We start from the raw sequence: 72,089 nt of genomic DNA, 5'->3' as shown, positions 1-72,089 counted from the left end.
TTCTGATGGGGGTTTTTTTGTCTTCAATTTGATTGCTAATTTATTGCGCACAGAGCCAATTCTTGTGTGGTCAAACTACACAATTTAGTCGGGATGATCATTTCTCTAAAAAGTATAATTTATATCTGCACATGAAATGCTCCATCATGCACTTAAAAAAGAGATGCACATATATTTCCATGACCTTTCAATCCAAATAGCCAAAAAGTTTGTGGAAGTGGCACTCCATCATATATTTTCGGGAAACATAAACAGAATTGCTATAACATTTAAAACTTTTTTCTTCTGGTGTCTCAAAAAAACTGGAAAATGGAAGCATAAATGGATCTGACCAGCTGTAGAGGAGAGCAACAGAAAAATGTACGTAACAGGTAATTAGATGAGTCTTTCTGCGAGCATGCGTAACTTTCCAAACATAACTCTGTTTATAACATGTTGCACTCTCTTTCACACCGTGTGGAGTTGATTAACTTGTCTTTACTATCAACATGCTAAATGGTATGTCCACTCCTTTGTCAGGTTACTGCATTGCATCTCTGTTTGGTTTGATTACAATCAGCGCAGGAATGCCTCATCTTGATTTTAGTTTGATTTACTGTTGACAGCTGAGCTTGACAGGGCTGATACAATGTTTAACTCACATGAGCCTCCATGTGACATAGCCGCAACTTAAATATTTTGTGGGGTGTGTATCTTCAGGTGAAACATTGGCATCACATTTTATCTTAGTGACTATATCATGAGTTTCAATCTCTGAAAAGCTCAGATTCAGCAGGAAGTCAGCAGAGTGAATAATTTCTAGCCTGTTCCCCTGGGTTCCTATCTTTACTCAAGTCCTTTTGTGTCAATGAGTATTTATCACACAGTCTGCTGTCAGGGAGCAATGATTTGACCTCTTCACCTTTCTGAATACTTAGTGTGTTTATGTTGATGGTGAACTAGGAGCTCAGTTATTTTCTATTTTCTAGATAAATCTATAAAACTGAATGCTTACTGGATATTGTAAATGAATTAACTTTAGTTGAAAGTTTTTCGCTCTGATAGTTTTGCAGATAGTTTAGTTTAGTACACATTTTGACTTAATCACATTCTTAAAGTTAGAGATTTAATTCTTGATTTGATTTTGAAAAGTGCAATTTAACTCAGCAATGATTATCCAAAATGACTCTGCGTCCTCACCATATCCAGTTTGCCGTCATGGGCTGTGAGCGCAGACATGCCGTAGGTGGCCAGAGTACAAGCTGCCAGGGAGTAGTAGGTGTTCATGGCGGTGCGGTGCTGGTCGTCTCCGTGAGCCGTGATGGCAGAGTTGAAACTGGGCCAGAACATCCACAGGTAGATGGTACCTAAGTAGAGACACAACAGTTTAATACTACAATTGTGATTCAAGCTGCATTGGGAAATTCCACATATATAAGGCCCAAACAGCAGTGAGGTGCAACTGTAAACTGCATCATTTTTACCAACCAGTGTGTGAGGTTTAATACCAGGAAGAAAACCAAAGAAGTGAAAAAAGACCAAGACCAAAATTTTATCCTCTCTTTAAAGTCACAGCCATGACCAGCACTAATTTTTTTAATGTGCATTCACCAGGCAGCTCATGTCAACAGAGAATGTAGCAATCACTAGATGTCAATGCAAGTAAGAATTTTTAGCCTGGGTGTAGTTACTCTTTGAAAAAATAATGTACTCTAGACAGTAAAAGGTCTTTTGTTTGACAGGAAAAACTCCTGCATTGGGAGATGTTTACCGATCATGGCGAACAGGTCAGAGTGGTAGACTGAGCAGTTCCTGTGTTTGCTCTTGTCCAGGTTAGGCCGGTACAGGACCCGGGTCACCATCAGGCCGAAGTAGGCTCCAAATGTGTGGATGGTCATGGAGCCACCAGCATCCTTAGCCTAAAACAGGTAGTTCACAACGTGTTTTAAGACTTTATGTCTAGTAGTAAAGTTGATGAATACAGATGTAAGTAAATATACGGAGCATGAAGAATTTTAGACCACAATCAGATGCAGACATTTGATGAAGTGCTTATCAACTTTGGCACTGAATGGTCTTTGCTTTGCTGTTTTGCACTGCATGTGTTGCTGCTGTTTTCAAAATCGATACATCAAATCTTCTTACAGTCAGTAACTCACCCCCAGAGCAGACAGCAGAATGAACTCATTAACAGCAAACAGTGTGACCTCGAATATCGCCATGACCAGCAGCTGGACTGGGCTGGTTTTACCCAAAACAGCTCCGAATGAGATCAGTACAGAACCGGTGCAGAAATCAGCGTTGATCATACTGAAGCAGACAGAGTTTGAGAAGAGACGTTATTGCATTTACTTGTGAAGGGCATGGGCAAAATAACAAAAACACTTTATGATACAATGCAGAGTCGATAAAGATGTTCTGTCAGAGGTGCTGCTTCGACTTGATGGTTAGTTTTGAAGTTGTACTTTGTACTTCAGTGTCTTGGTATCTTGTTTTTAGTGTATATCATTTTTGTGACATTTCATCTTGCCACACAACTTCGTTTTGGTTTTGGGACTTATTCAGCAGCTATTCAGGCAGCAAATACTGTGAATCACAATGACACCAACACAGGTGAAAATATAAATATATATAAATAAATACAGTTTATTATCTAATGGCAGTTCGTGCAAGATTGAGTTGATCTGAAAATTTAAAGGTAAGGTAAACAACTTAAAGGCAATCAAAGATGCCACATTTTCATTGGTTGAATTGTGGATACATAAGCCATAATCACGGCAAAATTACATTTAGGTAATCACAAAACTCAAAAATTGATCACCAAATTGAGTATACACCTCTGATTGTCTCTCAAACTTGCTGTATACTGTAAGTCAACTGTTTCTACATTTACTTCAACCTTTTTTAAATTTCTGTTTTCAAAGTGTAAGCACGTTGACCTGCATTTCTTGTAAGAAAACACTTTAAGTACAAGCATGGTTGACTGATTGATGTAGTAACACTCTGGACTTCACCTAATTACCATTCGGTTTGTGTTCTTAAGGCGTATGATAACAGTCAAATTGTCATGTATGTTGACTTTCCAACACACTTCAGGATGTGTGCAGGCATGATTTGAAGTGTAACAAAAAGAACTGATGGATAGGAACATGTAGGAGTGGTTTAAGTATTTTGCATATTCACTATATTTTTTATGTGTGTGTCTGTATGTGTGGCAATTCATACACGCATGTTTAGCACATACCTTTCCACCCCAATGTGGATCTTGCCTCCATGCATGCCGTGGAAGAAGCCCTGCATGAGTGTGGCCCACTGCAGGGCAAAGGCAGCAATCAGGAAGTTGAAGCCCACACTGCTGAAGCCATAACGCTGCAGGAAGGTCATAAGGAAGCCGAAACCAATGAAGATCATCACATGCACATCCTGGAAACCTGCACGAGGTAGAAAACACCGGATAAGATTATGGGGATCGTAAACCTGGAGGGCCAGTGTTTAGTGTTAATTGTGGCCTTCTTTTAATGTTGTGGAGAGCCTATATCGACACAGATTGCTGGGGGGGTTCAAAGGACATTGACAAAAACATAAAAGATTAACTAGACTGACATACTAATGACACAAAAACAGTATATTTAAGAAGTTTCTGGGCAAGGTATAATACTGAAACCACACTGGATAAATTGTAAAGTTTTTAGACTTTTGTTCAAATCAAAATCACACAGTGAACATACAGTGTGGAGTTCCACAAGGTTCAATTCTGGGTCCACTACCTTAAATTTATACTTTTACCACAGCTTTATTGTGTTGCCATTAGGGAACATCTGTAAGCACAGTAATAATTTTCACTTCTATGCAGATGACACTCAACTCTCTATAAATGTTGCATTTTATAATCTATGAGCCCCATTTACTGCCCTGAAAACGGTATCTCTAACATCAATCTGTGGGTGACCCACAATTAAAAATGTAGACTATCTCAGTTTGTTACACCTCAAGTCATTGACTCTGAGGCTATAACTATTGTAATTATCAATTAATCTGTAGATAATCGATAATCAACTTTTTGATTAATTTAAAAATTGTTTATTCTATGACATTGCAGAGCCCATAGTGACATCTTCAGATTGCTAATTTTGGTCCAAAACTCAGAGATATTTAATGTACAATGATATAAAACAGATAAAAGCAGTAAAAAGCAATACATCCTCAAATTTCAGAAGATTTTTGTGTGTAACTTTGTATTCTGTGTCCTGTTTGTTTAGTGCTGTTCGCTCAGTGTGCATATGTTTTAATTCTGCCAGGGGACTGCAGATGAAAATTTGCTTTAAGGTAACTGGTACAATTTATCAAACGGTAAGATTTATGTTAATTATAGTACATGATTCCCTTACAAATAAAATAAATAATGAAAATGATGATTAATCAATTATGAAAATTGTTGGCAATTCATTTTTTGGCAGTCAGTGAATCAATTAACTGACTAATCATTTCAGCTGTAATTGACTTTGATGTAATGTTCCAGTTCATTATAAGAATTGTATTGTAAAATTCTATCAAAGCATATTTATAATTGTAAACTGTTATTATTAAAAGTACTAGTACTCCTACTTTTTGAATGTCCTTCTCCCTCTGTTTTGATTTTAAACTTACACTTTTAATATCTTTGTATATTTATTATATAAGAGTGATCATACGTGAAAAGCAATGCTCCCCAACATGGTCATTGCACTTTGTCAGTAAAAATCCTAGTAGAAGGTGCCAACAGCACTTCATTGAGGATTCCAGTCATTTAGATCAATCTCATATCTGCTCTTCAAAAGCCTCTATCAACAAAAACACCCAGTCACTGCAGATAACTGTGTCACTTGAGGGCTTTGTCATTGAAAACAGGCATTCTCTGTGAATGAGCACAGTTACATAAGCTTTGGTTAATGGGGACTTCAGGTTCAGTTGTTACTCAGGCCTCTATAGTATGACTGTGAAACTTTAAAGTTATCACACAACTCTATATTTCATATTTATAGAGTATATAATTATGCAAAATGGTTACCAATTCTTTTAGATTTGAACTCTCTCAACTTGCACCCTGTTTCCTCCCACCCTTATTGACTTGCTTCACACAGTTAGTGAGCACTGCTTTCTAACTCTCCCTATTTTTCCCAAAGCGCCACACACAATATTGCACTGTGCCGTGGCTGCTGTCGCCATGGTGACTGTTAATTGGCATGGCCATACGGAGGTGTTGCCAGTGTCCCCGTTAGCCTTTTGGCCCAGATACACACAGTGACATCCAGGAGGACACAATACAAATCAAAGTAATGAAAGGCTCTGCTGGGAAGTAATAGTGTCTTACTGTCATCGGATTTCTGTTGAAGCTATAATAACATTTTTGTCTTTCGTTTTCTTCAAATGTAACCATTTTAAGGCCCGGAAATTCCACAAAAAGTGTCTTAGCCTTTTCTCTTTAAAGAGTTAGTTCACCTAAATCAAAAAAACAGAGGTGAAGACTTTAAAACGTTAGAAAACGTGAAAATATATAGCTGGATAACACTCGGAGTAAGCAGTAATTTTTTTTATGATTTGGGGTAAACACCATTTAGGATTTGAAACTGCACCTGAAATTAACTTGGTTGACCAATATATTTATTGTATTTTATACAGTATTCAGTAATTAATCATTAAAATTATGAAATATATATCTTGCTAATTTAAGATATGACATAAAATAAAATAATTATCTCTAAAATGTCCATTTCACCCCATATGCTGTTCCACTCACCTGATTTGCCACTTAGTGAGTCATACAGAAAATTGACAATAATCTATATACAAATAGTCACAGTGTCTACTACAATACACTGCAAGACCAGTCTTTACTGAATTGTAAGCCGCTGTTTCTTCCTTTTTAAAGCCATTTTTAACATCTCTAAAACTAAGAAATCCAAGAGTCATATTTTGAAATTTAAGACACTTCAACAGGAAAGTTTTTCTGCTGTAAGGATCAAACCTCTGACCTCTCAGACAACCACAGCCTGCTTTGTTCACCTTCAGGTGATCTGTTGCACAAGAAGGAGATCTGTAGGTATATTTTCAGACATACCATTCTTATCTCACAGGAACGTATACAACAGACAATACATTGCCCTATAAGACCACCAACACACGATGGATTTACAAGCTGCACATGATCCTGCGTTAGACAAAAAGAAGAAAAAAAGTCAGGTGTATGCATGCCCTGTGGAGTGTGAATGTATCTGTTTATTGTAGTTTTTTTCAGGTGTGCAATAAGGACGTTGGAGGTGGGTTGTGTCGGCACACACAGCACTGAAGGTGATCTTCTGTTTCAGCTCCTGTGACAGTGAAGGTGTCAAGTTAAAGATTATCTGAAACCATTAAATCAAATGGACCTTTACTCTCTGCTCTTATTTTGCTAACCTTAGACAGTCACCTTCTGTGGTTTGTAATACAGCAGTGCTGCACAGACAGCTGGGTGTTTGTTCAAACACTGAAAACACCCTACAGTATGATTTTCATCTTGTGGCTGGGCAATTAATGCAACCCAGTATCACAGCAGTTTGTGAAATAGTCACGAAATTTAAACTATTGATTTGTGTACATGCATTTGCATGCAGGGCTTCCTCCAAGCCTGTAGTAACGCCCTAGATTGTCAGCAGTACTGCATATCTAAAGGTGACTCATTTTGGTCACTATTTTCACTAAAAAAGAAAAAAAAACAAAAAAACAAAAAGCTTCATTTTATATATTGGGCCTTCAAAGTGCTCTCTGAAACTAAGCCTGGGATGGCTTGTGTCCATGAAATGAGAAAATTAAAAATTTGTCGTAGAGCTAAACCAAATACAATGTTGGAAAAGTCTCGGCATGGAGAGTAACATATGTCAGTATAAAATACTACCTGGCTCCTGCTTTGAAATACTGACCTTTGAACCTTAACATCAGTCCATGTGTGAAGGCTTATAATTCAGCAACAAAAGGGGCTACAGACATGGGACCAACTGTTCTCTGAGCTGTTAAACTATAATGTGAGTATAGTCAACAACTGGGGGTTGCATTTTCACCGTCGCCATCTTGGATTTTTGGAGCCAGAAGTGACCATATTTGGATGAGGGGGTGGACCTGACGCTAACACTAGCAGCTAGCTTGGTTAGCATGATGCATTTACAGTCTATAGTTAATTGTGATAATGCTAATGCTATTTTTTGCTAGCAAAAAAGTTTTCAAACCATTAAAACAAAATGTACTTACCAGAAAAAAAACTGAACTTCCTACACCTTAGAGGGTCTTTTAGTACAACCAAACGCTGAACAAGACTTTTTTAGGTGACCAAAATGTTACAATTAACTTTCATGAACTGAGAACATGCTGAAATAGCGATGGCTACCGCTATGCCTACACTCTGTGAATCTGAGGTTATGCCATGGTTACGTTACCTAACCAATGTTGTTGCCGTGGTAGCACCTGTCACTCAAAGCAGCCACACCCTTTATTTTGTATAACTTTAAGCCTTAATAAATGTCATGAATGGGGAAGTTAGCTATAGGGATCAAAACCATTTTTTGTCTTGGGCTGTAATCATGGTTGTTTCTGCTGTAGAGTTGGACATTTTAACATGGGGGTCTATGGGGATTGACCTGCTTTTGGAGCCAGCCTCAAGTGGCCACCTGCAGTTTTTGGCACCTCCACGTTCAATACATCTCAGGGAAAGGGCTGGGGAGAAAACTGTTAGACACCAGTGGCTGCAAGTAACATCCTGTCTCCCACCAACCGTCAACATTGGTTTTTATTAACCATGACACTCTTTGTCTGACCTTGACAAAGTTGCCTTAGCTGCCTAAGCAAACCAAACACAGTCATTTGTAATGGTTTTGTGGAGCACTGACAAACCATAAAGTCATTTTGGGAAGGCAAAAGACTTTGTCATTTAGACTGGATGATGTGTTGGTTAAATGTAATGAATGAACTCCTCACATCTACAGTAAATGATTAAATATGACTTCCAAAAAGAACTCATGAGCCTTTTCTGATCTGCCACCTATAGTATAGGTAAAATAAAAAATTATAATATTTCCTGTGTCCCTGTGTTAATCGTGCTGTTACCTTTTGATACAGTTTATTCCAAATATGTCAAATTCTAATGACCCATCCTGTAATACCCGTTTACAAAACTTACTCCAGTCAAAAGTTGAGTTGGAGCCATCAGCTAACCTCGCTCATTATATAAAACTGCAGCTGTTAGTTTGTGATTTGTAGTAGATAGCAGAACAATATCATCATCAGGAGGTGTGTGTTCACTGGTTTGCTGGTCCCTCACTTTTAAAAAAGCCAATCGAATCAGATCAGATTTGAACAACTCCCTCTCGTAACTGTAGCTACTTCGCCCAAATACTCTGTTTCATTCGGAAATATGTCACATTAACAAAGTTACACTTTAAACTGTTGGATTTAATGATCAAAAGGAGAAAAAAATGATAAGTTTGATAATCCAAAGACGGTGTGAAAAGTAAAACCTGTGCTAAAATACTGAAAAATATTAACTGACAAAAGCCATCACATTTCAGGTAACCAACAGGTATGTGACAAATCAGGTCATGTTTGAGGCTTTGATGGGAACCTGAATTTCATGTTTCAGGGCTCCTCCTACCTTCTAAATCATTTATAGCTATCATATCAAAAGCTGAATGCACAACACCAGCTCCTGTCATGAAACCTTGTGGGTCAATATGTCTCTCTGGTGTCAGGAATTGGACTGTCTTTTTTGGCTTTTATTAAAATAGTTATACACATAAATCATTGCTAGTTACAAAAACAGCAAACATGTAGGCACCTTTTATTTATTCACTTGTTTTTCAGGTATTTATTTCTAAATGTAATGCATTTAATAAGTTCCTTAGTCTGAGTTTGGATGCTGTTTTAGAGGCTTTTTCAACCTGAGTAGAGAATGTATGAGTGAAATAATGAATACTGAAAATGGTCAAATTCAAACAAAAGTTGGCACAAAATATTTGCTATTAGCAGCTTCAGTCTAACAGTGCTGGTATGTGTGTTTGTCTGCAAAGCCCAGCAGGTTAGTTCAGTGTCAGTGTCAAGGTAAAGAGTTCAGTGACTGATAGGAAGATGGTTGGGATAACAGCGTGGTTAGCTGCCTGCAGGAGGACAGTTGGAGATCTAAAATGGTGTAAAGTAAGATGAGAGCATTTATCTCTTTACATTCCCATCATTCTTTGCTTTGCCTCAGGACACCACATCATACACCTGAGAGACCGAGCGAGAGACATAACGAGAGTGAGACAGACACCCAGGTAGCCTCTGACAGTGTCAGACTTGTTAAGACACGCCCACCAGCCGTCTGTCACGTTAATGAAGGTGCATTTGTTAAGGTGGAACTGTGAGGAAATGAGTGGCTCAATAAATAAACAAAATAGTGAATAAAGAAATTGCAAAGTTTAAAAAAGACAAGGAAATATAAGAGTACAGTAGTTCCAACTGTCATATTCACTGTAAATATATACACAGTGTTATAGAAATTACATTTGATTAAGTACTAAATGGTTTTGGCAAATACGTTTTCTGGAGTCAGTGAAAATGTTCCAGTCTAGAAAGTGTTACATTCTTGTATCGCACAGAAGTCGCATAGATGTTATCAGGGTGGATAGTGGGTATATAAGGCATAGGACTTTGTATAAGTTTGCTTTGTGCATTGTTGCCATTAAGTTTAGGCTACAATAACACGTCACTTATGGTTCAGAAAAGATCTCTGTTTTGGTTAAATATTGAAAAAGTAAACACACCCTGTCTCATGTCAAATTTCTGAGTAATTAACCAAGTGTTCTTTCTCTTGCCTCAACCAAGTACCACAAGTTGCCTAAACAAAACCATTAAAAATGTTATTCATGCAAGCAAATATGGTCTGAAAAGAAATTTAAGACATTGTGAGTGAACATATCATTCAATACATGTGTACTACAATGTTGTAGTTCGGAGGCAGTGTGCAGGCGTCACTCTTACTTTCATTGATGATGATTTCCAATATCCTTGTACTTACAGTACCTGTGATGTGCTTTTTCTAATAATAAAAATGAAATCCCAGATGCATCCTGTTTCTCTCCAAACATATTTGCTGCAAATTATAAGATTATAAACATATATTTTTATATGAGACTGCCTTTTTAAGTAATAATATATTACCCTAAACATTTTTTAACAGGTAGCGTGTTAAATTGATGCATGAATTTGAAAAACCAGCATATTTACACTGCATTTTGGATGGAACATGTAACCTTATACTGAGAGGCTCAAAAACAACTCAGAGTTTTGTGTGTAGTAAGTGTCAATGGATAGAAAATTAGTTTTATGAAACCAGTAATGAGCATCTCACAAACTATAAACAGTGGCCTGTATTTCCCCTCTGGCCTGTGAAGGAAAAAAGGCTTTTTTGTCTACACCATCAATCCATCTAAATCAGGGAATTAACGATCTGTCTCTATGGGACAGCAGCGGACTGGAAGACATCTCTGTGAAATGTTCACTCAGAGAGAACAGGACTTGTCCAATTAGGGAAACCAGAGTGGTGCTCATCCTTTTACACACAAAACAACATTTTACCAACTAGCCTACAGTGTGACCAGTTTGACGAAAACCTAAATGTTTTTAATATGTTAATATGTCGGATTAGCATGCAATGGAGGCATACTTACAGGTCTGTAAAAATCCCCGGGGGGAGCATGTAAAATAGGGTAACATTTCAGTGTTAGTGAGTTATGTTAAGCATCATTAGACAGAAAGATTTCTGAAATTATGGTCATATTTTTATTCACTGATTTCTTCAGTGCTAAAAAGGGTCCACGCCCCAAAAACAAACATCAAAAATGACAAAATTACTCCAATATTTCTGTTAATCTTCAGGTGACCAACTCCCTCCTTTTAATGTACCTCATAAACTACAGTCGAAATTTCTTCAGGTTTGCTCATAACTTACTCCCACATGAGATTTTCAACATTATCTTCTCAATCTTGGGCTAATACTTGATAAGTAGCGTCTTTATGGCTGTTTATGAGGCACTACAAACACAGCGGACAACGGCTCAAACAAAGCATGTTGTTGACTTAAGAGTGTTCAAACAAATAATAAATCATCGTCGGTGCACTGTGACTGTGTGTAAAAAATGGGGTTCAAAGTTCAGCTGTTCATTTTTACTTTGGAAGTCACTTGAGAAATCTGACAGGAGAGAGATGTCTCATTATTTTTTGCACTTCAGAATGAAAGCATTTTAACTCAGGGAAATTCTGACTTTTCAAGTTGTATATATATATTTATTGGCGTGATTATGTTCTGATATTCCCTGCATGTCCTGAAGAGGAAGGTAGAGTTGCATCAAGGGGATTGTAGTTCACATCTTTTATCCAATAAAAATGAAATTGATCTTCGTATAGTGACAAAATGTAAGATCTGTAGTCATGTGATCAATGAAATACCTCAATTACGTCTGTTACTAGATGATGCAATGTGATCAAAACATCACATATTCAGCAACACATGTTTGTACAATGTTAATATACAAAATCTGCAGCTGTTATTACTTATTACACCCATTCCCATCATGTTGCATTTAATACAAACTGTTACCACTGGTTCTTGAGAAACCTTGTTAAATGCATTCATCTAAAGGCAAAGATTACTGTTTGGGGTCAAAGAATAACAGCATCTTGACCCCTGACCCTCACTGTAACCTCTGACCCTCCCTGAATTTCCAGACACCCACAGGACACTCACTTGGGTAGCGGTAGTAGAAGTCGTTGTCATACTCAGAGTGGGTATGGTTATGCCACTCCCTCGCATCCGTCTCATGGTCGTACTGCACCAGCACACCGAAGAGGATGATGAGGATGATCTGCAGGATGAAGCAGATGATTGGTAGCTTCAGCCGCATGTTGGTAGCTGCGTCTGTCATGTTTTCTTCCCGGTGAGACGAGGAGAAGTGTAATGAGGCCTTTTCTTGGAGTTAGGGATGAAAAAGATTAAAGATCCAGCACCAGAAAGTTAGAGTCAGTCTGTCTCTCTCACACACACACAGGGGTGTCCTCAGTGCAGAGACGGGAGGCTGGTGTGTGTGTGTGTGTGTGTGTGTGAGGCTGAGAAGGAGAAGCTCGCAGAGAGACACATGAGCTGGTCTTACATGTGTGTTTTTGCTCTGCTGGGTCACACCTACCAGACCTGCCCCCTGCATGAATAAGGCAGGGTCACTTTTAGCCCCGCCCACCTGCAACTGTACTTTTTAAGGTGGTCTGAAGTTCTTGTTCTCACCTTATGCACCTTATTCGCAGCCCCATGATACCATGTGTGAGTTATGGGTATGACTTCCAGTTATTCCTTAATTAACTTGTATCTACCCTTTCCTTAGAGATTGTTGGGAAATAAATGACGTGGGAACACAGCCTGTCACACGAGGAAAAGTTTGATATTTTTGGAAAATACGTTTATTCACTTTCTTACCAAGAGTTACATGGGAAGATACCTCTCTCATGTTTGTCCACTAAGTAGAATAATATTAAGGTCCATATATATGAGGTGCTGTTACAGTAGTTACCATAGACAGATTCGTATTTAGCGTACAGACATGAGAGTGGTATAAAGTGAATGAGCGTATTCCCTCCCTAAATAGTGGAAGGCAGAGGTATGATCACATTAAAGGGGACATATTATACTTTTTTGTGATTTTCTGTTATTATGTAAGGTTATGATGTTGGATGCTAAACATGGTCAAAGTTCCAAAGCTTGAGTTTAACATATGTAGAAATGCGCCCTGCAAGTTAAAGACCAGGGTTTCAATCTGCTCTCAAATGTGGAAGTAAAATTCTCTCACAAAAACAACTCCAGAGGTCACTGTAGTATATATATATATATGCGTATTTCAATGAAAATTCAGTTCCTACATCATTTTCCCACACATTGATTCACTGGGGTCTCCAACCTGCAATCTGCTCTTTAACGCTTTGTTTGCAACTTTTTTTCTACCTTCAGCTTGTTGCACATGCCCATAAACTGCCGTCTGTTCTGTAGCCTTTGTTGCTAAGGTTGTTGCTAAGGTTTTTCCTTGCGTTGTCCACTCACATACATGTGGTTGGCTCGAGCATGTGCAGATGTACTTGAGAAGTTGACATTGCGGGTAAAGAATGAGAAAAAGAAGTGAAATCCTACTACTATAGTTTGTTGACGTAGCATCCCGAGATCCCAGAGGTTGGCTGAGACGCAGCTTCCGGAAGCTAACCAATCAGAACAGAGTGGGTTCATCAGAAGGCGGGCCTTAAAGAGACAGGAGCTAAAACGGCCTGTTTCAGACAGAGGCTGAACTGAGGGGCTGTATAAAGGGTCAGTATGAGTTAAATAAGGAGTTTTTTGTACTGTAAATCATGCAAAGTATTCCAGTAGAGCCCCAGAATAAAGATATAGACCAGGAAATGCGCAGAATATGTCCCTTTTAAGGATCATCTTGTTTAAGGTGTGACAGGCTGTGGTCCCCAAAAAGAAAAAAAGACACCTATAGCATATCGCTATAATTCATGCAAGGTATTATGGGTCTATATCAGGGTATATCAGTTATGATTAATAATCTATTACGTTTTGATAGAAACAAATGTGTCTTTTGCTCATTTCTGTTATGGATATCACCAACTATCGACCATTTCAGCTACTCGACAACTAACACTACACGACTAGTGTTGGACAATATGATTTTAGCTAGCAATGTCAAATTCATGCCAAGAAGATTGCCAAGGAAATTTCTTGTGTGTAAATGCCTGATTAATCACTATTTGGCTGCAGTCAGTGTGTCACAAGTCCACAAATTAAACGACTAAACTTGTCGTTTGATGTTCACCCCAGAAGTGTTTTCTAATCTGGCGCCCCTATCAGCAGTAATCGGCAGAACATCATTTGTCTGTGCTTTTTTGTGATGTAATAACACTGTGGTTAAGGTCTCGTTAGGTTTAGGCAGTTTGTTAAGGTTAGAGAAATATGTGGTGTGGGTTTAAGTTAATATTTCCTTTAAATTAGACAACAATAATATCCATGGGATTAAGGTTAGGTACATCCACTGTTGGGTTAATGCCTCCATCCACACCTCCTCCTCTGAATGAGGAAGTTTGTCAACTTATCTATATGTCATCTGAACTGCAGCACTACTCAGGGTCAGAGTTACTACCGCTGCTAGATGGCATCTGTCACTCAAACGTAAATATATGTCGTTTTTGGCCGACTGACGTTATAACCTATTGTCTTGTTTTTCTTGGGAGGACAGTCTCCTTGGGAACTATCATGTGATGCACAAGAAGTCATTTTATATTTCTAATAGCAACAACTGCAGCTTGTTTTGTAGTTTTCACGGCAAAACAGACAAGAACAGGGTGCCTGCAACTAAAACTCAAATGTCATCATCAAGAAATATGACACCCAATACAGTAATATGGCTCTTTTGTGTTTTTAAGGTTTAGTAGAAGACAATTGAGTTTTATGGCACATAAGCCTTCACAGGCAATGCTTGTTACTAGCAGTCATTAGTAGGATCAGTTCACTGTTCGTTTAGATCTTTTCAGAGGTTTTGCTAATAATGAAAAGATGATGAAAAGCGGTATCCTTTACATATTATTTGCTGGCAACAGTGAACTATTTACTCAACTTGCTGTGGAAACCACAACAGCATAAACCATTTACTGTCATTCACAGTGACAGTAGAGCAAGGCTGCAGACATAGAGGTGCCTTTAAGGAGAGAACCAGGCTGATTAGGAGTAGACAGTCCGTACAGGCTGTGGGTGGAGTTATAGGCTGAGGGATACAGTGCGTATTGTTTGCCTCCTCCTCTTCCTCTGACTGTAAAGTTGATAAGAGATGTCACTCACACCTCTATCAGCGGCCTCCATCACCGGAGACTGCCTTTTCTTCAGAAAGGTGAAGGAACTTACAGGAATGTTGTTGTGATTCTGGGGAATTTAAACTATTACCACTAGAGACCACAGGCGACGAAAGAGAAGCCACGAACTCTGCAGCGACAGAAAATGCCACTGTGTCTGCTCAGCATCCTGTCAGCCCGGCTCCCTGACAGACAAACTCTGAGCCTATACTTTATTTTTTAAACAAAGGATGAAGTAACATATGTATTCTACATTTTTCTTGTTGTCAAGAAATCCCATGAAAAGACCAAAACCAGTAATGGAAACATACACGCACACCATCCTGCTGTCAGAAATACTCACAAGAGCCACAAATGTGGATTCATCCACCACTGAAAATAGTCCCCAACAAATGCACTATTTCCTCCTGTTTGAGAACTGTTTGCTGAAAACTACATAACTCAGCTGTTTTAGGAAATTACTGAGCCTTTTTTAGAGATGAAACTGTATATTGGTGAGCCATTTTTAATGATTAACAGCTTCAGTAGGAACCAACGGTTGGGGCTGAGAGCCACAGACAGAATAGGTAGAATAAGTATTGAGAAATGGAGGTCTTTGTGCCTAAACCTAACCAGACCTTAACCACAGCGTTGTCACACCATTGTAGGAGAATAAAAGCCAGGTCACTGTGACCTGGAATGAGAGCCAGGTCACTATATACTATATGCTACGTTTGTGGAAATGTTGACATGATATGTATTACATGTGTTGAAACGTTTCTGTGGTTTGCAGAAACGTTCAATGCCAACGTTTTGTTCTGGTGATTGGGTTGCTATATTGATTAATCGACTCTCAAGAGAAGCTCATATTCACTTCATCATTATGGCGGCTGGGTTCTCGGCCATCGAAAGGCATTATTCTTTTGTTTGTTTGTTTGATAGGGTTTTTTGTCTACTTTTTTAGGAATTGTATTAGCACTGTGTGCTTTAATCAGTCCCCTAAGGATTGAGGATATCACAGTGTCTCTGTGTACATGATTTTTTAACTTGTTTTTCTACCAAAATGTAATAAAATTTTGGTCACACAATTGGAACCATTAAGGGCTGTGTAGGATAAAATCTAACTGGAAAGAGATCAAGACGATATTTGTACCCAGTGTGTCACAGTCCACAAGTTTTCAGAATGTAATAAAATCTATCAATGCAAGAAAAAATACTAAAATGGAAATGTGGTATTATTCATTAATTTTGTTTCATGTTTATTATTTTTATTATGTTTTTCTTGTTTAAGTGAAATGATGAATTTATCAGATTAATTGACTGTGCACTTAGCAAGGACCAGAAGCTACGAGAAGTCATACTGTCAGTTGGTTTTTAAAAAATTCAATACATTTTTCTGCATAAATGTCAGCACTGTAGCATGTTTTAAATAAAGGATTTCCATAAAGTTTAAATCCAGAGATTGAAATTTAGTATCAGCGTGTTGCCACTTATGAAAAAGAGTCTGTCAGTGAGGAATAGTGATCTGTTCCAATCATAGTAGGAACTGAAGAATTTAATTCATTTATTTTTCTCTTAAGGACAAGGGTCGAATCATGCAAGAGTAGTCTTGTTTTCAGAAGAAATTCATTATCGTTTGTCACTTTTTTTGGATTGATAACTGTAGAGGAACTTTAAACCTCAACTTCAAGCTATAAGGACCAACATACAGACAAGTCCCATCTTGTCTTTTCTCCCGAAACACTCTTGTTCCTCATCACTTCATCTCAGCAGTTAGAGTTACAGGTTTCACATAAATCAACAAGCCTTTGAGCCAAACTCAAGTTCACACAATGAGTCACTTGAAACTGGTCACGTAAAAGTCTGCAGGTGTAGTTTCAAACAACCATTGCTGCTCAGTGTGACACAGGAAATGTACCTGTGCAGTCTTGCAGGAGAGGCTGATGGACAACAGTATAAGACCGTGACACCTGACCTTTTAGTTAATTGTGTATCAGTGCGTTGATTGATTGAAGTCTCGTTAGAAAACACAGTAGAGGCTTAAACGACGATGGCACCATCATGGAGCTGAAATGGGAAACTGGCAGTAGTGTCAACAAATGAAATCTGAAGCAAACATTTAAATAAAAATAATTAAAACAGAAATGAACAATTGGATAAAGTTTGTCTCCACATTAAGGCTGCTGTGACCTTGAAAACAGTTCATTTATTTATATTTTAAGATATATAAATTTAAATTTATTAAAAACAACTTTGCAAATGAATTAATTAATCCAATATTAAATAGATGCCATTATTAAAACTGACTATAAAAAGAGATAATAAATAAGAATGTATGTATACATTCAATAAAGCCATCAATAAATAAATTGGAATTTTAAAATAATGATATAAAATGATCAACAAATACTGTAGGTAGAGTAAAAGTAAACTCAACTCTCCTCACCTCCCTTTGCTTAGTTTTTACTCCTCTGATTTGCAGGCTTTTCCATACATGTCTTAGTCAGACATGCCACATACTGTCATTTTCCAAATACGTTTGGTTGCTCAGAAAGGCTGTGCTTTCTCTACGAAAAAGTCCAAAAATGATTTATTTGGATTTTTTTGCTTGTATGTCTACAATATATATCAACATATACCATAAATATCTGTTTCTGAATGAACACAGGAGAGTGTTCGTGTTCTGGAGATATAAGAACCATGTTGAGACAATCTGAGCCTTAGTTGGGTCAGAAATGTGCATTGAGATTGTAAAACTAAAAGGAATTAATGGTCTCTTCTATCTCTTATTTCAATATGGGATGAATATGGTTTGTGGTTTGGGGGATGTAAAGGTTAAATATAATGTTGTCATTGCAAATACTTTTTCTTTAGCCTATATATAGCCATTTTTTTAAGCAAATTGTGACTTGAGCAAGTTCTGTCGAAAATTACACAAAGTTTGTGTCAAAAAAAGGGCTAAATGTGCCTAAATAATGGAATCTGCAAATTAGTTTGACATTAAATTTTCCAAAAAATTAAAATATTTTGCATCTTGATCAATTGGTTGTTTCCCATTTTCATTTTCCTTCTGCTAAAACTCTTATTTACTTAAAAATTATTAATCTACCATGATATGTAATAAGAGCTTGCATTTTCTAACCCTTGGACTTTCTAATGGTGCACACCCATGTTCACACACCACTGAAATTTTCAACTTTCATGTCTTCCATTGAAAATGTTTTTTCAGTGACCTTTATGAATCCCTCTTTTTTCAGGGAGCAGCAGTTACTATAACTGATAGAAATGAAGGAAACTAAAAAAATAAGGCCCAAGTTCCACCCAACCATTTTCTTTACTGCTTATCCTCTAGAGGGTCGTGGGGGAGCTGGAGTCAATCTCAGCTGACACTGGGCGAGAGGCAGGATACTGGTCGCCAGTCAATCACAGGGCTAACCTATAGTATAGAGACAGACAACCATTCACACTCACATTCATACCTGCAGGCAATTTAGATCACTGTATCACTGTGCTGCCCAGAGACCCAGCTTTTAAATATCAGATGTTTATTTGCTTTATAACAATTAGGCTCCATAGTTCATCCATACATATTCCTCTATACAGTCCTGAAAGTTTATTTAGTATATTTCCTAATCCCATGACTAGAATGTGTGATGGACTAGTCTGATTACAGGGATTATAGTTTTTTTTTGTTGAATGCCAGAGAGATGCCAAGAGTCGATGTCATTCCAGAACTCAGCTGAATAAACTCGTGGCAGACATTTGAAGTCTTGTGTGAGTCTCGTGCTGGTAAAAAAAAACAAAGCGCCCCTGTCATTGACATTCATGTCAGATTGCAGATAATGATTAACTGTTCGTTCCCCAAATACTTTCAATTCCACCGTATATGTTGCAATACTTTTGTCTCTGTACCACGTGTAATTGTTTAGTATCAGTGACACCGAGCTACAAGTTTGCAGATTGACGTATGTAAAAATATGTGATAATTTATCTGATTTAATAGCAAAATAATTGTTATTACAAGTTCAAATTTCCAATAAATCTTCCAGGAATATTTTTCAATAACCCTGCAGTTTTTATTTTGAGAAGACTTGGAACTTATTGTGCACTAATTAGGAATTCCAGCCCATAATTTGTGCACAAAAATTAACAGAACACCTTAAAGAGCAAATTGCAGGTTGGCGACGCTAGTGAATTAATATCGGGAAATGATTTTCAAAAAAATCTAACTATATACACTGCAGTGACTTCTGGATTCATTTTTAAGGCTATTTTCATATAATGCTCAAGAAGAGATATCGAACGTGACGTCACAAAAGGAAGAGCTAGGTCAAGGTTAACAATAAGAAATATGGACCGCAATAATAGTTTTAACATTGATGAAGCTGAAATATATAGGAATCATTGGAAAACAGTGAAAAGGGCTTCCCAAAAAGGTTTCCTTTTTTCTGAGTTGAAAATATACATTTATATCAATATGATGGTCCATCCATCCAGCTCCAGCTCCTCCTCAGGGATCCCAAGGTGTTCCCAGGCCAGAAGAGATATGTAGTCCCTCCAAAATCAAAACAAAACTGCATAAAATTTAAGCGGTTTATTTAGATTAGATTGTCCATGGTCTAACAACTTTCATTGTTTATGTTACATTGGATTAAGCCACACAGCTAACTGAGAGCAGCCAAAGCTTGCCAATACTACTGACACAACATCCATTGTCACAGTTGTATAAAAAGCATGTTGGGGGGACATGGAGAAATGTAATGATTGTGATAATCCAATGTATTTATTGGCGTCACAGGACCAAAACACCTGCCGCTAACACAACAGGTGTTCCTCAGAGTGACAACAACAACCTGTAACAGTTCTTATTCAACACTAATTAAAGAGCGTGAATGACTGCATTGTGCAAGATGTGTGGTTTTATTTTTAAAGACATGCACTCTTCACCCCGCCTAGCCATGAAAGACATCTTTTCCAGCTCCTAGCCAATTTAAATCTCACAAATCAATCCTAAACAATAAGTAGTTTTAGCAATGGTGGAAAGTCACTAAGTAGCTACAAATTTGAGGTACTTGTACTTTACTTGACTATTTCCTTTTTGTGCTACTTTAAAGATCTTCTCAACGACATTTCAATCAGGAGAGACTCAGTTTTTGTAAGTGAATATTATTTATTGAACATGCATGATAGATGAAAGTGAGAAGTCTTTGTCGATTAGACCCCATCGTGATATCATCATAGATAAAAGGGGAGGTGAAGGCGAGAGTAGAACAAGATATCCCCCCGATGGAGTCTAGACCCTGGTGGTGGTGATGAACAAAGTGGTGCTGAGATCTCGGTGGTGTAAGGACTTCTGGTGAACTCAGACCGGATGCTGAAGTGATGAAGTGGAGGAGAATGGGGAGATCTTGAATGATGAGAAGAGGAGCTAGCTTCTGGATCACAGACATGGAGGTGGATGAACGATTGCACTGAAATGATAGCTGACAGTGACAGAGAAGAGAACAGAATCAAAGTTTTACAGCTAAGACCTGATTGGCAGATAGAGATCGTGGCAGAATCTGATTTGATAACTAGGAATCCCTAATCAGCAGGGGAGAGAGAGGAATGGGAATGAATGAATGGTGACAGATAATCTTACTCTCTGAATTTACGCTAAGCTCCATTTATCTGACTGCTGTACTTTGCAGATTACAATTTTCTATACAAAAATATGATCAGCTTAATAAACTCTGTCTTCCAGAAATAACATTTATTTACCTTTTTGTCTTGTAAAATATGTTTTCACAGAAATGTTACATCTACCTGCACATTGTTCAGCAGCAACATTTCTTCGCATGGATGTTGTACATTTTTGGTGATGTACGAAGTCCAGGAATTTTGACATCTGAGACTGGCATTTATATCCTGAGTCCTGTGTATGATTAGCTTTATGCACTTTAGTTAAGAATAGGAAAGGATCTTGGCTTTGTTCAAATGTTAATAAAGTAAATAATGTACATCTGGTGCTTCAAGTAACTTTAGCCTTTTTCAATATTAAACCAAGATCATAATTTTAACCGAGTGCTGTGAGTTGCCTGTCCTTGATTGTCGACATACAGTTACGTTTGAGTGACAGCGGCTGTAGTAATTATGACCCGGAGCAGTGGCACAGTTGATGACGTATATACTGTATATGTTGACAAATTTCCTCATTCATTCATTTTCCATTTTTAACTGCAAGTGTCACATTTCCAACCACAAGTCGGGACAGATTTTAAAACACTGAGATCGTCCCCTAACCTAAACCCTGTAGTTATTATTGTAGACATGATGACGAAGGCGACCAAACGTTAACTCTAACCTACACCACATGTTTCTCTAACCTTAACATAGTGACCCAAACCATGACCTTTCCCTAATAGTCCAGTCAATCTGTGGTCTGACCCATGGTAAATAAATATGTTGGATAGGTGTACAAAGACCCTCCAATATTAACACCATTTTACCTAGACCACGTCACTTTAAAATGTTGAAAAATTACCTTTGACCTTGAAAAAGTATGTTCCACTAAATCTGCAAAGGTGTATTTTTAACATATGATGTAGGAGGGTATTAGGACCAATAAAAACTATAAAACATTACTATTGCAATTTCTCCTGGGTTGGGCCGTTTTTTGAGTTAGATTGAGTGGACTATAAAGCTAACCAAGTGGTTTTTTGTGCCTAAACCTAACCAGACCTCAACCACAGCGTTGTCACATCATTATCTTTTAACAGTGATGTGCAACGGTTTCGGAAAGCACAGACAAATGATGTCATCCTGCCGATGACTGCCGATAAGGGCGCCAGATTAGGAAATGCTCCTATGGTCAAATTTCATCATTTAATTTCTAGGATTTGTTGAGATTAAACTGCCCAACACTACAGTATACAAGGCAGTTAAAACATTAAAGTACTTCTTATGTACGTCTTAAGTTCATCTTACATAAAATATCTCTGACGGGGGGAAATTATGCTGCATTAATACTTTTAATGTACACTGCACCTATAATATCTACATATTTTCAGTGAAGTAAGGTTTTGTATGCAGTGCGTGCCACAGATTTTTTTTTGTCATGGAAGTGGATGCTTCTTGTCACTCCATCAGTACAGCAGGCTGTCTCCTGGGCCCCACTGATAACACAATCTCCCAATCAGACCGGGCTCACAGAGATGGGAGGGCATCAATAGTAACACCATGGAGGCTATAAGAGGCCTGGCACCAGATGAAACGAGATAAACACAAGACCAAACTTGCCTCTTATATAACACTGGGATAACATACATTAGGAAGCCTTACAGGTACTTCACACTTTGCTAATGCATAGTAGGACTATTATACTGTGGGTGCATTTTGGAGGGGGGGGCTGCACGGTCAATTCATAGGGAGTATGTGAGCAATGCAAAAACATCTGTCAAGCAAGTCATGTGGATTCATTACATTTTCCAAAGAGACAGTAAAGAAATATCTGCAAATGCACCAATTTCACATATTTCAATGTCAAACCTGGTTCAGGAATTTGTCATTTTTTTAGCTGCTAGCACAGTAGTTTGTTTTATGCTCTTTCAATATGTTACCATAAGTGAAGCGCTCTGGTAAGAAACTGAATCATATCACCTGTCTGGCAGAAATACAGTACACACTATGTGGCAAGAAATCACATTAGAAAATCAGATTTATGGGATAAACGGCTCATTAAGGTGGGGATTTGTGCTGAGATATCAGTGTATCTGCATGTGTACAGTATTTGTCCCCAGAAGGCTGGATTAAAGGAATCCTTGTTGTTCAAGAGAAGTTGCAGGTTCTGTATACATTCACTCACACTGTCTTACTGTCTTTGTTCTTGTGTTGTTTTGAGGTTCTGTGATGTGGTATTTGGTAGAAAAAGAGCTGCAGGGTAAACAGAGAGAGACAGGTATAGGAATGTTGACTTATCTCTCTCCAGTCTCTCAGATCTATATCTACTTGTGTGACTATCACTGTGTGACTATGTGTTACAGAACTGACTCAACTGGTAAGTGATTGGTTGAAGAGCCTCAGGGTCATCTGTAAATCGCTCCACGTTTACGACATCAGGTCAAATGCTCTTTTTGTCTAGACGTGTTTATGTGCAGCTGTTCTGTTCAAACTTAAATGATTTCATATAACAAAAAATAAAACAATAATTTTGGACTTAAAGATAAAGGTAAACAACGTTAAAGTACTATGGGCTATGAGCAGTTTTCTTAGAATGAAGCACTGATCAAATATCATATCATAACACCTGGCAGGGCAGGGTGTCTGAGCAGCCAATCAGGGAAGAGCTTGCATACCTGCTGGGAGACTAGAGAGAGTCACATGTCACACATCTCTCGCAATCATCAATGTACCATGAAAATGTGACATCAAATTTCTTTTCAAACAATGGAGACAGTCACATGACACGTCACACTGATTGGACGGTCTAACCTGACAACCATCAGCATAATATCACTAACAGATGGAGAGTCACATGACACGTGTTTAACATAAGCACAACACAAGATGTGTCTTAGTGAAAAATTAAAAACGTTTAAAAACTGATTGGAGGGAGACAAACCATGGACAACTATCAGCACAACATTAAAATAAAAACAAAGCTTCACTCAGAAATCAGTGTAGATTTATATCAGACATACAGTCAGTGGGTTTTTAAAGCAGTGGTTAAGGGGTTAAAGTTTTCAAAATGAGGTTTAAAGAAAACATATTTGTAATTTTGCAACATCAGCATACAGCAGCATAACTTCTAGGTTAACCCTGTCTACTCCAAATTATGTTTACTAAATGGTATTGCTTAATAAATTTTGGAGGAAAAGCTAATTACTGCCTAGATTATGTTAACTGGCAATGATTTTCCAGTCAACAAAGTGAATGTGCATGTATGTATGTGTGCAATTTTGTAATAAATATCTGTTTTTTACACAATAAGCAAACAGATAATAAGTAACAACGAAGTTCAACAAAGCATTTTAGCCACAACTTTACTGTTTTGGTTCATTTGTACTGCTTTCATCCATATCCTTTCATTTTTTTCAGCAGAGAAAAGTTCAAGTTCAAGTTTATTTAATTGTCATGCCAACAAGAATGAAATGTCATTCCACACAGGACCGGGTAATATAAAAATAAATAAAATAAAACACAGGACAGAAAAAACAAAGTAAATCCGTGGCCAGAAACACAACTTCAAATTAATATAGGGAACAGTTTACAACTTTATAAGGTGATAACATGTCACAGCTTGTTCAGCTGCCCCCAAGTGGACAAAAAAATCAATTACTAATTCTTAAAGATGTCATGTGCAATGTTTTTTTCTTTTCTAGGTCAGTATAACTTACCCAGCATTCATAGTGTGAAAGGCTGCAAACATTACAGAGAGGGAAAAGTTTAGTGAGATCCTGTCCTCAAATCCAGGCAACGGCAGCAGATCTGGTGAATGCCTCTCTTAGTTGCCTATAGCTACATACTAACTTAAGTGATAAGCGGTAGTGACAATAGTAATATTGTCACCAGTTGTAGCATTAGTGGAATGCCCTACCTGATGATACGAAGAACTGTAGTTCAATCAATACATTCAAGGCCAGATTAAAAAATCTACTAAAGACCAATCATCTTTGTGACCATTGAGTCTAAACTCCATCTATGGTCTTCTCATTAGCACAGCTGGTCTTGCTTTTAATTTGACAAGTTTACATTATTAATTTCTAATTGACATTGTGGGTGTATGTGATGTGCTGTGTGTAGCTTTGTATGTTGTATGGTGTGTTCTGTGTGGGGTTTTTTTGTTGTTTTTTGTTGTTTTTTTTTTGCTTTGTATTGTTTGTTGTTGTGCTGTTGTATGGTTTTTGTTGGGGACTACAGATGCAAATTAGCTTCAAGCTAACTCTGGTGCAGTGCATCTTTAATGTTTCAAACTGCATACTGTCCCAGTCAATAAATAAATCAATTAGTAACAAAGGAGAGAACATCAAATAAGTTCTCCTGAAATTTTGCTTTTATTTAAGTTCTTCTAGAAACACAAAGAACTGCGCTGTATTCTGGGTAACAATTTTAATCACACAATATAATCTTATGCATCTACTGTATCTGCTCCTATGATGTTTTAAAAAGAAACTGCACTAAGGAAAGGAATGCAAAATAGCCTCTTTTTGTAGTTAGAAGTTCATTATTTGCTGCATAACAAAGGTTCAAAAAGTCCAATGCAGGACCATATAGACCCCCTAGCCTAACATGTTCAAGGTATGCAAAGATAACAAAAAGGCCCGCATTTACCTGCATGAATGGCAGGGGGATACAGGTAACCCTCGGTCAGTCAGGGGAGCCCCTCTGAGCTGTCAGGAACATTCAGCTCTTTAAAATACGAGGAGGGCAAATCTGTCACTGCACTCGAAAACTGTCATTCTTAGCACAGGCTTCAGGAGAAGGGGCATCTGTCAGAATGTTAAAAATGTTTCAGGGGATAGCGTGTCTTTACAGGAGGAAGGGGGAACCTTTCAGAGCACTAGAAATGTTGTCAGAAAGTGCATATTTTTCCGTGAGGCCGCCTCCATGACCCCAACGCTTGTCACACCTTTCATCAACAGAGTCACGCACCGATGCACCACGCAAACTGATACGCCATCGGGGCTGCAGGCGGTTCGACCTGCTCTTGTATCAGCCTCGCTCATCTATTGTACATGGATGGGAGGGACATTCAGTCATTCAGTGCTGCAATTTATGACAAATGTCTGTTGGCAGCAAGATTTTTGCTGCAGCATTATGGTTTCTTTTCTAACTGAGAGCATCAGTTGTTTCAACAAAACAACAGAAATGTCAAATGTTCAAGAGACAAAGCCCTCTAGTGGTCATAGGAATTATGACTCACAAAGGTTGGAGGTCATGGTGGATGAACGGGACAACAAAACGTCAGACTTTAACACTGGAGATCACTGTTTGTAGATCAATTAATCGACTAATCGTAGCTCTTATCACTCTTAAAATCTAAGTGATTCCAAACTCTACACGACTTACTGTTTCAGGAGCATTAACTTTAAGAGCACCAAGAACGAGCCACTCAATCAAATGGAAACGAAGTGTCAAAGCAGAGTGCTGTGAAGCCAAGAGTGTTTACCTGCAGGCTGGAATAAGTTACTGTGCCTTCGACAGCTGCAGAGAGCAGGAGGTACAGTAGAGGTAATCAGTCAAACAGGGAGACTGAGTGACAAGAAGACACTCAGAAATGACTGTGGATTTCTTAAAAGAAAAACATCATCATTCAAATCTTTCAAATCTTTGCTATCTTTCACATTAGTACTCCTCAAACATGTAACAAAAGAATTCAATAAACATTTTGCATTATATAAGTTGTGTTAAAGCTTACATATGACCATACCATAAGTCTTTGGCTGTACAAGTCTCTTTTTCTTCCTGTCAGAAAGGTAAATTCAAGATTGTATAAATGCCTTGTCGCTCCAGAGTATGGTGGCCCTGAGGTGCAAAACACAAAGACAAAACTGAAAACAAGACATTTTACAAAACGGAAATGTTGTTTTAGATTGGACAGAATCCAAGTAGAGTTCTTCAGAGTTCAAGGTTTGATCAGCGATAATAAACAACAACCATGGATGCACTGACACTGGCACTTTCTGGGCCTTTCATTTACGCCTTTGTCAGCACATCTGAGGATGTTCACTTCTGGATACAAACCTTGATTTTCTAAGAAATCTGAATTAGGGCTGTGATGGTATAGATTTTTTCTTACCATGGTGAAAAAGCAATGTATAATAATATCACACAGCATATGCACAAGTACATGAAACTACTGTATATGACAGTTGTGTTTTTTTTTTTTTTTAAATGCCGTGATGACAGTAATGAGCTCGACCCCATGGTAGGCATCATATGACCACAGTATTGCGGTAATGTGGTTATTGTCACAGCCCTACCCTGAATTGGCTCGGGTTCTGTCCAATCTGAAATAGGAATTGTTGTTCCTACTTTTTCAATTGTTTGAAATGTTGTGAAATTTTGTGTTTTGCACCTCAGGGCCACCGTACAAGAGCCCAAGGTCCGCAAAAGCCCCAGTGTTCACTGCATGTCCATTGGTTTTGGCAATTTGATTAGTTGCATTTCATTTTTAATTATACTTTTGTAGCCATAGCTTGTTGTTGAACCCTGTGGTAAAATCTAGTTGTAAGAGTTTATATAGATTTCTTTGTCTTTTAACATCTTATGTGTATGTAGAAGTGTTTTCACTCTAACATATTGTGCCTTGGATTTTGTTTTTGTGTCTGTAACCCATAAATAAATCATATCAAGATAGAGTTTGCAAGAGTTTATAAAAATAATAATAGTTTTATTATTTTTGTATATATTGTGATGCATATTCCTAAATAAAGTTGTGATAAATCAAATTACTACAAACTGACACAAATTAAGTATTATTCCAGCACTGGAGTACTGCTTGCACTGGACTTAATGGGATCTTGTAAACCACGGGGCGCATACCCAATGTCGGGTTAATCCGACCATGAGTTGATGGCATCATGATAAAAGATACTCTGTTTTAGTTTTTATTTTTTTTGGTTTTTTTACCTCCTGTCTGACCTCACTTCTAAAGCCATTTAAGGATACATGTATGTAGAATATATAACAGAAAGAACATTTATGACAGTGACTTGCTGTTCACTGGCAGCTCCCAGCACATTTATAAAGGTTTCATATTGTACAGCAGAGGGCAATGTTTGTGCTGCTCATCCACCAAAACTGGTGTTGCTGATGATACAGAGAGAGGTCATGAGAATGAAGCAAAGGAAAAGGAAGGAAAGGATGGAGAGGTGTTGATAAATGACTGTAAGTTTTAAGAAATGTAACCACTGCCATTCAGAGGTACCATATTTTACAATTTTGACAAGACTAAAAGCCTGATTTCAATTTTTTTTTTTTTAATTTCACCACCTGTTACAATCTTCCAATTACATTTAGATTTTGATATTTTCTTGTGTGCAAGTTGCCTGCACGTGTTGTCAATTAAATTAAATTAAATTTCTTGTGTTTTACTTGTTTTTACCATTTTCTACATGTTATATTAATGTGAAATCTTGTTACTTGCACATCTGTGAACTCATCAACTTCAGGACAACTTTACATTAACGCAAATTCTCTACTATTATTTTGACAACTGCACATACATATTAGGGATGTGCAGAGATCCCAGTATTTGTATTTGTATCTGTATTTGTTGAGGCAGCAAAATTATTTGTATCTGTATTTGTGTTCGAATAAAAGTGGAAAGAGGCTTAAAAATCCTGTTTTTGTTTTTATTTCACTTTTAATTTTAGAAAATTAGTATGATTACTGAGCTAAAACTTTACTCATCGCCTCATTGCAGCCAGACCTCTCTATTTGTACACTCATAACACAGAGACAGCACACCACGTAACATGTAGGGAGGAACTTCAAAGGCGATTATTACTTTGCACTTTTCATTTATTGCCTATTTTTTACAACCTAACTTTGTGACTTTCTGGAAAGGAGAAGGGGAACAACAGGTTATGGAGAGTCTTTAAGAGCACTTTGCTAGTGTCAATAGCTTAGCTTTACCTCCGGGGAACACCCCCAACAAATCATTGTTTAAATATTTGTATGTAACAAATATTCATATAAAACTCACTATTTGTGCTTTGCCGAATAATGTATTTGTATTCGGGCACACCCCTAGTACATATACTCTTTATACTAATGTGTATATTCCATTATGTTCATTTTAAACTGTGTAATAGCTTGTTTTCACTGTAGAATATATTGAATAAATCATACCTATTAATTTTCTATTTTATATTATTTATGGTTACTTTACTTTGGTGGTATTCATATTTCCTATTTGTATATTTTGATCATTATGCACCACAACACCAAAGCAAATTCCTTATATATATATTTCTACCTAATTAATTTTTTCTATCTATAATGTGTGTGTTGTCAAAGAAGTGTGGAACTTTTCTTCATTTACTCGTGTTAATCTATTTGCGTGTGTTTTCTTCAGTTGCAGTGTGCTGAGCCCTCATGGCCACCGTACTTTCCTGTCATCATTTCCAATCAAATCATTCATTATTTAACTCTAACTTATCTCAGCCAGGATTCTGCAACTTTTAACCATTTTGTTGACCAAAGATGTTTCTCAAAAAAATTCTACAGGTGCTAATATATCATATTTTTTTTACTTTGTGTTTTTCAAAACACATATCAAACGTGCTACGTGTATACACCTTAGAGCTGGTACTATAAGAGATAGATAGATAGATAGATAGATAGATAGATAGACACATAAATAGAGTGTTGCAGGGACAGTTGGCTGTTGTCACCTAGAGGTGTTTGGGTGAATACTAATTGGAGGGCAAGAAAGGGTCCCATTGATGACGGAACACAATGGAGAAGCAACACAAGCAAAAACAGAAGAATCCCATTATTTCATCTTTTTTCCACATTGGACGTTGTTTATGTGACCGCCGCCTGCTGTCACTGCGTGGAGACCATGGCTCTCACAATGCAGCCCTTGTGCCCGGGGGCCAGAGGAAACTAGAGACGACACAGCTTCCTCTCCCACTGCCCCCAGAGCCCTGTAGGCAATATCAAAGATGGCTGAATGCACACTATAGTCCTCTTTGGCAACAGCCTTCTGAGAAAGGTTAGAATACACAGGAAGGCTGTTGTCCGCAGGGTTCAGAGATGCCTCATCACTGTCTGCGCTGTATGCCACAATATGCTGTTTAACAGTAGGATCTAATATAATAGCAGGCAATAAAATTTGACTTTTTATTATTGAAATATTGTCAGAAATGTGTTAAAAAAAACACGTTACTGCCACATATATTCAGCCCTCGCAAGTTATTTTCCCAAACAATATCTTTTGTTACAGGAAATTTAAAGTGAATTAATTTGTATTAAACTGGTACAAAATACTATAAGGTTTTAGGACTAGATAGACAAAAGCAAAGTTGCGGGACACGCCCCAGTCTGTGATGTCACACCAGGTGTGTTGCTTTTGACAGCAGCGGAAGTTCATGAAGACAGTTTGAGGTAATCTGGTTAGTTGAGAATCCCCAGAGACGTCTTGCAGCGAGTAAGCTAATTAGCTACCGAGCAGGCAAGGTAAACCACTAGCAAGCAAGCTCACTCGATAAAGTGCAAGATAGTACGTTTTATTAATACCCTATTCTATTTTAACTGTGTCTGTCTAGCCTAAACCGCATCTTTATTGATAGAAAGCAGGTCACAGTCAACAAGCATATTTTCATGATGGATGACTGAAAGAAAACTAGGTGTTTGCTCACTAGCTAGCTAGCTTGCTCACTATCAGGTAACCAACTCTCTCGCTGTCTTATGGCATTTTCAAACCTGTACTTTTTGGTCCAGTTTTTCCCCTCAGTGCAATTCGTTTGGGCAGATCTGAACTCATTAATCATCCTCAGGTGCGGACTTAAACAACTGCACCAAGACCCTTTAGAGGATGTGATCTCGATCTGGTCCCAAATTAACTCTGGAGTGGTTGGTTTATGGTGAGAACGTGATCTGACCTCAATCCAACCCAACTACAACTACTACACATCGACATGTTTGAGCTTTGCATGCTGGAATGCAGATGAATGAAATCAGCAGTTGCTAGCAGATAGCTGGAGAATGAGTTGAGGGCCAACCTGAACAAACAACGTGGAATGTTGCGTTTGGCAGGAGAACCTCCTTCAGGACCTTCCTTCTGTGTTTATATTATTGCTCTCGCCTCGGTCACATCTGACCAATGAGAAGAGAGAGTGTTATCGTGTGGATTGCCAACTCATCCACTGATTCAGACCGGAGCAAACAAACTGTAGGTTTGAAAATGACCTTGACTTTGACCTCGGCACAGCCAACCCAACCCAAAGTTTTCGAGTTTGGTCTCAAGTTGGGCCATTTAGTTGTGTAAAGCTTCAGGTTCAGGTCAGTTTCAGATTAATTTGTTTCAAATGTAATTTTAAATGAAAAATTCTCTGACGTCTGCATCCATGTCATGTTTTGCAAAAAGATACTCAATGTGCAGTGGGAAGAGTGAAAGAGTCTAGCCAATATGTTGCGTTAGCCTGACGAGCTTCTTGTCAGTGATGATTTAAATAAAGTAAAAGTATAAATTAGGTTTGGGTCTCAAATTTAGGGTATAAATTGGATTTAGTCGGGTCAGGTCTTAAAATGCAGGAACAAGTGTTGGTTTTAGGCTTGTGCAGAACTGTGACATCACTGATTTGGGCTAAAAGTCGTTCAAGCCATCAGGTGCAGTTCAGCTGCTATTTTTTACTATTTTTCCAAATCAAGGTCGGTTTGGTAGTCATAGGGAGGACTCCTCAACACAATTGCCCATTGCAAAACTTCCAAAATCTGCAAAACCGATAAAAATATTATTGAAATTTCTGAGTATGTATGATGCTCCAATAGCTTTGATCTATTTTTATTTTAGTAGTACTTTTTAAGAGAGTTAAGAGAGATCTTGGACAGAGTCTTTCAAGCACATTGGCAAGCTGTATAATATGTGTGGGAACTGAAAATGAGTAAATACTTAACCACTTTTAGCTCTTGTTTGAAGTCGTCTGACTTTTAATAAGCAAAAAGAGGGAAGAATTTAAAGGGAGAAAGAGACAGTGACTGTGAATGTCAGACCTTCATTTGCTCATTAACATCTGGAGCAGAGAGGACAACAACCCTGTTTACAAACTGTTTACCACAGACTGGACCATATGACCACAGTGAGGAGAGAGAAGGGGGGGTTGAGAGTGACAGAGAAAGAGATGAACTGGGTTTGACAGCTGAACATTCAGGGCTTGGAGAGAGGACCTCACAGGGATAAACAGTAGCTTCTTCTGCCCAAAGTTATGAATTATCCAGGATTCTTTATAATCTGACGCTTTCAAGACATCGTCGTCATGTGGGACAACGTGGGAGGTTGATCAGACATCTGCATCTTCTCAACTTCACAGGTTTGGATTATTGCTTTTCTTCTGTTAACTTGGTTAATTTCAGATTGAAGGTAAAATAGACTTTATAAAAAGTAGGTGGGTTTTGTTATGTAGGAAAATACAATATTTGATCGTCTTCTTTTTCAGTTTTATTGATGGAAAAATGTGAGGTGGAGTTGTGATAAAGTGTAATTGGTTTTGTGCATGAAAGACTGAATCTTAGTCTGCTGTTTTCTTATGAATTGTAGGAGCTGGAAGAGTAACTCCCTTCATAATGAACTGTGCTGTGATTCTTCTATTAACAACAAGCTGCTTCACCTGGTCTTCAGCTATATATATCCCCGACAAAGCAGGTATATTTTTAACAATGAATGTGATTAACAAGGTTTTGGTAATCTTTCTTTTTCTGACGTCAGAGTTTGTGTCTGACAATTGTTGTTATTTGCCAATCTGACATGTATGCCCACTTTACTCAGTGTGTGAAAGAGGTGTGAAAATAGGCAACTTATTCCTGTTTTTCATTCTAGACACAACTCCTTCTGTCATTTTTTGAGTATAACCTGAACAATACACTTTCATGTGACCATGAAGGCCTTCATTTGTATGATTTATAGAGTCGAGACCAGTGTTGGGCAATAAAACATGACTTTGTGACGCGTTACAGTAATGTGATTTAGTAATTTTCACCTTTTCAGTAACAGGAGTGTAAAGGATTACAGTTTTCAGTTCAGTAATGCTCAGTGACTTGGACAGTTTGGGGTTGGATTTGTCTGTCGTTAATGGTAGTTTGATGGAGGGTTGATATCAGTTTGGTCTCAGACTGGTCCGCTGCAGTGTTGCCAACTTTCTTGCTAGATTTGGCGTCTATTAAGATCCCTTTAATGTCTTTTTTTCCAAACTTTTTGAGCAGATCTTAATATTTCTCAGTGAATAAGTCCTAATTGTGGCTGTGTTCAGTGAGTTGGACAGAGCAGCAGCACCTTCAGTCAACACGTCATCACTGATCTGAATTGTTTGACCAGGGAACTCCTTCTCGTTTGTTTATCGTTATTCTAACGATTTAACTTGTCTTGACTATTTAAGTTTGATTTTTTTGACAGAGTTTGTTGACCTATAGGCATTGAGACAGTGAATATGCCACAGAAAGGTGGCAACAGGGACAGAGTCCTTCTTCAGAGGAAGGTGTATTGGATTCACTCCCTTGACACCCTCATTCCCAGTGGGTTGAATGAGGAGATTTAATTTGCTTGTTTCTTATGAACTGAAAGTAATTTGTGTTTTTTCCATCTATTTATTATTTTGCATAAGTTATTTTATGTCATTAACCTACTTAATATGTTTGTGGCACCCCCTGCTGGGATAGACCTATTGTGCCAGTTGTGGACACCTATGATTAACTCCACCTGTGTCTATTGATTGTGTAATTGCCAGTACGCATGCTGAAGAAGGGCGTCCATGTGGCAATTAAAAAAGTCCATTTGGAGTGCTGTCCTAATCTTTCTTTTTCATTTATACACAATAGTGAGTTTATTCCACTGTGGGTTTTTTCCAGTTCTTCTTTACTGTCAGATTCAAAATATAACGGCATGATATCACAGATGTTGCGTCTTCTTACTTGGCTTGCTTACGTTAGCCATTAGTAAGATTACATTCAGGAATCAGCTGGTTCGGTTCAGAGTTGGAGGCTGTGAGAACAACGCAGCTTCACTGAGAGGACGGGACTTCATGCAGTCATTGCGGCTAATGTTAAGCTAGCTTTTGATGGTCAGTAAAGACCTCCAGACTGTCAGCTGGCTGCTTGCTGCTTGTTGCTTTTACCTTGTTTTAAAGTCATCTTTGATGGATCTGACAGCTGAGTAACAAAAGTAAAGTAACAAGTAATGAATTATCTTTGCAGTCAAGTAATTAGTAAAGTGATGTAACTTTTTTTAATGAGTACTATGATTAAATTAATTTAGTAACTTGCCCAACACTGATCAAGACTACAAACATTAATAGGTAATTGTGCTTGAATCACACAAGGCAGCAAAGTGTTGCTACAGTGCTTTCTTTGCCTCGACTGTAACAAGCATGGTGGAAATGTGCCAAACCTGCATGGGTATGGTTTCCCCTCCATTTCAATTTGGCACACAAAATGTTGCTCACACTGACTTGAAACAATTTCTTTTTGAAAAGTAAATAAAATACCATCAACAGCATCGTGAAACAGTACAGACTAATATTTCAGATGGCTTGTGGCAGCATCCAAATGATCACTACAATCACTTAGAAACTGTTAAAAGGTTGAATTTACTACAGCGTCTCCACTACCCACTGCTGTTTGATTATCAGCTGATAAATATTCAACATCATACCTGTTGCGTCTTACGCCACCTGCACTCCATTTAATCTAGTTTCTCCACCACTATGTAACCGGATGATCAGACATCATTCCATCCAAAGAGCCCATCCAAAGACAAGGTCCTGATGTGACATCACTGATTGGGTGTGTTTGGAGGTTTTAAAGGGCAGTTCATAAGCAGTTTTCTTCTTTGTGTGGGGGTGAATTTATCCTTTAATATATCTTTCTTCCTTGAATCACTTTTAATTTTGATTCTGTATATTTTTATTTTATTATGGATATATATCTTCTTTCTTCTAATAACAATGACTTTGCGTTGCCTTGTATTATAATGTCAGCATGTTTAGAAAACATTCTGCACTCTGAATAATGACATACCGTACGTAACAATGATGTTAGATGGTTCTGACACCTACTGGATGCTGTTTCACCCACAGCACCCAAGAAGCTGAAGTATCTCCTCGAGCCACCTGTTTACGCCGAAGTCGTTGGCCGAAGGGGTGAAAACGTCACCTTGCCGTGTATCCTGAGAACCAAACCCAACCATTACAAAATCAAATGGACAAAACTGGAGCCGGAACATGTCGGGCCAGAGAACATTATCATGATATCAAACGCACATGACTTCAAGCTATACGGCCATCTTGGACCACGAGCTTCTCTCCGGAACGCCCACACCATAGATGCCTCCCTGCAGCTCAGCCACCTTAAGCTGGAAGATGACGGTGTATATCGCTGCGAGCTTGTGAATGGCATCGAGGATGAGCATGTGGTCATTACTTTGAGGATTGAAGGTAACAAATGATAAGGAGCTCAGTGTTTACTGAAAATGAATTGAAGAAATGCATTACTACCTCATTAGGACACTATTTTATTACATATCCCTGGTGTAACAGCTAATGAGATTAATTAAATCTACAATATGCTACTGGTATGAATTATGTAAAATATGTGTTTGAAATGTTTAGAGCAGCAACAATTAGTTGATTAATCAACAATTTGCTGGTTACAGCTTCTAAAATGTGAGGTTTAGAGACTTTTCTGTATCATACATGACGGTAAACAGAATTTCTTTGGATTGGATCTTGGCTTTTTCACTGTGGATCAGACAAAACAAGACATTTAAAGACATCACCACGGGCTCTGTGAAATTATACAGGTATTTTTCGCAATTTTTTGACATTTTATAGACCAAAACAAATCGATTAATTGATTGCAGCCCTACACCCACATAGGGTCGAGTGTTTTATCTGAGCTGAGGATTAGTGGTTGGGAATCACGGTCTTTGATGAAAGACAGGATTTACAGGACACAGTGTTAGTGTAAAAACATAAACCTTGATGAGATGGCTTCTATTTGTAGGTGTGGTGTTCCCCTATCAGAGTAAAAACGGACGCTACCAACTCACTTTCCATGAGGCTAAGGAGGCTTGTGCTGAGCAAGATGGCACATTAGCCACATACAACCAGCTGTACAGAGGTACTGTAAAAAGTGTTTATTTCCAACCAACAATATGTTGTCTACAGCTACATCAGCCTGTTTTCTCCTGCAGCCTGGACGGAGGGTTTGGACTGGTGTAACGCAGGTTGGCTCCACGATGGAACCGTTCATTACCCAATTATTCATCCTCGACCCACCTGTGGAGGAGAGCTGCTCCCGGGCATTCGCAGTTATGGACCGAAAGATAAGAATCACGATCGGTTTGATGCTTTCTGCTTCACCTCGTTGACATCTGGTAAGTTTTGAGTTGCTTGGCTTGCATCCCGATAGATCAGATTCTTATCAGACAGGTTTTCTCTAGTTACCCAGTTTGAAAAGCAAAAGCAAAAATCAATAATGATAATGAATAAAAATACAAATGACAATTAAATTGCCCTGAAAACTTTTTGCTCAGCCCTTTTAGGTATTACTTAACAGTGGGATTAAGATTCATTCCAGTGCAGAGACGTTTGTAGCATAGAAAGTGATCCCTGCCTGCAACAGGTGAACATAATTATCCAACAAGTCCTCCACACTAATACCACATTCATGTTATGTCGGATGGATGGGAAGGATTGCCATGTTAAGGTCTTGCAAGCATTCACATCATCTGACAACTCAGGATTTGGTTGGAACGGAGTTGGTTGTATGAAGGTTTAAAATACTGTGAATTGTCAAAATTACAATATAACCATTAAATTTGGGTTTAATAACATTGATTTTGACTGACATGAGGTTTTGTTTTGTTTTGTTGAGCTGAAAGAAACTAAAGCGCTCAATAGAACTGAGGGGAACTGCAGAGCTGTGTGATAATTCTCTGTGGGTTTGTCACTACAAGCAATTCCTTTTACACACAATCATTTGATCCATTGTTAACATAAAAATAAAAATATTGATAAGTGCGGCTTAAATGACGACTCTGCTCTTTTTTGGTGTACCAGTAGCCTTTATTATGTACAATGGCAGGATATTGGAACTGGAGTACATGAATGGAAAGCAGATGTTAGTAACTACATTATTTTGGACTAATGCAGGAGCTTTCTAGCCTTTGAGTAAGCAATAGTGACGTCTTCTAACAGCTGAGTAGTAGGCAAGAGGTGTGTTCAGGTATTGATTAACTGCTGTGAGCTCCCATCCATGACTTTGTCCTCCTCTGATTGGTTAGAAGTGTGAGGCTCACTATCAACTTGAGAAGGGAACGTCTCTGTACTGTTGTCAGGCTGTTCATTGAGCCTGAGTCACAGAAGCCTTTGACACCTTTCCACATTAAGATATGCTTTTGGAGCATATTCATCTAAAAAAATATAAGAAAAAACTAACATACCGTAGCTTTAATAACTGCTGTGTTTAACAAGTCGACATGTTCAGTGTGGAAAAGGTCAGGGCCGGGATTGAGCCATCTCAAAGCAGAGTATTCCTCACATCTTAGAAAGTTCAGTGATCATTTTGAAAAAAAAAAACTCTCTCAAAGTGATAAGAATCTGTGCTGACAGTTATGCTATGGTTTGTTTTGTAAATTCTGTTTGTTTCACCCTTAATGCCCACATAAGACTCATAATTTCTGGACCATAAAATGTACTCAGATTCCAGGAAAGTTGTCACACGGTGTGGATTCCCGTTTAATGCCAGTGGAGCAGCGCTGTTTAGTGTCGTGTGAAGAGAAGGATGTCATTTTATTTCACAATCATTTTGTAGTCTCGACTCTGTGGGCTGACAGCTGGTTGTCGGAGGACGCAGGACAATAAAACCTTGAAAAAGCTCAACAGTGGGAAAATACTTGGCTTTGTCTGTCATTGGAAACATTAACTGCTGCCAGAAAAATGTGACATATGAGTTTAAAACTTGTTAAACAAGGGATTTGTACCAGTAATCCCACTTTGAATGTAATTACAGTTTGTGTTTAAATGATGACAAGTCCCTGGATTTATCTCTGGATGTGTTTCTATAAATCTCTCCTCTCACAGGCTCTGTGTACTACATATCAGGAGCTTTCTCCTTCGAGCAGGCAGAACACGCGTGTAGACGTCAGGCAGCCAAGCTCGCGTTGGTCGGCCAGCTTTACTCCGCCTGGCGCTTCCAAAACTATGACCAGTGTGACGGCGGATGGCTGAAAGACGGCAGCGTACGGTTTCCCATCAGTAACCCCAGGGAGCGCTGTGGAGGCATCCCCGAAGCAGGAGTGCGCTCATTTGGATTCCCCAACAAGTCGATGCATCTTTACGGAGCCTATTGCTTTAGGTAGCCTCAAAATAACAGCATAAATACACTTTTCATATCAGAATCTCAACAGAGCTGTAAGTCTGCTTTGACACAAATAAACAAGGAAATCTGAGAGGCCCAAAATGTACTGTAGTATCAGTATCAACAGCAATGATCTACGAAAGGGACAAATTACAGTCCCAAGCAAGAAACCTCACACCTGACAACCCTGTCTCCTAGAAATTATCTTTATATACAACTAAATTGTTTCCCCAATTGCGCTGTGTTGGCAAACGTAATGGCTGCCTGGATTATGTTATCAGACAATGTTTATTCAAATGAATTAAGCTACGTTTATATATTGCTCTGAAGTCATAGGGAGGAGATCAGGGTGAATGGTGGACGTCGATACAGAGACTGAGGTTTGCATGTGTTTAGGTTTAGGCAACAAAAAACCTTGTTTAAGGTTAGTGAAGGATCGTGGTTTTGGTTAAATGTTAAAGGATAAAGCTGGTGATCTTCCATATTTTTCACATTGTCAACAAATCTCATGTGCAGAGCCAAACCAACAATGAATTGATCTTACTTACAAGTATTGTGTGTATCCAAAGCCTGATATATCTTATTCCTCTGTGTTGTAGACATCTGTTGTTGTCCAAAAACTATTAAAAACACACCAATCACCAATGAGCCAGAGTTTGCTAATAATAACGGCTAATACACAGAACTACTCTCCGGAGACTGAAAATGTGATTGCTGTTGTTAGTCTTTTGGAGCTGTTTCTAAACTAATGTGACCGTAATCTTCAGGGCGAAGATGCACCCAGTGTGGCTCATTGATGTGGTTTTAATAGTTTTTGGACAACAATGGAGGTCTACAGCACAGAGAAATAAGATATATCAGGCTTTGGATACACACACAATACTTCTAAGTAGATCAGTATGTACAAATTGCCACCCTTATCCCTTATTAACAAACACGATATGTGTTGTGCTTCAAGACACCAAAGACTTTCCTCTGTATTAATCCAAGACAATGACCATGATCTTTCACCAACCTTAACCAAGATCTGTCAGTGTCTGAACAAAACCATAGAAAGTTTAATAATCTGTAGTTACTGCAAGCTGATGTTGTTATGCAAGATTGGATATTTTGATGGAAAAAAATTAAATTGTATGCATATGTTCAGTTTCAACAGTTTAGCAACTTGAAATATACCTTAATTAACATTTTCTCAACATGTTGGCAGAAAACAATTGGGGCAGAATTACTTTTTCTTCAGAACATCTTTGCTTTTGCAATTTTCGTAAAGGTAATTTTTAGGAGACAATGTTGCACCTCAAGCTACAGACAATTACTGACAGTAGAATTAAAAGGTTTATATATTCAAAATTGAATCGGTCACATTATCTAGTCATTCTATGAGTGCTCATCTGTGTCAGTGTGGTGTTATGTATTGAAAACAATAATCCTTTGAGTGCAATTTCTAAAACAACAGGCCCCGTTTCCACATGTGTATGTATATCGATGGATGCAGAAGATTTTAAAGCTCAGAACTAATTTTGAAGGCAGATAGTAGCTTGAATACTGGAGCTCTAAACTGTGTTTGCATGTTTTTTTCTTCCAAAATGTACCCACATTCCCCAGTAAGAGAGGAGAGTGTATGATTGGACTGGATGACCACAGATTTTTTGACATTTTCAAAAGCCTTTTTGATTGGGCTTATTTCTTCCATATGAGATAAAAACCATATGTATCTATGGTAAATGTGATGTAGAGGTTTTACATTTACTAAAAGCTGGTAAATGTAGTTTTTGGCTGGTAAATCACCATTTTCACTCCACCAGTCATTCCTTCAAAATGATTGATCAGAAATTGTATATTAAATATAAAAAGTATATTTTGGAAGCCAATAACCTCTGTTAAGTTAATGGAAGAATTGGCAGAATGAAAGTAAATGGCATAAAACATGTAACACAAACACAATCAACTTGAACTAACTTGAACTTTGACCTGCACTGTATAACTCGTCAATGAAAGTATGTATGTCGTGTAGTGTGTTGAGTCTGAAATGTAAATAACACTGTTGGTTATTTTAAGGATGAACTGGTTTATCTGTAAATTAATTACATGTAATTTAATTTATTCAATAAAGATATGTCCATATTGCAGCATATTGATTTGCCAATAAAATATTTGTGTATTGTTTAACCCTCCTGTTGTCCTCGGGTCAAATTTGACCCGTTTTCAAATGTTTTTATATCAGAAATATAGATTTCTTTCATCTAATTGCCTGAAAATCACATGGATGGTTCCATAGCACATATTTTGCAGGTAAAAGTAATGATCACTACTTTCATTGAATTTTGGGTGTTTTACTAAAACTTATAGCATCTGTGGATTGACCCGGAAGGACAAAAGTTGCATGGTCAACAGGAAGACAACAGGAGGGTTAAAAGTATACTATGAAGTATTTTCCTAAAAAACAATGACTCATACAAAAGAAATCCCTCTTAATCATCACTTATGACCCACTAGAAGTATGTGGAGGTGTATTTATCTGCAGAGACCCTGCCTTCTGCCTGTATTTTCTTATTATTTTGCTGTGTTTGGGACTTTGGGCAGTGGGTGTGTAGCCCCCAGCCAATAACAGCGCACAGGTGTGAGGTCGGGACTCTATAAAAACATAGCAACCAGGTTACATCATTGAGAAGTTGCATGGTCGACAGGAAGACAACAGGAGGGTTAAAGCCCCTGTGTGCAGGATTTAAAGTTTCTTACTTTAGCAACCCCTAGTGGTAGTATCAAAAAAGACAGTTTGGTAGATAGTTGATGACAATCAATAGGGAAATCCATTTAATTCTTAAATAATTTGCAAAGATTTGAAATTGGGATTCTATAAGAGCCTGAAACATTGCAAAATCTGGTACAGTATATCTGATGTGAAGACATTTCACTGTTAATTAGAAGTCACGATCATGGTGAATATAACAAATAGATTCTTACAAACATACTATTTTTAATGTTTTTTTTGTTTTTCATACAGTTAAATCAACAGACGTGACAACAGTAAAAATTGAGACTACATTACAAAATTACATTTTGCTTGTCCTTTTTTCATTGGATCAATTTTTACTACATTATCTCTACTTGTACATTTGTATACATTAGATCAACAAACAACATTGCTGCATTGTTACTGCCATAGTGTCTGTTACAGTACAGTTTTTCCTCACTGATTCTCAAAGAACAGCTGTCAGTTTATTCTGGGATTAGGAGACTGTATGTTAAATACACTTCAGTACAAATACAGTACAGTTCAGCAATATTGATACTATTTCAAAATAAAGTGAAAACTTCCAGATTTTAAAAACAACAGGCTTTAGTGAAAGTCAGACCAGCTGATGCTGACAACTAATTTCACTCTGCTAAAACAAAAGTCTGCTATGAATATGTTAAAATACAGCAGTCACCAGCAGTCAAATTAATGAATTCAACATTGTCTTTTAATAAGCAGAGTTTAATTCCTACGTCCTATGTTTAGTTGCAAAATAGCTGCTGATTGTGAAAGTAAAGCACACCACAGATACTGTTACTTTTTTTTTAAGTTTTTTTTTCCTCACAAGTAAAGACAGAAATATGTTTGTTTTTAAATATGTCTTGATCTCCTTATCACCCCTCATATAGTCAAGCAGTTTGGGACAAAATCCTTCACATCACCTTCTCAGACTTGGTTTAAACAATAGCCTACATTTAATTTGGTTTATTTAGGGTAAAGCAGACTGATAAAATGTACATTTACATGATTCACTCACACTTTAAGCATCATCAGAATTGCCTTAGAGAAATGTTCTGATGTTGATGTTGATAAATGGGTCTCTGCCTGTTTATTTCCTTGGGTTTTTTTATGACTCATTCATATAAAAGATATCCTTCTGCATTAAAGTTGTCCTTCTGTATGAAAGTCAAAAGACAAAAAAGGATCTCACAAACTGCCCGAAGATTAAAAAAAAAAAACTAGAACATTTTATTAACAGACAAAAAGGAAGAATCAAAGTGTTGTCTGTTGATAAAAATGCACTGTTTGTGTTTCAGGCACTGTGTGGGATCCTCTCTTATCTTTGCACATGACTGCTTCATAAGAAAGTTATTTTGGGTGTCATTTCTTCCCTCTAGATCCACCAGCAACATTTTTGCGTCTTTTAGACTGGCCAAATACAAATAAATTCACCTCAAGCTTTTTTTATGCATGCATCACTTCCTGCAATACTGAAAAACACATATTAGGATCACAGCATCTTTCCAGATTTCCCATAACTGTAGGAATTGAGATTACTTTAATATATGAAAGATTAGTTTTATACAGTTTAACGTGACACAGAAACTGGAGCTGGATAGTGGTAAAAGAACAGGAGGGGGGAAAGTGTTAAACAAAAAAAGGGGCAGGATGGCTTTAGATGTTCCATTTAATGTCCCAGAACAGTGGAGCTGCTTTCTCTGTCGTCGTGACCTCCATGACCTCCTCATGCTGGCTCGGAGGTGAGGTAATGGAGTCTTCTTCCACTGAATGGGCTAAAGATGGGAGTAGAATAGAAAAGTTCACAGCCTTTACTATCACGCAGTCTGGGTTGCATTTAATACACTAGTGAAGGATACATTTACCTTAAAATCTAACCGGATTCATTCAAAGAGGATTTCTGCTTTTGAGTGTAGATATATATTTGAATTTAACCAAAAGAAAAATACATTTTTTCCACCTAAACATAACCCAAAATGTCTTTTTTTACCTAACTTAAGCAAACTCTCCAACTGTATAAACAAATACAGTTGCATGAATCCACTTGGTATTGTCACATAATTCGGTTTGTGCTGGAGAAACATTTAAAGTGATTTTTGGGCTTTCTGGTTTTATATTCCAGATTTGACTATTGACTACTACACTACTTCTGCAACTGTGCACTTTTTTATGTTAGATTTTCTTTTTAGAAGCTTACAAAAACTAATTTCTACATTAAAAAAGATTCATAACTGGACAAATATTATGGATAATATGGTTTTATTTTACTATAACTGTGTAACCATTTGCTATTAATGGTCAGTTCCTTGACTTCCTTTGATCCGTGAGATGGCGCGATGGTACTTTATCTGGTTTTGTTTATTTGTGCAGTCTTCAGCACTCCTCCAGTCATCCATCACTGTCAAATGTACTGTAAGCAGGATGTATATACAGCACACAGACATATACACATGCATATACCGCACATAACCACTTACTTTATGTATATAAAGTAACTTATTACATTACTCATTCATCCTTGTTTACAGTCTACAGAAACTGTATATAGGCACTGTCTGTTGTTGTCCATTTGTTGTTTCTATATGCATGTTTCTATTTTTCACCTACTTGCTTATACATAACAGTGATATGTTTATGTTTGCATATCTTTGTTCAGCTGTGTTGTCTTTGTTTTGGCTGTATGTCCATGTGTATCTTGCTGAGCGTTGTTGTGTGTAAGTACACTGAGAGCCACTAGAAACAGGAGTCACGTTCCATGTATGTGTAAACATACTTGGCCAATAAAATCTGATTCTGATTCTGATCCTGACATGTCTAACTGAACTATGGCTGACATTAGTTTGCCATAGTTCAGTTAAAACACTTACTAGGCATGCAGATAATCAGAGGCTCCTCCCATTGGCCGCCAGGCAGGCACCTGATAACAGGGTTCAGTTTCTGCACGAAACCCTCTTCACAGTAGTATCGCACCTTGGTGTTGGTCTCGTAACGCAACCGCTTCTTACCAAAAACCTTAGCGTTGGGGATCTCGGGGGGCTGGCCGCAGGATGCTAGCAAGGCAGAGGAGAACAAGACTGAACGACTGTAGCCATGCTGCCTGGTAGTATACCAAAAAAACTGTTAGATGGATGAAAAATGGAGGGAGAGTTTTTTTTTAATCTTAGATGTGAAGTTTGTCCTGAGGGTGGCGCCAGATGAAAGGTTGTTAGTTGAACTGCAAGGTTAAATCTCTGTATGGTGGCCTTTATTGGACGTCTAAAATTCAGGTTGTCAGTCTCATCTCTATATTGTTAAACTTGGTTTAACTTTCACCAGTCAGCCTCAGCTTTACTTAGTCTCAGCTGTAGTCCAGTAAGTAGGGTTAAGGTCTGTGTGAGTACAGTACTGTGCAAAAGAGGCGAATTTAGATGTTTAGATTTTTATCCATAATGCAACACCATCAGGGAGGCGTCTGATTGGTCCTAAATGTATTCTGCAGCATGACAACGGGCCCAAACATCCAGCCAGATTTATAAAAAACTATATTCAGCAACAAGAAAAAGAAAGAGTCCTGCAACAGATGGTTTGTGCCTTTTAGTGCCTACTTTTACACAGTACTGTATAGTACATTGTCACCAAGCTTAAAAAGAATACTTTTATTAGATCCTTAAATGGTTACATTTTGAACGTACATGTCAGTGAGTGTTTTGGTTAAATAAAGTTACATTAGATCACTGAGTTTACAGGTGATGTACAACTTTCACTGAAGTGCTGGTCAAAGGGCTGTTAGTGACCAACTACAGGATCAAATGACATGAACTCACAGACGCCTTTCTTGCAGGTGTAGGACAGATGGTAGTTGCATGGCACGTCGCTCCAGTGGCCGCCGTCATGCCACACCATCACCGCGCAGTCCTCACCGGACAGGAAGTAGCTGTCAGGCTGGCCTCGGTACCAGTTCTCATAGAGCTGACAAAGACAGCAGAGAAGATAAAAACAGAGTCAAATGAAGGAAGAAGCTCAATTAAATACAGATTTTTGACTGATGAGAACGAGAAACCTTAGACAATCATAGGAAACAGTTCAAAAATGCTTATTCTCTTCTGGGATTGACAATTTAGAGCTGAACTTGCTGACTTGTAAGTCTCAAACGGTTGAGATTCTCAATGACAACTCACCAGAGGGTTCCCGTCCGACCAGCGGAAGTCTCCCTCAATGGTTCTGTCGTTTAGCCCAATCCACTGATATTCTTTGTATTTTTCTAAAATAAATATTAGAAGATATGAGGAGAGAAAATAAGAGAGGGGTCACTGTATTATACCTATATATACAGTATATGAAGTAAGTTAAGTAAAATTAATTTATATAGCTCCTTTCTAGATCAGATATCACAAAGAGACACAATATAAAAGTAATAAATAAAAAAAGAGATTAAAATAAATAAGTAAATCTAAGCATCTTGGGCTGTTTTTAAAGGTGTCCACAAATCTTAAGTCCAACAGGAGACAGTTCCAAAGTTGAGGAATCACCACTTCAAAGGCCCAGTCTCATTTAGTACTGAACCTACAGCGAGGAACAACCAACAAACTCTGATCAGAAGACCTCAGAGACCTGCTATTGATGTAAAGCTGCAGCTGATCTGTAATGTAAGCAGGTGCCTGACCGGGCAGAGCTCTGCTGAAAGTAATCACAAGAATCTTAAATTGGATTCTGAATTTGATGGGAAGCCAGTTTAGAGAGAGTTTGAAGACCTGGTTTAAAGCTTTTCAGCAGCATTCAGGTCCACTGGGGGAGGGAATTTAAATTATTGAAACGGAATGAATTAAAGCAGACTTGAGTTTAGCAATAACTCTCAGCTGGGAAAAAAATCTGGCCCAGAGTCAAAAGTAGCAGCTACATTTCAAACTCATTTGGGGAGGACCAATTTTTAACATGACGACCTAAAGTCCAGAATGAAATATGGCCAGCTCCAAGTGAAAACTAAAAGCTCCATTTCAACCATAATTGTTCCAGGAGCTATGGAAACAGAGAAAGTAATCTCAGTCTCACTACTGCCCTACTCTGTTTTAGATGACTTATGACACTGTGCTGAAAAAAAGTTGTTAAAAACTTTGTAATAACTCCAATGGTTTGGATTTTATCAGCCCTGAAAGTTTCAGTGCCATATCACCCTTACAATGTAAAACAATGGGGAAGCAATCTATGGGCATGAACTTTGTGTCAAACGGAGGCTTCTGACGTCTAAACTATAAGTCTGACCACTTTCAAACCTGTATCAATGGATTTGCCACAAAATTTCCTACTAAAATATGATTTTTCATTTTAGATTTGGCCAAAGTTATGGGATTTATGAGGAGATTTCACAAGAAGCGTACTCTAAAATCCTCCTCTCCAACTGCTCCTGGTGATGTCACTCCCTCAGTGCTGTGAAACATTCCGCAATACACACTCATTATAAAACCACAGGAGGAGCAAGAAAAGACTTTAAAACTCACACTCTAATATCTCAAAAACAGTAAAAGATAAAAAAAACATGTAAATTCAAGATTTGTAAGTCAAAGTCTCGTGACTCATTTAAAGTTCAAATGAAGTTTCTATCTAAAGATATGTGGAAGCAGTAAATGTTCAAAAAGGTGTGGGTTCACTCACACTTTCCATTCAAATATATGAGTATTTTTCTGTGTCCAGCTGCAGTTACTTATTGTCTCTACACACCTGACAGTACACATTTCAATCAAACTTTCAAAATAAAGGCACACCACACAAACACCGACCAATGCTGCTTGCAGCTTTAATTTTTATTATTATTATTATTATTTCTGCTTCAGAATGTAAGTAAACTTTTACTTCTTTCATTCTCTCACTTGTGCTCTAAGCTCATTCACGCTCTCTCGCTTTTTTAAAAAACAAGTTGGAAAGCCGACAGTGAAGCCTAACTTATGTTTAACATTAACAAATTCCCACTGAGAGTACTTTGTTGTTTTATGAATGAAGCAGTAAACAAATTGAAGCAGCGGCTGTGTCTGTGTTTGACCAATCAGCAACGGTCAGCCCTGCAAATCCCGCCCCAAAAGATCCTGTAACTTTGGAAAGTAAAACCTTCCCCCAGATAAGGGACTTTTTTAGCCCCTGGGACTATCCTACAGGAACTAAATACAGTCCCTAGTTCCTCCAGTCGAAATACAGGTTTAGTCCCTGAGTTCCCCAAAAGGTTCTTGGTCCCCTTGGAAAGTTCCTGCGGTGGAAACGTCTTATAAGATCAGATATTTTAGATTAAGTTAAGAGTCTGAGTTGATTGAAATTACAAGGAGTGCAGTCCTTTCAAAGGCTACAATATGCAATATACTGCTTAACGTATACTACACTAAATATTCTGGTATTTTGTTCTATTTTCTGTTGTCAATTTAATTCACTTGATGCCAAAAAATATAAACTTTTGTAATGAAATGAATCGATAAAGACTCCCGTTATAAAACCCTGCTTTTGTGATTTTCTTTTACTCTTGCTTACCAAACAGTATCAGTCAATACAATCCATGGCAACTGCCGCAGTTAAAAAGCAACCACCAAAGGAATGTCAGATAACTATCTCATCGCCTTGTTGCCAGACGAAATACCAACACCAACTTCAAAAACCGTGACATTTTCTAGGAAAAACAGATTCAATAAGAGGGGAGACATGAAAGATCATTGTTGTGTCTCGTCCCCACAATTTTGAGAGGCCTCGTTGTTAAAACAAACTCATCACTTTGGATTTTTCAAGAGTCTGAATCGGAGGAATGTCAGAGTGAAAGATCGCCAGTTTGATATCTGCTGCAAGAAATATGTCCGTCTCTGTTGAAGTGTCCTTTAGGAAGACACAATCCTAAACTGCTCCACTACTGTTTCATTATTGTGTGGTAATGCAGAGACTTCTTTGAAGCCTCGAAACCTTGATGCTCCGACACCTGAGATTTAAGAGTTGATGATGAACAGCAGCGTTTTTTGATGTAAGACACAACCAAATTCACATTGTCCTTTTCCTTTTCTTAACATAATCTGTCATGATTATATTCATGGTACGTTGCAATAATTTAACATTTGATGTTGAGATGTTGCAGTAACATGGTTTTGCTTTAAAAAGGAAAAAAATGACCCAAAAATACAAAATGAGATTCATTGTTTTCTACAAATACTTTAAAGTTCTGCAAGCTTGTGTTCTGGAGCTTTTGATCACATCACATGATCTACATCAGCAGATGGAGTCCGCCCAGTTGTCATGGAAACACAAAATTAAGTTGACTGCATTTTTAACCAACATGGATGTACAAACAAGTTCTTAAAGGATATGTCTGGTGATTTTCTATATTTTTTCTTATTGTTAACAAATCAATTAACAATGAACTGATCTATTAACAAGTATTGTGTGTGTATCCAAAGCCTGATATATCTTATTCCTCTGTACCGTAGACCTCCGTTGTTGTCCAAAAACTATTAAAAACATGTTAGTGAATCACATTGTTAATTTCTAGAAGAACTTTAGTAACTTTAGTAACATTACTTAATTAAGTAATGAGGTTGTGATATGTTTGAAGCCGTTTCTAAACAAATTAAAGTGACAAAACTCTTCATGATGAAGGAACATGTCACCCAGTGCAGCGGTGTGACTTACTGATGTGTTTTTAACATTTTTTGGACAACAACAGAGGAATGAGATATAGCAGGCTTTGGATACACACACAATACTTGTTAGTAGATCAGTTCATTGTTGGTTTGGCTCTGCATTTGTTGACAATAAGAAAAACAGAGAGAATCGCCAGCCTTATACTTGAACATCTACATTTCCATGACAACTGGGCGAGCCCCATCAGCTGAGGAAGATCATGTGATGTGATCTAAAGCTCCAGAATAGCTACTTAATGGACGTTGAGGTAAGACTGTTTTGTCAGATCCCATTTCCAAGGTCAAGAATGAGCTTTGAAACTCAACTTTATAAGCTGATTTGCAACAACATACTGAAATTAATGGGAAATAATCCATGCCCGAAAAAAGTGTGATATGTTTCGGAAAATGGTTACCAGTAACATAAGGTATATGTCATATATGTGTATATATTTGCTTTTAATAGGATAAAAATGCAAGAGCCACTAGTGTGCAACTGCTAATGTAACCAAAGAGATTGAGTTGAATAATCCTCACATATCTGTTTCTTAAATACTCTAATCTGAACAGATTTATTTACATACAGGTCCGTTGTCTCTACTCACTACCTAAACGATCATTTTTGCTTTTCAAGTACATTTCTGCCTCTGAAAGTTCAATCAGCAGCTGTTCTTCAGCCAGGTTTTACCATTGATGTAGTCCTGCTCCTCGGGGGTCATGAGAGAAATTAGATGTCCACCACACATCCGACAGTGCTGCTCTGCTGCCTCCCAACTCTGCCGCTTAGCAAAGTGACGGTAGCAGAAGCCCTGAAACTTCTCCCAGCCTGGCTCGCAGGTCTCAAGGTCTGAGAGAGAACAGGTGAAATAAAAACACTGAATTATGGATCATTAGGAAGGTTATGTTTGTAAGATTGAGTGTAAATGTTCATAGAGAAGTTACACTAAGAAAATACTTTGTGATCACTGTATCAAAGAGTTGATACTGAACCTGTCTGGCATAAGTCTCCTCCATATCCGGGCAGGCAAAGGCACCGTGCTGATTCACCATCGACACAAGTGCCTCCATTCAAACAAGGGTTCTCCAGGCAGGAGTCTGCAGCAACATGAGGATGGTCATACTTAATGGCAGCGCTCCAGGCAAAAGGTATTATTTGCAAATGTGTTTTGAAAATTGAGTAACCTTATCTCAATCTGTGTATTTGTGATTTTGTACAAAAATATCTTTAGAAGTATAAGACTGAATGACAACAAGAATCTCCAAATGAGTCTTTGACAGCATGAGTCTGTGAGCCTCAACTCAGGGTGAAGAAAACCTGAAATTACTGACGAAAAAATGATGTGTTCACCTCTTACCAGACACCCCATTTTTGTCCAAAGCCCAAATATAATGGACCCAAAATAAGAAGGTTACTGTAACCCTATTGATTACAGTCATAACCCTGGTGTCAGGGTAGTAAATCTTCATATTTTACAACCAAAAAGTCAGAATGAGTATAAGTGATCCTGACAATAAGTGTCGCTTAACAGGTTAAGATAAATACTGACATGTTTCACTCATTCATAAAAGGCTATTTATAGTCAGATTTTTATATATTCAGTACTGTGCAAAAGTTTTAGGCACTTTAGATGTTTAGATTCTTATTCATAATCCAACACCATCAGGGAGGCGTCTGATGGGTCCCAAATTTATTCTGCAGCATGACAACGACCCCAAATATCCAGCCAGTCATAAAGAACTATCTTCAGCTACAAGAAGAACAAGGAGTCCTGCAACAGATGGTCTCTGATCTCAGCGTAATAGGGTCAGTCTGAGATTAACATGAAGAGACAGAAGCAGCTGAGATGCCTAAATCCACAGAAGAACTGTGGCCACTTGCAGGATGCAGGAACAACCGACCTGCTGAGTACCTGAAACACTGTGTGCAGGTGAACCGAGGAAAACTGCTGCTGTTTTAAAGGCAAAGCTGCTCACAGCAAATATTGATTTCATGAAGTTAGCTGATAAATACAAAGTATTCATGGCATTATTTTTGAAAGCATCCTCACATTAATTTTAGTGCCTAAACTTTTGCATTTTCAGATTCTTTTGCATGTGTATAAATACACTGAAATACAGTTTCACATCTTTCTCCACACATATTTGCAAATAATAGAGCTGCAATATTGGCCCCATAATATAAACAAATATTTTCTTTTACGTAACTTAAATTTGATTTTTATATTTATTCTGTATATGTGAGATTTATTATTAGCAGAGTCTGCAAAGATGTGCTTTTAGACAAATACACACGACTCAACAACAAAACACATACACTGTTATAATAAAAATACCATAAAAACTTATTAACTTATTACTACTTACCATAAAAAGCACCTGATTCCAATGATCTCCTTAAAAAAGTCTACAAAAAGGCAAATTTCTAAATAGTCAGTAATGTTAATTCTTACTGTATTACATATAATATTGTACTTGCGTGTCAGCAAGCATTTTGTCAGAGTTTGGTTTTATTTCATTTTTTGAAACTGACAGCATCCTTATTCCTCAGGAGTCCTGTACTCCAGCACCTGAAGAATTGGCAAATCTCTCACTGTCAGAAGAGTTGATTAACATCTCATTTCCAAATGAAATGGCCCTACAAAAAGTTACCAGCAGAGGGAGCTGTTACATAAGGTACCCACTCCTTTGTTCATGTACCCAGTCTAAATATCACTAATGATTCTATTTGTGTCTTTTATAAGGAGAAGAATAAAGTTTGGGTTTTAGAAATAAATAATATTATTGTAATTTGAAAGTATCATTTTACTTACTGCATCACTATACAGCAAATCTGGAAGTTTAAATAGCTTATAATGATCAGCATCACATTGGAGAGGCTCAGTTCCAAAGAGTATTTTTAATTTCCTGTTTGTCAAATGAAATAAACATTTTGAATTTTTCCTCTTAAAATACCCAAAACAATTTAAATTACTTTTCTAATTGAAATTACTATGACTTTTATTTTATTTTAGGCTTGATGAAAATAGAATGAGCATCAGAAATTTGTCTTTAAAAAGAGAAAAAAATCACATATGATATGACCTGTTGACGCTCTGTGTTTGTTCTTCTATTTTCTTCCATTTTTAAGTGACTGATCATTGACAATATAAATATAGTGTACTGTACATATGAAAAAGTTCAGAGAAGACTTCTTTCTTTGGCCTTATGGAGTTGTTTATATTTCTTAAATAATCTGAATTGATTATAAATTGATAATAAAATCCTTCACAACAACAACAACACCACAGTAAATAGATTCCTGTCGTGAACCTGCTGCTTGTTATTCTCCGAATATTCATTCAAACTGGAAAGCTAATCTCTCTGTTGTGTTGAGTCAGCTTGAGGTGCCAAATTGCAGCATACAGTACAAATCCCTCTCCTGATTGGGCATTTTCAGAGGCAAAACCTTCCCTCCCCCTTCCCAAAACAATTACAAAGCACACTAACACCAGCTGCTGTTTGTGTTATCATGCAACGTGCAACACTTTGTAGGTACCTGAAATGCTTCCTTGTCTTGCAGCAGACACTTTGGCAGCAGGCAGGGAGGCAACCATGGCCTCCTCCTCCTCTTCTTTTTTAAAATACTCTGGGTGCATGGTGGGAGCAGCAATTGTCAGATCATGGCTGCCTGTGGCAAGCGCAGGACTGGGGGTTTCCTCTTCATCCGGATGCCATGTGCATCTTTTAATTGAGGGCTCGTCTGTGCTGGTCTCCCCCTCACCTCCCTCTGATCCATGTTCTGTTGAGACAGTTTATTTTACACTCACCAAGCACTTTATTGGGAACACCTGTGCAATCCAATGCAATCCAATGCAGCAGCTCTGCCATAAATTCCACTTTTACGAAGCTTATACATTTTCATTTATTGTTGACAAGTGTAGAGAAGGTCAGACGGAGTTGCTTTATGTCTTTGTGGATCTAGAGAAAGCATATGATAGGGTACCGAGAGGAGGTGTGGTAATGTATGAGGAAGACGGGAGTGGCAGAGAAGTATGTAATAGTGGTGAAGGGTATGTATGAGGGCAGTGTGACAGCGGTGAAGTCTGCGGTTGGAGTGATGGATGGGTTCAAGGTGGAGGTGGGATTACATCAAGGACCGGCTCTGAGTCCTTTCTTGTTTGCAATTGTGATGGACAGGTTGACAGACGAGATCAAGCGGGAGTCTCCGTGGACTATGATGTTTGCGGATGACATTGTGATCTGTATTGAGAGTAGGGAGCGGGTCGAGGAGAGCCTGGAAAGGTGGAGGTATACACTGGAGAGAAGAGGATTGAAAGTCAGTAGAAGCAAGACGGAATACATGTGCGTGAATGAGAGGGAGGACTGCAGCGTGGTGAGGATGCAAGGAGTAGAGGTGGAGAAAGTTTAAATACGTGGGGTCAACTGGAGAATATCAGAGGGACAGCTCAGGTTGGACGGTTTGGAGACAAAGTTTGAGAGTTTGAGATGGTTTGGACATGTGTAGAGGAGAGATGCTGGTTATATTGGGAGGATACTGAAGTTGGAGCTGCCAGGCAAGAGGAAAAGAGGAGGGCCAAAGAAGAGGTTTATGGATATGGTGAGAGAAAACATGCAGGTTGTTGGCACGACAGAGGAAGATGCAGAGGACAGGAAGAGATGAAAATGGATGATCCGCTGTGGTGACCCCTAACGGGAGCAGCTAAAGAAGATAAAGAAGAAGAAGTTGACATTGTCAGAAGGGTGATAATTCTTCTTTATGTTTACTATTGAGGACATAGTGGGTGGTGTACTGAGTGCATTGAATTGAAAGGTGTTCCTAATATTTTGTCCACCTCGATAAATTCAGGGGGAAAAAATATCGGGAACATTTTTAAGACTTTTTTGCAGTGATGTTCTGAGCTTCCATCCTTCACAAAGAGGTAACAAGGAGTAAAGTGTTTGATATCCAAAACAGGTTTTTGGTGAAGTATTCCTTTAAACTTACCGTTAGTGCTGCTGGTGGTAATCTCCGCCACACCCTCTTGCTCCTTTGAGACATAACCACATTCCTCAGCGACAGGAGACTCGGCACTGTACTCCCGATCGGCGCGAGACTCCTGCGGTGTGGAGGAAGGCTCTGGTTCCCAGCCGGGTGTGAGGGTCAGATGAGGGATGAGTGTGATTTTTGCATCTGATGGAGGAGGTGCATCTGTTCCAGGCTCACCGTCACTTCCCTCAGAAGTGTGGTTTGTAGAAAGAGTTGGGTTTGTCAAAAACAGTCCTGGCTTCACCTCTGGGCTTTCTCCAGATTCACCTGATCCCTCACCTGAGTCTGAATTTTCCTCTCTGACCTCTCGTTCTCGTCCCTCTCGATCACTGTCTGTGATATTTTGGTCTGTGCTGAGAAATACATCTGGTCTTTCTCCTAATCCCTCCTGTTCAAGTTTGTCCTGGGTGTCCTCCAGAGGTTCAGCTTCAGATGAAGCATTGCTTTCTGGGATGAAGGTAATAATCTCTGTGGAGCTGGCTTCAACCTCAACAGAAGGGGGAGACAGGGTTACAGATGCCAGGGATGTCAACAAAGTGACTGAGTTGTTGTTTAGGACAGGAGTGTATACGCTGGAGCCTGAGTCGTCTGTGACTATGATGGCCTCTGCTGTTGGGATTTCCATAGAATCGCTGTGTCCACTCTGGTCGGTGGGATCATCTGGTTCTGCCTCCTCTGAAGTGCTATTAGATTCCTCATCACCATGGCAGACGGGAACGATGGACTTTATCGTTATGTCTGAGTGCTCTTCAGTAGGATGATGACCTGAGAAAGGGACCAAGAAAAGGGATCATCTAAAACTACTGTATATGCTAAAAATATCTATAATTTCTATCATTTTCTAAAGCAATTTACTGCTACTGAAATGAAGCAAGAAAGAAAAACAAAGTTAGTTGTGCAATTGTGTGTAATAGAGGATTGGTATGCCATAATTTGTAGACATTTTACACTTCATATTTTACTTACTTATGTTTTTAATCAAGTTATGTGGCTCTAGGCATGTCAGTGTTGGTTGGTCAGTCTGTCAGTATCTTGGATGGGTTGGATGTTTTGCCATTTTTGGTAAAAACACTGATTGTCTCCACACAATCCACTATGACTTATATATCCTGATCTATCATCCAGCACCGCCCAAAAATCTTTATGCCCTTCCAGCCCATGGATGTATTATAGGAACTGGATACTGGACCCAAAGATGGCACCTATTCACTCGAATGAAAATTGCTCACCTGGCAAATAAGCATTAGTGTGTTTCTTAAAGTTACATGTTAAACATAGGTGTGCTCACATGCTAATTCAACAGTTATTAGCTAAAAAGGCTAGGATGCTTAACTATGCACACTAAGGGTTAGCATGTAAGCATGTTAATTGTGATCATATATGCTTATGTAACATGCTAAATGACTGCATGTCAGCATCCAATAGTGGTTGACATGCTATTTAATATGCAAACTGTAAGTAAAATTCCTTACAACTTGCAAGTTTTCACATCACAGGACAGCAGAGTTAGTGATGCGAAGGTTAAAAAACACTGTGCAGTGACGATGTGGCAGTTGCAATATATCCATCAAGATTTGGGTTTAATTACCCTGAATGACAGACTTTGGTTGACAAGGCATTCATATTTCCATATTTCCATCCATCCATGTATTGGAGCTGTCATAAATATTAGTTTCCCAGTCATAATAACAACTAGTGATGTAGAAATAGCTCAGGTGACCAATCAATATCAATCAAAGAGGATCAGCTGCAGTCTTCAAGCCAAATAACTGGCTCACCATAATGGTAAAATTTACCACACTTACTTGAATCAGGTGTAGGGACCAGTCCAGAGGTGGAAGAGGTTTCCATAGCAACCAAGCTGAGAGTCACTGTGTTTTGTGTTTCCTCATCTGGAGTTGCACTCTCCTCTCCGGACTCCTCTTCTACTGGATGGCTCTCAGGTGTACTGTTGTCAAAAGATGGCAACACGGTGGTGGACAGAACATCTGGTTCTTCAGTGTGGGGTGAAGTAGTCATCATTGACATCTCCTCAGTATTTGCAGTGCTGGCCTCCTCTGGCTGTCCTGTAACATTGTAAGAGGTGCTTAAGTGGACCGACTCGGTTTCAGTGGTGTGTTCCAAATCAACAACTGGAGTGTGGTCCTCTTGAGAAGTGGGGAGATCAGTCTCCTGATGCACCTCTGAAGAGCTGTTGATAAGCTCATTTACATCAGCTCCAGATGTTGCATTAACAACAATCGTGTCAAGGCCTTCAGTGTTTTGGTTATTCTCAGAAACATGATGCTCTGAGGGCTCTCCGGTCTCTGAAGTTGTCCCATTAGTTGTGGGTACATCATCAGTCTCTGGAGAAGATGTTGGTTGTGTGTGAGACTCGTTATGATCTGCATCCAGGTTTTCTTCAGGTGCTGGCTGATAGGACTCAGGGTAGCTGGCCTTCTGTACAGGCTCCCAGGTGTCTTTGGTGGACAGGGTCTCTTGATGCTGAGACGGCTGAGTGACAGACTCATGAAAGTCTGCTGTGACCAGCAGTCTCTTGTCATAAACCAGTGTTGGGAATTGATCCTTCACAAAGCCCTGCTTTACAGGATTGGCTGTCCAGGCTTCCAAAAGTTCTTCGCCCCCCTTTGCTGTCACACCACTCAGGCTGACCTCCTCCTGCGTAGGATTAGATAAGAAAACAATGTCCTGGCCAATATCCTCTGGCTCAGTGGCAAGAAAATCCTGGGGAGATTCAGTGTGAGGGCTGTTGTCACCTGGAGTAAAAAGGAGAATTGGAAAATGTTACACATAATAATTCGGATTTGACAAGACCTTTTCTTTGTGTTACAAGAAAGCTCATTTGAATGTAAGAAATGTGATTGTTATTGTCATTGTGTGCGTCAAGTGGGCATCTACAACAGCATAAAGACTAATTATATATGGTTATTTTAAAATAACTGAAAATACTATAGTTTAAAGCAGTAGTTCTCAACATTTTTGGCTTGAAACCCCTTAAAAAGAAGCTACATCTGCTTGTGATCACAGGTTACATATGTATTCCCATGAGTAGTGAACAGTTCAACCAAGGTGGAGATTTTCCTCTACAACCTTCTAAGATTGTTAAGTTTGAATAATTTTAACGGTAGGAACAACTATCCAGTATTTCATTGGCCTAGTTTCAGACCTCTGAATTGCCCCCAACATCTCTGATTCGTTCAGTGATTTGAAAAGATGATATGGTTATCATGTTCCAAGATGGTAACCCACGCATTCCTATGAGATATAAATATGTTTAATTAAGTACGTTATTAATACTGATGAATTAGTGCATAAGCAGTATTTTATTGTTCCTATTTGATTTTCGGGATTTTATGAGAGTCACAAGATAAATCTGAGGGACTGTGAGATGATAATATGTGTAGGAAAGTTCTGATATATCAATTTGGATTCAGACCTTTTCTCTCATCTTTGTGTTTTTGTGAAATATTGGAGTTTTACCCCTTTGGGTTTAATTCATTTGAAACTAAGTTTATGGGCAAAAGTTCCTGGCTTTAAATGTTTTACAGACTAATGGAGAGCAAAGTTATTTGTGTCTCCTCTTTTTTTCTTTCGCTGATCGGAAAAATGATCCAATATCCGTGACTCAGGCCAGCGTCACCCTGTCACCCCCACTGTGAGACTGTGAGAGATGAAAATAGCAGCTCTGGAACAACAACCACCTTGTCTCTTTGTGGAATTAAAGTAGGTAATTAAAGGGTTTCTCCTGTGGAATTCAAAACAAAACAAAGCTGTCCTCCCTACACAGAAAATAAACTAAGACTCATATCAGATATAAGATTGTTCTCTTACTTCTGAAGCAGTAGACATCATGCCGAGTGTGAGCTTCAGGGAAACCCGTCTGGTTGCTGTATTGATAGACAGTTCTGACCCCAGGTTCCCCACCTCCACAGCGCACTCTAGGGGTGACGATGGGGTACCGCACGCTCCCGTCCGCCAGCCAGCCCGGGCTGCAGTGGTGCAGTCCATCATTCCAGGCTGCGTATAGCTGAGCGGTGGTGGCCAGCTCCGCCCCGTGACTCAGACAGTAGGCCTTGGCCTCCCAGAAGGTGAAACTCTGGGGGGCCGAGCCATGAAACACCTCACCTGTAAATATGGAGACAGGTGTCATGTTTTGATTATCTTTTTCCTTTTACTTCTCTTTGATTTACAAGGACCAGTCAAAAGTTTGGACACACCTTCTCATTGACTTGAATGAGAAAGTGTGTCCAAACATTTGACTCATACTGTGTGATTGCAGCCGGATCAGGTAAATCATAACATAAACATATCATAAATGATATAAATATTTTTTTTTACAACCTGGGTTCTTATTTTGGTAGTCTGGGCCATTATTCTTCTTTGATATGATGTGTATGTTATACATGGTCAAAGTTCCAAAACTTGTATGTAAAAATTCTCCGTGCAAGTCAAAAGTCAGGGCTTCAGCATACTCTGAGTGCTTTGTTTGCAATGTTACCTCTACCTCCTCTTCACGATGACGTCAGATTCTTGCCCACAAATGGCTGTGTGTTCTGTAATCTTTGTTGCTAAGGTTGTTCACATTGTCCACTTTCATATTTCATTCTTTTCCTGAAGCTGACCAATCAGAACAGAGTGGGCTCATAGGCCTTAAAGAGACAGGAGCTAAAACGGCCTGTTTCAGACAGAGGCTGAACTGAGGGGCTGCATAAAGGACCAGTATAAGATAAATAAGGAGTTTTTAACTGGAAATCATGCAAAGATTTTCCAGTAGAGCCCCAGAATATAATTAAAGACCTGGAATTGTGCATGATATGTCCCCTTTAACTACCTGCGGACCGGGCCAGCTTTAGTTCTTCGTACAATATATACACACACACATACATCCAGATACATTTTGTCTAGAGACACTAGGAGCAGGAGTGTTGCTTCAAATGTTTTTATGCTTTTAAACAGATAAGAGTAGAGCAGGTTAGTTGAGGTTTTATTTTTCGTTTCTGTTGTTTGAAGACAGATTTCTTAAAATTCTAGGTTAGGAGTCCTCTTTTGGTTGTAATTATTTATTTCATTTAAGTTGCACCTGCAGGCCCTTTTTTCCTTTGTAGTTTGCCTCTTTCTTTTCTTTCTTTCTTTTTTTTCCCCCTGGAGAGCTGGGTCATTACAGTTGTGAAAAAAAATATATAAATAAACAAAAAAAAACAATCCTTTTGGTTGTGTTATGCCGACCTTACACCAAACGACTTTTCAAACGATTTCACTGTTGCAGACAAATTTCCAATGTCAGAATAGTTGTGGCGTGCTCCCGTCATTTCAATCATTTGGTGTAAGATGGTCAAAAAACTCAGTCCGAACTGTTTTAAGGCAGTCTTTTTCTTGTCTTGACATTCCGATGAAATCAAACATGTTTAATATTATCATAAGTCTTTATTCTTGGCTCATGCAAATAATGAATTTCAATGGCGAAAACATTGTCAACAACCAATAGGTGCACTCTCTCCAGCACCAAACAGGAAGCAGCAAACCAGGTAGTTACTATAGCGGCTGAAAAAACTCAAATAACTCAACTCAAATACCGTCACACATACACATGACAGACAGTTTTTGCAGAAATGTAAGGAGAGCGCAGGGAGTTTAATTCAAATAACTAATATGTATATTTTTCAATGTTTTGTCACCACTACAGAAACACCAGGTAACTGCTAAAGTATGATGAGGTCATCTGATGTTGACTGCTGTTAGTTATTGGTATGATTAATAGTTTAATAATGTGTGTTTGTATTGATTACTGACGGTGGCTGATCAGGCTAATTATCAGCTAATTGTACACAGTTTCTAACAGCAGTTTGCAGTAAATGGTTGCCCTTTGTGTGCATGTTTTTAAACTATTTTCCTAATTAAACATGATATTCTTGATAGTGTTATTAATGACTCCTGATTAAACAAAGCTCAGCATTCTCGTTGTCCTTTAGCTTCCCTTTTTATAAGTCACATTAACATTTATTCACCCAGAAAAAAACTAATATTTCTCTGTATAATAAGACCTCCTCTTTCTGTCAGCTGCTGTGTGTCTGCAGTTTATTTACTGGTTTTTCACACATTATTTCAAGCCAGTTAGAGGAGTTAAAGCTGTGACTTTCTGCCTTTGTCTAGGCAGCTGCTGTTTCTACTGTATTTCATGCAGCTTGCAGGGTTTAAAAACAGAAATACTCCAACATCCAGCAGCTGAAAGTGCTATGTCCAGATAGTTAATGGTTAAAGGTGGTTTCTGTAGGCAGCTGTATAAACTGTGTAGATGTTTTAAAGCTGTAAAAATACAAGTACAAGGATGACACCTATTGAAATGTGATTGTCTTAGCTGATACAATCTAAGAAATGTTAACCCAAGAAAAGATTAATTTGTAAAAAGAAAAAGTTGTCCAATGAAAGTTAGTTAATAACAGGGACAATCAGCATGTAGTGTCCGTTGTTTCTCTTTTGTTGTTGTTCAGTTATAACTGAATTAATTAATTAATTTACATTTACTTTTGGCTGGTTTTTCAGAACAAACCACTGCACACACAAGGGCAGCTGTGGCCAAATGCTGCTTCTGTTTCTCCTCCATTGTTTTCTCCAACAGTTTTTCTTCTTGTAAATTTCCACCACAAGCAAGATGGGAAATAATCTTAAAATTAATCTAAACATAGCACAAAAAGTAATGAAATTTGTTTTTCATTAAATTTTGTTTCTTTGTTGTAACAATGCTTCTTGGCAATAAATCTTATACCGTTGGAAAACCTGTTTATTTCCCTTTTAAATGGTGAGCAGCAGAGCTGAGCATGTGGGTTGTGCCCATGAAAAATTTGCCAAATCTTCTCTGCCAATGCCTAACAGCTTAAATAAATCTTTTCTTGGGTTAACATTTCAAGATTTATTGCCAAAAAGCATTGTTACAACAAAGAAATAATCTACCAAACTCAAATTTCCTTATTTTGCAAATAGTGACGATGCAAGAGCCTCAGTCTTACAGTCTGTGACTAAAAACTCAGTGACTTTTGACACATTGTCTTTAGATGTGCGAGGGTTTCAAACTTTAGTCTTTTCAAAGTCTTTTCAAAGTCTTCTATCTAGTGTATGGTAGACTTTACCCTCAATATTCTCCACGTAGCAGTAGACGTCATACAGTTCATCAGGCTCTAGCAGTCCATAGTTCCTCACTCCTGGCAGTCCATCCATGTCCCCGAAACAGCCCTCTCTTGGCATCTGAATGGGATATCTGTGGAAGGAAATATCACAGAGCACTGAAGCACTGAGAACCTCTTCCTCTGTGAGGGCAGCACTCCTAATATCACACTTGTACGAGCACGTCTTTGGAGTGTTGGAGTGGGGAGAAATGTTGGGTTTGAGAGCCTCTCAGCTACTTGATGATCACTGTTTTCTGATGTGCAGATGTAGAGAGCATATCAAATGTTAGCTGGCTGAGAGGTCCGATATCAGACCTCTGTACTGACTGACCTCCATACTCAACCACATGGACAGCAACATGTCAGTCTAGCAAGGCTATTTGAAGCACAGTTTATGTTGTTGTTTTTCATCGGGCCGCATTAAGGATTTGGTTTGTTGCCAAATGGAAACTGCAAATCGGAATATCTCAAAACTCACTTCACCATAACACACACAGAGAATTTTCAAGCTAAGAGGCCACTTGATCCAGCGTTGAGTGATACGTCCTGCATTAGATCCCTTTCTCTCCAGTCCTCACCTCACCGAGTGGTCTGAGAGCCAGCCTGCATCACATTGCTCGTATCCGCTGTGGTAGGCGGCCAGGAGCTGCTCCGGAGAGGCAATACGAGCCCCGATCTCCTCGCAGGCATTTCTGGCCTCCTCAAAGGCAAAGGCGTACCGGCTGGATGCATCACGATAATGGAACACCACCCCTGTAAAACCCATAACAAGAGCTTCATAAATTCTGTGGGCCTGTAGTGTTTTATGTGATAATTCTGCAGAGTGACATTAGAGGCAGGGTGACCTATGCAAGAAAAGTAGTAAAATAGTGTTTCCATTAAAATGTTGCACAAGTTTGAAGGAAGTTTCTGAAAATTTGGCAAAATAAGAAATATTTCAAAAGGAGAAGATTACATTATTAATGAAGTACCAATAACTCTGATACATCAGGGCATTTTACTGCTGCTCTCTACCTAATATGACATTTGTGTTTTCTTTTTTTATTGAATGAATCTGTCTCTCATGGAGCTCGTGAAGAGCCACGGAGAAAAAAAAACTCACTAATTAGTGCTCTCGATTTAATATTTTGTGCCCTTGAGGTAACTGTTCGTGTGCTCGGATTACTTAATTAGTGCTCTCAATTTATCTATTTTGTTTGTTCCCCTCTTGTAGAGGACGCCAAACACATTCAGTCAGCCAAAATAAAACTTAAAGCCATGCATAAAACTTCTGTGCAATATTTCACCTTTTTTAAAAAAATTTCTGCCATTTCCGCTCAGCTTTTTTTTTTTTTTTTTTTTTCTTTTTTTCTTTTTTGAAATGTGCAAACATATCTACTGTGAAGTCAAGGACTGTGTTGCACCAACTGTTCTTAAATCCATCATTAAGTTTGTGTGTAAAGTCCCTCCTGAGTTCTTAGTAACTACCAACTAGTTTCAAACTAGTGATTTACTAAACCACGATGCACAGTTAAACTTAATAAATGTCTGAGCTAGTAATGTGTAAAATGGTTTCTAGGAAACATCTGTAGCACTGTCCATTAAAAAGTACCAACTATGTAAACAGGAAGTCGCTGTAGCATCACGATCTGTAGCATAACTTCATGGATTCATAAAGAGAGCTGGATAAACCGTGTAATTTCAACATCACGTGATGCATGCTGGCCCAAAAAGACTTTTTCCCACAGACTTACATTCTAAAAGAGACGTCTGTAAATCAGCAGGTACATATTTTTGAGCGTCACAACTCCTGCAAAATGACTCGTTTCACTATCAGAATTTGATCCATTCAGTCCAAGTTTGACTTTCCACCATCAAACTGATTAAAAGATAACATACAGTTCATGCGTTTTGTGGCATAATGTTGAGCCACTAACAAAAATTCTAAATTAATTCTGATGACAATAATTTGTCGTACTGTTATAAGTGAAACGAGTGGATGAGAAGCCACAAATAGAGCTAATGCGACCCTTAATACCATCCCAGAGTTAGAGTTAGAGTGTTATCCTGCACCTTCTGCTGTCTATATTTAATGCAAAATACCGAAAGCAGCATTCAGTATCTGATATATTAGCTCGCAAATGACTGTTGTCAGAGAATCCATAATGTATTACTCGGTGGGTGCTCTGAATGAGACAACCATAAATCATAGATGTTGAGCGTATGTGTGTGTGTGTGTGTGTGTGTGTGTGTGTGTGTGTTGAGTGTGCTTCATAAAGATACAGGAATATGAGAGACACATTTTTTTCATTTACCCATAAGAAAGTTTGTTTGACCTTGATATTTTTCATGGCCTTTTTTTGTCAGTCAACATGGTGCATGTGTTGACTCTCACATGTCTGTTCTGTCATTGATGTTGAACTATTGTGTTTGCTTTTAGAAAAAATTGACAATCCAGGTAAAAAGTTGTTGCTGTCTATGTGTTGCTTTCAGCCCATTTTTATTAAATGGGCACAAGAGTTGCAGCAGCACACACTGCTGTCGACAACATGAAACATTTTAAAATGTTTCATTTTATGAGTTAATGCCTGATGAAACTCTATGAACCAAACACTGAATGCTCACTAAACATAATGTGGTTGAATGCAACATGTTGTTTTGCATGATTTAATTTTCCTATGCACCTGTCTACCAGATGTGCATTAGACTTGGTTTGACATTTAATATCATAATGACAGTTTTCTTAAAATTAATTAAATGATTAAGTAATAATATTATATTATAGATACATGGATATTATTATAACATAACACATTATCGCAATATGCTTCCAGTGCAGCTCAATTTGTCTCAAACATGTTTTCTATGAACTGAAATATGCAGATTTGGATTCTGTACAAATTATCACCCCTCACTGGCAGATGTGCGAGTTGTTATTGGATTTGACTTTAAAATACAGAAAAATTTGTTCACTCTGATTTATAATTTTTAAAACTCAAAACCTGAGAAAAACATCCAATGAAGATGTTTTTACTTGAGATGCAATACGGATATTTGTATTAGCCAGTTTTTTTTAGATATAAATAAAGAATAAAATTGCTGCAACACGTTGCTACATAATTCAGCAGCTAATGAATTCAAATACAGCAGCTCTGCAATAAAAAACACATTTTTTAAAGCAAATAATATTCAGTTTTTATGGACACCGTGTCAGAGAGGTGTTTATTTAACTTCATGGTCATTTTTGAGGCGAAAATTTGTCCGCAAACATGTATTTTTAAATGAAATGAATTATTACAAAAGTGAAAAGTTAACATTTTGTGCTGCTTTATTTAATTTTGATTTTATAATATAGGTGTAAAAATGTGTCTGTCTCTCACCTTTGACCTTGACTAGACTCACGTCGTCGGCGTCCTCCAGGCCCTGCTGCACCTCGCAGCGGTAGAAGCCGGTGTCGTTCTGCCTCAGACTCTCCAGCCGCAGGGTGAGGTCGGCGGGGGAATAGGCGTAATTGAGCAGCGAGGCTCGGTCCTTGTAAGCCTCGCTGACTCTCACCCTGTCGCCGCGGGCAACCAGGATCTCTGTCTCTTTGCCCTGAGTCAGTACGCTCCATTTGATCCGGGGGAGAGACAGCACGGCGTGACGGCCGTTGGTTGAGGGGGACGGCGGCGGGTGAGCCAGAGACACCAGGCAGGGTAATGTCAGATTGCCACCAAGTACAACCTGCACAGGCAGCGCGGTGGGGATTGTCACGTGGAGAAGCTTTGAATCATCTGAGGAGAGAAAGGCTTTAATGTAATTGGTGACATTGTGATAAATATGTTTTAGGGATGTGCAAAGATCTCAGTATTTGTATTTGTATCTGTATTTGTTGAGGCAGCAAAATTATTTGTATCTGTATTTGTATTCGAATAAAAGTGGAAAGGGGCTTAAAAATCCTGTTTTTGTTTTTATGACATTTAATTTTAGAAAATCACAGTTTTATAATAAGTGTTCATGAATAAACTACCTTACAAAGGAGGTCCCCACATCTGGTCTTGAACTGGAGTCTCTCAGATCATAGACGACTGCGCTGACTACTAAGATAAAACTTTACTCATTGCCTCATGCAGACAGACCTCTACCTATTTATACACCCATAACACAGAGACAGCACACCATGTAACGTGTAGGGAGGAACTTCAAAGGCAATTATTGCTTTGCATTTTTCATTTATTGCCTATTTTTTTACAGCCTGACTTTATGGAAAGGAGAAGGGGAACAACAGGTTATGGAGAGTCCCTCGGGAGCACTTTGCTTGTGTCAGTAGCTCAGCTTTATCTCTGGGCAACACCCCCAACAAATAATTTTTTAAATATTTGTATGAAACAAATATTCATATAAAACCCACTATTTGTGCTTTGCCGAATAATGTATTTGTATTCGGGCACACCCCTAATATGTTTATATATCTTCTTGTCCAGAGTTAAATGAAAGATTGATACCACTCACATGTCTGTGTGTTAAGTACGGTGCTAGAGACAGTTAGCCTAGCTTAGCATAAAGACTAGAAGCAGAGGGAAACAGCTAGCCTGGCACAAAGTTAAAAAATACACCTATTAGATATTTTTTTCTTTATTAGATATTTCCCAAAATGTCAAACTACTGATAAATGTCTGCTTCAACTTTTATACATACTAGATGCCCAAGACCTCCATTCATCCATCCATCCATCCATCTATCCATCACTAAACTATTTTTTAATGAATTGCTGACACAATTACTGACTTATACTGACATCTACCTATACATACTATACTATATATTATACTATTAGCCAAAATAAAACAAGATTAAGAGCCACACTCAGGCTCTGTGAGGTGAGACACATGGAGCTTTGAGCTAAATGCGATGTAATGTTTACTATGTTCACCATCTTATTAAAGTGTGTTAGCATCCTACCATTTTGCTAATTGGTACTAAACATGGAGTACAGTCATTTCATGGCAATATATCCAATATTTGTTGGGATATTTCAGCATTGACCAAAAAGGTAGACCAATTAATCAGCTTAAATGTCAATCAGCTTAAAACTAAGACACTCAAAATAAACTAGTATTTTCTCCCATTCTAGCTTAGGAAATATAAAGTCCATAAGCTTTTCCTTTGCTTTTTTCGACTTTCATTGCACAACCCTGCAATCAGTTCTGAGAGCCACAGCTTGACATTTAGTACCAGAGTTGGACCAAAGGACTTTAGATTTTAATTGGACAGACGTGATTGAATACTCACCAGCGTAACAACAGGCAGATTTTTTTTTTCTTCTGTTGCCTCATAGATCAAAATGACAATATTTTATCTGTAGGTGGTTTGTAGTGTAGGGTGGTTTATCAGAGATGTCGTACTAGTCTCTGTCATGTTGTTGTAGTTCTTGCTGGTCACCTGCAGAGGTCATTGTTTTAGGATTGTAGCTCATTAGATTCTGAAAACTTCCAACTTCCTACATTTATTTAACAGCTTTAGTTACTTTTCAGATGAAGATTTGACACAATGGATAATATAACAAGCTTTTAAAATACAACACATTGTTAAAGATGAAACCAGTGGTTTCCAACCTTTTTTGGCTTTTGACGTCTTACAAAAAGCAGTGTGTAGTCGGGGTCACATTTCACATGTCTATGAGTTGTTAACAGCTCCACCAAATAGTGATTTTTCCCTCTAAACTTCTCACATGCTTTCATTTCAATAAATGTTCAAATGATCCAATATTTCAGCTAAAATCAAAGTCCAAAAACTGAAAACAGATTTGTGTATCAGAACTTCCTCTCCCATTAATCATCTCACCACCCCTCAGATTTATCTGCTGACCCTTTGGAGGGGCCCGACCCCTAGGTTGGGAACCACTGGACTAAACTAGCTAACTGTATATAAAGTAGTGTAAACTAGCTCCACCTCCAGCAGCTACAACAGTAACATGCTGCTCTAACACTGATGCTTCACTATTAATAATCTAATGATGTCATATATAATAATATATCAGCCAGAGGGACCAAACCACTACTTTTACTGCAATACTTTAACTACATCAAGCTCATAATACTTATGTACTTTTACTGCAATACTTTAACTACATCAAGCTCATAATACTTATGTACTTTTACTGCAATACTTTAACTACATCAAGCTCATAATACTTATGTACTTTTACTGCAATACTTTAACTACATCAAGCTCATAATACTTATGTACTTTTACTGCAATACTTTAACTACATCAAGCTCATAACACTTATGTACTTCCACTGCTCAGGTACCCTTGAAAATGGCCTCCATTGTGCACGTCAGCAAAAACAATGGACGTCAAGAAGTGATTAAAGAGCACCCCGCTGCCCTCAAAAGTCAGAGGTCACATATGATTTAATGGAGTCGCGGGTGTCAGTGGTGGATGGGAGCGGTGAAAGTGACGGGGGGATGGAGAGGGAAGGGTGCGTACCTGACTCGTGGTGGGGGGTAGAGGACGACGGGAGGACGAGGAGACAGATGGCACACAGCAGCACAGGAAGAAGTACATCCAGTCTGTGGGTAAAAGACAGGAAGGGAGGAGGAGGGACAACATGTTTGAACTTGAGATGACAAGAATATCTGGGCTGCAGTGTTGGAGCAACAGCTTGTTTTCAAAGCATAAGCTTACATTTACCTTAAAACCTCATCAGCTGTCTCACGTACCAAAAAGTCATACTCTGTTACCTACCTGAAATATTATTCATATCAGATGAAATTACCGCTGTAAAATGTAGGTCATTTCAGTATTAGACAGTGGTGGAAGAAGTACTCAGATCGTTTACTTAAAAACGTAAAAGTAGAAATACTGTAGTGTAAAAATACTCAATTAAAGTAAAAATCCTCAATTCAAAATGTTACTTAAGTAAAAGTACAGAAGTATTATCAGCAAAATCTACTTAAAGTGTCAAAAGCGAAGTACTCATTATGCAGACTGGCTTCTTTTAGGTTGTTTTATTATAGTAAATTATGTTATATTGTTTGTTTTTATTACTAACAAATACATGCAAGAACATTTTAACACTGTGGTTTATCAATGTGGAGCCAATTTTAGATACTTTGTGTAGATTCATAGTAATAGTACTGCATTATACTATATAAGTGTATCATTTGTTTTTATTATGATAGAAATACATTTTATTTATATTGCACCTTTCACACACTAATGCAGTTCAAAGAGCACAACAAAAAAAAGAAAAGAAGCAAATAATTAAAACAACAGTTAGAATATTAAAATCTATTATTTTTTGTAAAATGAAATAATCTGAAAGTAACTAGTAACTATAAGTGGCAAATAAATGTAGTGGAGTAGAAAGTACAAAGTAGCATTAAATGGAAATACTCAAGTAAGGTACAAGTACCTCAAATTTGTACTTAAGTAAAGTACTGTACAGTGCTAGTTACTAGTTACTTTTAAGATTTTTCAGAATTTATATACTGTTAATTAAGTTTAAGTTTAATTGTTAAGTCAGTCTTTGTAAGGCGAGTCTTTAGAGTGGACTTTACTCCGGTTGCTCCAAGCCTAGTTGGGCTTAACTACAACCAGTGATGCGCGTCCATGTGAATGCCTGAATGTGTTGCCTAGCGGTGTGGGTTGCTAGGATACTTTGCTAACAATCTCCCACTGTCTTGCTAATTTGTAGCTAATCATTTCTAATTTGCGGCAACATTATGGAGGATCAAAGAAAAAAAAAAGGCAATTTCATGGATAATGAGATAAGAAAATTAATGGAGCTGTACAGCCAGCACAAGAAAACACTGACTGACTAGAGCAATCCAACATAATAACATATAAGAAGCAGACGACAACTGGAGAGAAACAGAGGGGGTCATAAATGATTGTTCAGACTCAAGCAGCCTTCATTCAGAAAACAATGTACCGAATACAGATGTGCAAAGATCTCAGTATTTTTTTTTTGTATCTGTATTTGTTGATGCAGCAAAATTATTTGTATCTGTATTTGTATTCGAATAAAAGTGGAAAGAGGCTTAAAAATCCTGTTTTTGTTTTTATGACATTTTAATTTTAGAAAATTAAAGTGTTATAATAAGTGTTCATGAATAAACTACCTTATGAAGGAGGTCCCCACATCGGGTCTTGAACTGGAGTCTCCCAGATCATAGATGACTGTGCTGATTACTGACCTAAAACTTTACTCATCGCCTCATTGCAGACAGACCTCTACCTATTTATACACCCATAACACAGAGACAGCACACCGTGTAACGTGTAGGGAGGAACTTCACAGGCAATTATTGCTTTGCACTTTTCATTTATTGCCTATTTTTTACAACCTAACTTTGTGGAAAGGAGAAGGAGAACAACAGGTTATGGAGAGTCCCTCGGGAGCACTTTGCTTGTGTCAGTAGCTCAGTTTTATCTCTTAACACCCCCAACAAATAATTTTTAAAATATTCGTATGTGTAAACAAATATTCGTATAAAACCCACTATTTGTGCTTTGCCGAATAATGTATTTGTATTTGGGCACACCGCTACTCCTGAGTGAGGCAAAGATTTTGACTTTACGCCTGCTCCTGACTAGATGTAAGATTTACAAAAAGAAGGCTGACCGGCGTAACTATTATGTCGGACTTAGAACAACAAGTTACAACTGACTTAGCTTAAGACTTCCATAAGTGGGATTTGAGGGATTGAGGATGCAAAACGGGCTCTTGTATTTGGGATTTTATTTGTCTAGTGTTGCTCTAGTCCTAATGTGATGTTGCACAGTTGAAGCCTAAATGAAGGACTTCATGAAGACAGCTTGAGTTTGTTCTGTCACACCCTTGATGATCGGTCAATAATTTTGACAGCGGTATATTTACTACTCTAAAAGTACTTCAAGTGATTTCTGTTCATTTCCTCTGTGTTTACAGACCACTGATGTGGTATTCAGGACTTTTATTCACAATTTTTGAAAAGGGAACAAGGCAAAAACCATTTTTGTTGTCAGATGCCTAGCAACAGTGTTGCCATGACTTACAAGCACTTGAATACATATTGTGTGCTTGACTTCCAATGTCAAAAACACGACCCCACCACTTATGTCTGAGGGCAGCGTTACAAGTGCTGCTTCAATCAGTGGAGATTTTTGACATATTTTTCGATTTTGCAAAAGGAGTTCTTCCTGTCACGATTCTTTGTCTCCCTAACCTGCTGCCTCTCTCTCTCTATATGTGTGTGTGTGTGTGTATGTGTGTGTGTGTGTGGACACAGGTGTGCCGGAGTAAGAGCAGAGCCTTCTTCAAATACTCAGCCCTGCCACGTCCACTCTGCCAGATCGTAGCCTCTGCTACGTTACTACGCTTCAAGCTGCTTCACCTGCATTTATACAGTTTTCTTGTTGTTGTCTGTTCCCTGTCTTCTGCATTTCCATCCATTTCCATCCATCAGCCCTGCTTTCCCTGCCCTGGATTCCCGCTCTTCCCAGCTTCCAGCCCAAACCTTACCGCTGAAATACACCAGGCACAGACGCGACACGTCCAGAGGTGGAGCAGAGCAGGGTTTTCTACCTGCTACATCAACTCTGTCAGCGTCACTGCATGCATATTGAGTGTTGCCAAGTGATGATAATGCAGTTTGTTATGCAGGGTTTGGAAGCATAGGCTATATTAACCGGTACTGAGTTAATTAACTAGATTGTTTTAACTACAGGATCGTGGATACACATTAATTTGATTCATTTCAATGTGCAATATCAAAAAATAAAAAAAAACACAAGGTTGCGCTGCTGCATCTCATTGCCTCTGGTACAATGAGGTATTTATTTGAGTCTTTTTTTAACAGATTGAGTGCATTTTTTATTCAGTTCTTTGTAGTTTTTACATGGAGGTCCACAAAAAAAAAAAAAAAGATTATAGGACAGCCACGCAAAAATAGAGATGAGCTTCACGATGCCCGTGTAGGTGCGCGCAGCTGCTGCGACCACGTCCGTGACTGGTGTATTTTTGCCGTTAACACCCATGTTCCCAGTTACCAGCCCAAGTTTCCCCAGGCCTGCATTCCCTTTCCCCAGCTTTTACAATAAATATTTTCTATCGTATCCCTGTCTCCTCGCAGTTGAGTGTTGGTTCACCTGCTCCATCACACGCAACACTTCTGTCAATTCTCTTTGACGAATAAATAATAGAAACAGAACTCTGAAGTTTCTGGACTGTTGCTCCACTTTTTCTGGTGGTCCAAACTTGCCAGATTAGCTGGCAAACACAAAATACCGTACAAAAACTACTCCAGAGAGAGACGCTGATTGTTATGACTCCCTCTCTGACCAAAGAAGTGAATTCAGATGCTCATGAAGGGGACAAAAAAAGAAAACTATTGACTTCATGCTCAGAGCCATTCATCAAACTCAGAGCAGAAAGGTGGCAAGTGGCCAACTTTCGTCACACATTTAAACAGTGTTCAGTGTTTTCATTTCTAATTTCAAACATTTACTAGTCATTTATCTCTCATTTAGAGCCATCGGTGTTCACAGATGCCTCGTGCAGCTTTTTGGTAATATGAATGTTTCTCTTGGTTTGATCAAAGCCTTCTAATCATAGTTTTAGCAGTTTAGTCAGCATGTTTGTTAGTCAGAGCTGTGAGGAGGAGAGAACAGAAAACAATTTACCCCCAAGCAGAAAAAAAAAATGGGAGTGCAGGGGAAATAGGATTACAATAAAACAAAGAAAAACAGGATATCAAAAGGAAAAGTGAATAAAAGGAGTGGTAATTATGGTAAGTTAAGTTGGAGGTTGGGCTTCAGTCCCGAGCCTCCGGGGAGTTTTCAAGGAATCAGAATTCAGATCACACTCTGCAGCTCCTGAAGTCTGACTCAGAGCAGCTCCAGAGCTCCAAGGACACACTCGGTCTGTCTGAGTCTCTCTGTCTGGTTCACACTTCACAGGACATTACACTGACTTACATTCTGTTTCTGGAGACTTACCCTAACCCTAACCTTACCTTAAAGGACGGGTTCACAGTTTTTCAAGCCTGTCTTAAAACAACAGTCAGGAGCCCAAATGAACAGTGAAACCTGTTTTTCTTGCTGTAATCATTCCTCCTGTTCATACTGACCATTAGAAGATCCCTTCATAATACACTTACAATGGAAGTGATGGAGGACAAAATCCACAGTCCTCCTGCAAAAATGTATTTAAAAGTTTATCTGAAGCTGATATGAAGCTTCAGCATCCAAATGAGTCAAATCAAGTAGATATCTTTCAACGTTACAGTCTTTTTAGTGCCAAAGTTCCTCTTTTTGTTACTATACTTCCACCGCAGCTCAACAGGGAAACACAAAGAGGGAATTTGATGCTAAAAAGACTGTAAATGTGTCAGATATCCACTTGATATGACTAACTCAGACTGCTGAAGCTGAATAGAAGCTTCACATCAACTTTTAAATGACTGTGTGGACACACTGTGGATTTTGGCCTCCATCACTTCCATTGAAAGCACATTTGAAGGATCTTTTAATATTCAGTATGAACAGGAGGAATGATTACAGCGAGGAAAACATCTTTCACTGTTCATATGGACACCTGATTGCTGTTTTAAGACACTTGAAAAATTGTGAACCCATCCTTTAACCTT

At 38.3% G+C, this 72,089-nt stretch overlaps 3 protein-coding genes across 4 annotated transcripts in view; 1 reads left to right on the top strand and 2 right to left on the bottom strand.

The window, feature by feature from the left end:
* The window catches only part of rhbg (Rh family B glycoprotein), an 18,825-nt gene extending 6,660 nt beyond the window's left edge, over positions 1-12,165 (bottom strand). The window contains exons 1-5 of the mRNA XM_067600447.1: positions 11,765-12,165; positions 3,224-3,410; positions 2,139-2,289; positions 1,751-1,898; positions 1,180-1,346 (exon numbers count right to left, since the gene is read on the bottom strand). Of these exons, the coding sequence (XP_067456548.1) occupies positions 1,180-1,346; positions 1,751-1,898; positions 2,139-2,289; positions 3,224-3,410; positions 11,765-11,942 (831 nt within the window). The 5' untranslated portion in view covers positions 11,943-12,165. The remainder of the gene's footprint in view (positions 1-1,179; positions 1,347-1,750; positions 1,899-2,138; positions 2,290-3,223; positions 3,411-11,764) is intronic.
* A 19,459-nt stretch (positions 12,166-31,624) lies between these two features.
* On the top strand, positions 31,625-40,339 carry hapln2 (hyaluronan and proteoglycan link protein 2). 2 transcript variants are annotated; one of them, XM_067600444.1, is made up of 6 exons: positions 31,625-31,895; positions 32,123-32,227; positions 34,653-35,009; positions 35,578-35,694; positions 35,768-35,950; positions 37,659-40,339. In XM_067600444.1, exons 2-6 carry the CDS (start codon positions 32,149-32,151, stop codon positions 37,934-37,936), a joined length of 1,014 nt encoding a protein of 337 aa, XP_067456545.1. In that variant the 5' UTR covers positions 31,625-31,895; positions 32,123-32,148; the 3' UTR covers positions 37,937-40,339. The 2 variants fall into 2 exon arrangements, with proteins under 2 accessions (XP_067456545.1, XP_067456546.1); XM_067600445.1 differs by lacking the exon at positions 31,625-31,895 and adding an exon at positions 31,936-31,945.
* Positions 40,340-40,726: 387 nt separating this feature from the next.
* bcan (brevican) lies at positions 40,727-70,479 on the bottom strand. Its single transcript, XM_067600167.1, has 15 exons — positions 70,385-70,479; positions 66,946-67,028; positions 63,855-64,247; positions 61,074-61,248; positions 60,460-60,587; positions 57,167-57,460; positions 55,141-56,091; positions 53,294-54,100; positions 51,845-52,087; positions 49,300-49,404; positions 48,998-49,156; positions 44,848-44,930; positions 44,494-44,638; positions 43,558-43,740; positions 40,727-42,465 (listed from the first exon to the last, which is right to left on the bottom strand). The coding sequence occupies exons 1-15, from the start codon at positions 70,477-70,479 to the stop codon at positions 42,347-42,349; spliced, it is 3,963 nt and encodes a 1,320-aa protein (XP_067456268.1). The 3' UTR covers positions 40,727-42,346.
* Positions 70,480-72,089: the final 1,610 nt, after the last annotated feature.

This window comes from Thunnus thynnus, chromosome 10 (genome assembly GCF_963924715.1).
Source record: "Thunnus thynnus chromosome 10, fThuThy2.1, whole genome shotgun sequence".
In the NCBI taxonomy this organism is placed as follows: domain Eukaryota; kingdom Metazoa; phylum Chordata; class Actinopteri; order Scombriformes; family Scombridae; genus Thunnus; species Thunnus thynnus.
Note: the sequence above shows the minus strand (reverse complement) of the source record. Positions and strands in the feature narration are given on the sequence as shown.

What these genes read in the sequence shown, in the direction of transcription:
- hapln2 (XM_067600444.1), top strand. Translation starts at nt 32,149, where the DNA reads ATGAACTGTGCTGTGATTCTTCTATTAACAACAAGCTGCTTCACCTGG. An exon ending in ATACAACCAGCTGTACAGAG is followed by an intron (nt 35,695 to 35,767) that starts GTACTGTAAAAA and finishes TTTCTCCTGCAG; the next exon opens with CCTGGACGGAGGGTTTGGAC. An exon ending in CTTCACCTCGTTGACATCTG is followed by an intron (nt 35,951 to 37,658) that starts GTAAGTTTTGAG and finishes CTCCTCTCACAG; the next exon opens with GCTCTGTGTACTACATATCA.
- bcan (XM_067600167.1), bottom strand. Translation starts at nt 70,479, where the DNA reads ATGGGTGTTAACGGCAAAAATACACCAGTCACGGACGTGGTCGCAGCA. An exon ending in TACCCCCCACCACGAGTCAG is followed by an intron (nt 64,248 to 66,945) that starts GTACGCACCCTT and finishes TTCTCTCCTCAG; the next exon opens with ATGATTCAAAGCTTCTCCAC. An exon ending in GGAGCAGGACTACATCAATG is followed by an intron (nt 44,931 to 48,997) that starts GTAAAACCTGGC and finishes TATTTATTTTAG; the next exon opens with AAAAATACAAAGAATATCAG.